The 72089-nt window shown below is 46.2% G+C and overlaps 1 protein-coding gene across 2 annotated transcripts; it reads left to right on the top strand.

Moving 5' to 3' along the window:
* The first annotated feature begins 13677 nt into the window (after positions 1-13677).
* VASN (vasorin) lies at positions 13678-51364 on the top strand. Of its 2 annotated transcripts, XM_061549502.1 has the most exons (3): positions 13678-13911; positions 14737-14822; positions 46127-51364. In XM_061549502.1, exon 3 carries the CDS (start codon positions 46128-46130, stop codon positions 48291-48293), a length of 2166 nt encoding a protein of 721 aa, XP_061405486.1. In that variant the 5' UTR covers positions 13678-13911; positions 14737-14822; position 46127; the 3' UTR covers positions 48294-51364. The 2 variants fall into 2 exon arrangements, with proteins under 2 accessions (XP_061405486.1, XP_061405487.1); XM_061549503.1 differs by lacking the exons at positions 13678-13911; positions 14737-14822 and adding an exon at positions 33608-33953.
* Positions 51365-72089: the final 20725 nt, after the last annotated feature.

Raw genomic sequence — 72089 nt, 5'->3', positions numbered from 1 at the left:
GAGCGTGACTTTTAGTCAATATACGCTCGCAACGGAGAGTCAAAATCCAAATACTTTACAGCGGTACGGACGACAGCCCACACTCGAGACATCTCGGCAAATTTAACGAACCCAAAAGTTTTGGGTGATCTAAAAAAAAGTTCAAAATAATGAAATGTAAACGTGTAAACTGTGCAGCCCTGTAATTGTTTCCTCGCGCCAACTGCTTGTGAAGGCTTCTACTTAGAGGGAGCTAGAGAGAGCTCCTCTTAGAGGGCATTTTTGCCTACTCCTTTACAATAGCCAGGCGTCTGAGAAGATGGTGGGAGGTACCCCACACTTTACCCCACCACACGCAAACCTGTGGATGACTCGCTGTGTGTGCCCATTTATACTGCTCGTTGGATCGGGGCAGGGCAAGCAGGGGATGGGGGGGGTTAAGAATGTAGCCAATGTTTCAACTACCACACCGGTTGATGGAATCGAACTGGTGAACCTCTGGATTGCAAGTCCAATGTGCTAACCATTACACCATGTCGGCATTCATGAAAATAATAATAATCGTTTGTTGTCCTTCCCCCACAGCTCCGATTAGCACGGTCGGCTACGTACGGTGCGAACGAAGTTCAACGTACATACGTACACCATTTAAGTGGCGTAGCGAGGATTTTGCTGAAGCATGTGAACTTACTAACACCAGGGATAAAGGTTAGGGCAAAAGGTCTTGTAGCCCTGAAAGACCTGTGGTGCATCTGCCACTTGCTTCTCAACCCATCGCATGATCACACGAGGGGGGGGGGGGATGAGCACGTCTGAATCGTGCGTAACTACACCTCTTGCTCCTGTGGGAAAACGCACGTCGGGTATAACCGTAGGGCCACTGCTTTCGATCCTTTAAACGTGCGAACCAGCAGTGTGCACAGGTAGAGCCGATGTCCTCAATTTAAACGAGTCCACGGCTTTAAATGTTTTCTGCCTGTCCACCGCATGCGGCAGGGGACACGTGTATCCTTTTTAAATCCTTTATATTAAGTTCACTTGCTTGCTTGCTTGCGCGCATTACGACCGTGCAAATCTTTCGGTCGTTTTTTTAACCCACTTCCCGTGATCCAATCGAGCTGACATTTTGCACACAGACTCGTTGTGCGTGACAATTTCTTTCGTGACATTTTTTTTCCCCAAATTTTACACTTCTTAGATAAAAAATATATATTTAATTACCAATTGCTTAATGGTGGCAGGCAATAATCTGACCCATAGGTGGCAGCCATCTCAAGCCAGAGGACGAGAAGACTCTAGCCGCCACGCATATAGAGGATTGATAGTGAAAAACTTTGTTTTTACGGGTTAATTTTTTTTAGCGTTATGTTATGTATATATTGACAGGATATTAAAAAAACATTGTGTGGAAAGGCTTCCACTCTTTCGGCCCCATCACCGCTTCTCACGTCACGTGTGGACATTAATTAAGAAATGCCCTTGTGCGTATTTTTGCGGCAGAGAACTGTGCAAGTCAATGGGCATTTGTGAGTCTCAACAGATGTCTGTTGAGGGATGCACAGAGGTCTTCTGTTGACGTGCAGGACCCGTCAGATTTTTCAGCTGGGTTTATCATGCCCCCTTGTCCATGTGCTCACAATGGCTTTGACCCCACGAATGTTGAGTCCTGAGGGCTGTTCCACGCCGTCTCAAAGGAAAGAGCCTTCGTTGAATGAAAAACATAAGCAACGTTTTGGAGGCATCAAAAACCAAAAACACGTTTTTCTAAGGAAATAAAAGTATGTCATTATACATGTTACAAATATACATTTTACAAGGAAGACAAATCGTGAACGTGCATGGATTCTGCAACGCTGCAATGGAGAGGTGTAGACTTAGGAATCACGATGAGACAGAAAAAGGGAAAAGTGGATGAGAGAACATGAACGTTAGACATTATATTTCATTTTCACGTCGCATTGGACAGAGCATGATGGTAATTAAATCATGGAGAAATGCACGCGTGGAAGTACAGTAAGAGACACAGAGAGGAGTGCACGGAGCATGCAACAAACACAAATCGGAGACATTGTCTTCATCCAGCAGTGGATACATCATAGCTGTTCGTGAAGATGACGAAAAGCAACTTAGGCCTTTACTGTAGTCTGGCCCAAATGATCTTGCCAGGGGAGGTACAAGGACTCTGGCCAGAGATGCTAGCCGAGGCAGGTCTGGCCTTGCTGGGACGGATCGAGGGACGAGCAGATGAACTGAGCTCACGTATCATCGTTAGTTGGAAAGCATTATAATGTTAAAATGTACAAATAAATAGCGTACGTTTTAAAATTGTATTCACCATAAAAAGGAAGAGAAAAAAAAAACTAGCTGGTGACTATACGAGCAACTTAAATCCAACTCACTCTATTTATGCGGTCAGATAAGTAATATAAAAAAAAAACTTTTTGAAAAACACGCTTTAATGAAATGTACCGTATTAGTAATGGAAGAACTCCACGACTCCAGGATGTGTCCCTGAAGCTTGCCACGACGTATGGGACAGTGGCCAATTACAGCCAACGTCATTTGAGCGTGGACAATTAGACTCAAGCCGAAACATAACATATAAAAAATAATGTTTTAAAATATGTTTTTGATTTTTTTTAATAGAATATAGTATTGTCATCAGTATGACAAGTTTGCAGTCGATACCACATTGGGAATTCGGTAAAAATTGAGTTACAAGATTTGAGGATAAAACAATGTCAACGACGACAACAACAACAAGAATTAAATAAAAGCGTGTAACAACAGACAGAGTGAGTTAAATAAAAGCGTGTAATAAATGAGCAGCGGTCATTACTTATTTAGCCTGGTGGCATCGGTTATGTAAGTACACAGTTTTTTTTGGTTTTACAAAGTATCCGTGGTTCTTATTGCAATGTGGGCCGCTTCATTTATGAGGGACACCCACCCCCCACTTCCAAACCATGGGCAGATTAATGCACTCCTTTTCATATTAAGTCCTTTTTTTTCCCACGAGAACGTTGGACAAGGATTCACTCGATAGCAAACACGCTTGTTTTTTTGCCACCCGCAGCAACATTTCCCACGTTTTTTAATTCAGCTCTCTGTATTTGAATCCTGACACACAAGTACACTGCAATAAACACCGCGTGTAACGTCACAACGAGGTCGTTGAACGCACGCAGCTTTCCCAGGCAGGGCAGAGCAGAGGCGAGCAGGGGCCAGACACATCTGCTATTGCTAATAATCTGTGACCTCAACACAGAATGCTTTTAAAATGAGCTGACGGCTAAATGGATTTAAAAGGGGACGGCTTGGTTTGGCCCCGCGAAAGGCAAACCCCCCCCCCTACCCCGCACCCACCGCCCATTCCCCGCCCGTCTCTTCCCATTCCAGAGCGCAGTGCCAGGCGCATCTGGACTTCCTAACGGACAACTTCTGCAAAGATTCCCATGGACGCGCGTCTCGGAGCCGAGTCCTACTCGCAAACTCCGCCTGTTGAGAGCTCCCACGTGCAGCGTAGATTGATGCCCGCGCTCCATTTCTCTTCGTGCAAGTGGGGGGGGGGGGGGGGGGAGAAGGCGCTCCCCCCGCGAGATGCGTTGCCGATTGGCCCGGTTTAGTCCCTGTCATCCAGGCACTTTTTTACGGAATCCGAAGTTGCCGCATGGTTTAAATCTAGATTGAAAACTCACTTATTTGTGTGTGTGTGTGTTTTTAGTTTCTTGTGCCCCCCACCCACCCACCCACCTCGCACCTATGATTAGCACGGTTGGCGATGTACGGCGCGAAAGAAGTTCAACATACACGCATGCGTACGCCGGAGAGAGTGGTATAAACGGCTGCTAACGGGGGAGCAGACGGGCTGTTTTGAGTTCAGGTGTCAACAAAAACGGGGAACAACTTGCTTTACAGATATGATTCATGCCAACGAGAGTATGAGTAGGAGCATCATCTGGTATTGTTTTCACAACTGCCATGCATGTGCTACGTATTTCTGTAGGCAGTGTCATAGTAAGTGTTAACACGTTTTCAATGGTTTTAATCCTGGCAGCCGCCTGTGATTAAACCGGGTTCTCAAGTGTGTAGGGCAGGGGTCGGCAACCAAAATAACAAGAAGAGCCATTTCTTTCCAATTCGGTACAAATTCAGTATTTCAAGAGCCGCAATGCATCTGAGTACATACTGTACATATCGTCAAGAAGCAGCCCGTAAAGAGCCGCATGCGGCTCCGGAGCCGTAGGTTGCCGACCCCTGGTGTAGGGCATTACTGGGTTCGGTCCGTACACCAAATATTGCAAACGTATACAAACAAAAAAAACCCCAATCATAATGACTACAATTCCCAGTTTTGAAATTAAATATAGAATTTTGACTGTCGTGCAATGGACATTGCTCTGGTATGTATGTGCTGCTCCCACAGTGTGTGTGGATAAGAGATTACAAATATGGTCCCACGATATCTAGTTATATATAGGCCACGTTTTGAACAAAGGCCCTTCGTGGTCCTTAGTGTGCTATGAGGAAGGGTTATTACTCAAAACGTCGCCTATTAAACATTTTTTTCCTTTCAAGGCCACAGTGCTGTTGACGAACGCGTACTTATTCTTTTTGTTATTTGGTTTGCAGTCGAGTAGTGCTGACGTACAGACACGTCCGTTCCCGCTGCACAACACCCTAAATAACACATATTCGTCGCGTGATATAACGTCGGGCGAGGGTAAAAAATAAAATAAAACATAACGGAATAACATAACTTCGTGGAAAAAGAAATGTGCCAAACATAACACGAAAAAACATGAAAGGGTGTTTTTGTAAATGTGAATTCATCGGGATGACAGCCACGTTTTCTCACTGCAACAGTTTAGGATGACGCTTAACACCAGATTTCCAAAACATTGCGGGGAAGGGAGGAAAAAAATAATCGCTCCGTGGGAGACAACAGCGTCACATGATGAGTTTTGTGGGACGCATGGAAGGCGGCGGTTAGGGTGAGGGTGTTTTGCCGTTGTCTGCTAATCAGAATGTTATCCTGCACTCAACACTTCGTCGCAAGCATTTTTTCCAGCTGAGTGGGTGATCACGTTCTCAATTCGTCAACGCGGTCACTTAATTGGACGCAAAAAAAAAGCGTTGTTCGTGTTATGGTTATCGTTCGCGAAAGGTTGCCCCTCCCCCCCTCCCCGCCCCCCCGCAAATGTAATCAACGGGCTGCTACTCTTGAGGCCTTGGTGATGTGTTTTGGTCCGGCAGGTATAGAGGAACTATGCATCCACACGCAGCAGCGTTCGTGGTAGACACGTGGACACATTTCAGCTGGGTCCAGCCGGTAACACGGAGGTATTTGCCATTGTAAAAATAACCTCAATTTTAGAAAGCGCCTTTCACGTTGAAGTATCTCAAAGCGCTGCACACAAAAACAAAACTACACTCACAAGTACAGATTAAATCTAAGCGAAATAGATGACAATAACAACATCAATGACGACACTCTAAATTCCAATAAAATGAAGAACTGTGATTAAAGCGAATAATAATTACACAGTTATACAATCAGACAACTAAACTGGTTTAAAAAAAATTGAGGGCACGGGGAAAGCCTGCAGTACATCTCGGTGAGTTTTAAGACGTGATTTAAAACATTTAAACAGACTCAGAATCCATAACGGACGGAGGAGGGGCAAAGGAGAAACGGTGCGTCTCAATCTAATCTAATTTAAGGCTGCACTGCGAGGCCTGCACAGGTGGGAGCTCACCTGACAACACGAACTGTGGCCGTGGTGGTGGTGGAAGACGAACAATGACAATGATGATGGTGCACGTTTCATCACCGAATCGCGCGCTTTCAACTGTGATGCTTTTGTGGCCGTCTGGAACGCTCTTGCTTCCGGTATTGGGAAGACACTGGAGCCGTGCACTTATAACTCTCGATTGAAAACGAATTTTTTTTTGAACAGCTTTTTGCGTTAAGGTTGTTGTCCTTACCCCCAAACCTCCGATTAGTGCGGTTGACGACATATGGCGCAAAAGAAGTTCAACATCCATAGGATAGATTCCAACCGCACCTCCAATCAGCACGGTTGGCTACGGTGCGAAAGCAGTGCAACATACATACATGTAAGTTGATGTAGGGATAATGTGGGAGGGGGGGGGGGGCTAGGCTGGTGGTCAAGGACTAAAATCAAATGGAACTTACCACTGAAGGCTCGCCGTAGCAGGAATCGAACTCAGGTCACAGAGCTCATATCGGTGCAGTGTGCAACGAGACATTACCACCGCTGCACTCTGCTCGTGCCTCTTAGTTTGGTGATAAAGGAGTTGTACTGTTGTATTGTGGCGAGCGAATGGTGTGCATTATTTACCAAAAAAAAGTCACTCGGCCCTCTTGTGAAGTTTCACGGGAGACTTGAGCTGTGGAGCCGGCGCTCTTCCGGTTCAGGTCACAGCGTTCACGCTGGCAGGTGACAAGCGAGGCAGCAACCGTTAACAAGTCTCCGTGCCACTCACCACGCGGCACGCCCCCGCAAGTCGACTGCCGACAGACTTTTTACATCGTGAACGCCGCGAACCTGATGGATCATCGGTGTAACAACAAAGCAGGTATTTAGCAGTAGACTGGATCAATCGCCTCCCGTGGTCGTCCATTTTCTGCGGTGAATTCCAAAGGTGGACGTGCTCGGATAAGCACCCGTCACAAAACAACGAGCGCCCCCCCAATGGGGTTTGCCCCCTGGCACGGCGAGTGAGCGATGCCCCGGGCATCGGTTGCCATCGGCGCGTTTCCTAAAGACGACGGCGGCGGCGGCGGCGTCAGCGCCGAAGGAAGATCGTCGCGACTGCTCGTGCCACCTGCAGCCGTGGTTAACAAGCAAACAAACAAAAAAACAACTCAACACATTTGTCAATAACACTGCGGGGCCTTAAACATGCACGTAATAGGCGACACTTCGGGCGGTGACCCTTCTCCAGTGCACGCATAGATCGGGAGGCCGGAGATTATGAAATGGATGATCAGAGTTTGAGACTGCACTTTATACTATGGGGCATAATGAGTATTCCGTGAAAACATAAATGTTTTCTGATGAACAGTTTTCAAATTGCCAAATTAATAGTTTACACGCGTAGTAGCTACTGAGTAACAGATACACCCTTCAAAAATCAAACAGTATTACTAAATTAACGCATTTATATGAGTGGCTAAAGAGACCACACAATCCAGCAGCGGAGGAGGACACATTTCAGGGGTTTTTTTTTCCCCCCAAGGGTTGCGACACATTTTTGTCATCGTTTTCCTTCTTTCATTCTGAATCAACCAATTTTTTTAAATTCTCAGCTAGATCTCCAGCGTGGTCTTTCAATTGCTCTCGTGTCCCAGTTTACACGACTCACGTTTGAAGGATTCCAAGTTTCTCTTGGCCCGAAGTCGACCCAAAGGTGGAGGCATCATGGCCAACAAATGTGCGTCTCTTTTAGGAAGGTTTAGTCTGCCGTTTTTTTATTTAGGAACAGGTGGTCGGATTTTGGTCATAAACTGAACTGCAGATCTCAGGAATTAAAGGGGTTCATCAAGGCCATAAGTCAAGGTTGCTTCATCCTTAGGAATCCCAAAGGCTTCTGCCTGCTGTGAATCTGTCAGCAAATGCACCGAATGTGGACTGTTTTTGTTTTTTTGCACAGGTAAAAACCACCAGCACACCTTGCATCAAACGCAACGGTACATCCACAAGCAATCGTTATGCTTCAACGAGGCGCTCCCTTGATGTGGGCGACAGAGGCTTGAGTGCCAATAGATCTAAAGTAGAGCTCCTGCAAGATTAGATAGGGATGCTACTGGACATCTGTGGAAAAGAGCTTCATAGCTCATGGAATTTCTCCTCCAGTATAAATATTCTGATACCAGTGTTCACTTCACCATCCTGCACTGACCAGCGTAAAGTATGGTCAAACGCCCCACCCTCCAAAAAAAATTACGAATGCAACAAATGTGTTTAATTAATTATAATTAAATTGTAAATTAATCTCTGTGGTGAATTATCGATTCAGAAGTCGACTCATGCCAGTCAAGTTGCTTGAGGTTCATGTGCCTCTACGAAAGGCTGTTGGGATAATAATGTAATTATGATAATTGGTTCTTTACCCTTCTATCTGGCAACAAAACTGACACCTTTTTGCAAGGAGTCATGTTTGCATAGACCGCAATACCTGCAGTCATAATACAAACAAAAGAACATAACTCTGATAATGTGCACTGTTATGTTCTTTTGTTTGTATTATGACTGCAGGTATTGCGGTCTATGCAAACATGACTCCTTGCAAAAAGGTGTCAGTTTTGTTGCCAGATAGAAGGGTAAAGAACCAATTATCATATTTTTACTGGCAAATGAGGTCCCCATAGTGAATGTAATTATGTTTTTCAATACCGTAATCATAATTTGGAGCCATTTGGTAATCCACTTCTAGATTATGGCCTCCCCACGCCATGTCAGCCATGGGAAGGGGGGGGGGGTTGTTCGACCATACTTCACCAGGCTGATCAGTGCAGATATGTGAACAGCGCGAGGAAGTGGAACCCAGGGTTCAGTTCAGATATCACTCATCACCGACGTGAGCGATACCTGGGAATTGCACTCAGATGCCGGGTTCATGGCGAGACGCACGAAACCCCTGTGCTACCGCTTGACCCCACTATTTTGAACGGGAAAAAACGACGCTGCTGTGCATTCATCTACCGTTGCAGATAATCACTTGGCAGAAGTTGAGCGTTCGAACTCAGAGCCATGCCGGGCGGGCGGTTTGTGCGTGAGAGATGCACGTGACACCACCCGGTGCTCTCGGGGGCAGTAATGACACCACGACGGCACGACGCAACCGTGACCTGTCGCGACACGGGGCGGGGAAGCGGCACGCGGTACCTACAGCTCCCGAGCCTCTTTGCGCCGACAGCACAAGCAGTGGGAAGAACGCGCGCCACGGTAAACAACAAGCTCGAGGGAAGCCCTCAGTGTGAGCGCAAAGGCCCCTTTTAGTGCCACTTGCGAAACCACGCGTCACGGTTACTCCGTTTCACCTATTAGCACCACGTGTCAATAGGTAAGGTGGTATAACTAACCAGACTTTTTATGTTGCCAGGTAAACCCCCGCTGAGCAATATAGCTCTTTTTTTCAGAAGCGACTTGGCCACAATTGATTAGCTCGACGAAGTGGCTTGTCATGTAAAAATTTAAAGCAGCCAAATACTCTAAACGCATGTTTCTAAATGTGGAGGGGGAGACCCGGGGAAAAATCCACGCGACCACGGAGAGAAACATACAAACTCGAGATAATCAGGCATCATCAGGGTCGGGATTGCACCAACGACCTCCTGTATACCCGGCGAGGTAGTTAACATCTCGTCGCCGTGGTAAAGAGGCACAGCCTTGGCAATGTCTTGCTTAATGCCGCCCCCTCTCTACAGGATGTTTTTGGCCTACTCCTCCACGATGGTCAGACGTCTCGGTGGGGCAGTACCAACACTTTCCCCCCCACTACACGTGTCGATCTGCCCGTGGACTAACTACGGCGTTCCCATTCACACCGCTGGGCTACACATCTCAATGACGAATCGTTATCGTCAACGTCTCGCTGCAGTGGCTCGTGCGCGCGCGCGCGCGTGTATAGGTGTTGCAGACAAAACGTTAGCATTTGCAACACTTTGTGAAAAAAAAATAAAACTACGCACGGCAGCTGCCGACAGGTTTCTCAGCCGAAGTGTTTTATAGTCTGCTCATGATCGGGGCTGGCGAGCAGCGAAACGACCATTAACAAGGACGCCTTCTTCTTTGTGGGATTGTTTTAGCGCCGCATTCCTAATTTATATCCGTGGCTTTTTCCCACACTTCTGCCTTTCCCACCGCCTCTCACTCACTCTCTCCCTCGCTCTCTCTCGGTGTCTCTCCCCCCCCTCCCCATCCACTCTCTCACTCTCTCGCCCTCTCCGTGGTTGCTGCTTTGCTGCTGCTGCTGCTGTGTCCCCTCTCTCCACACTGGCCCCGTCCTCTCCAGCTGTAAAACAAATTAAACATGTCTCCCGCTGGGCACGGAATAGTCCCACCCACCCCCCCTCCACATCTACACACACAACGACGCACACCTACCACACATAACAACAGCTCACAGCGACGCACACCCATCACACACAACAGCACACAATGCACACCCACCACACGCACCACACAACGTACTCACTACAAAGGCACACATGGACAACACTGCCTTGCACACAGGCACGCACACACACATTAACTATTACTCTTTTCATTTGACCAGGTATGGCCCACTGAACTATATAGCTCTTAAATTTCGATTTGAAGCTTTCGTGACTGCAGGGATTCATCTTCTTGGTTCTTTCGGTAAAGTCACGTAGAAGGGAAGTAATACAATAATAAAAATAATAAAATAATTCTCACGACGTTTCGGCCACAACGCAAGCAGCCGTCCTCAGGACCTGCGCACAAATGATAGCCCGACGAAGTGCCTTATCATCACGTGGACATTTATAGCAACCACATACTCTGAACGCGTGATGTTGATTCGAAATGTGGAGAGAAAACACGGAGAACCCGGAGAACAATCCACGCGACCACGGCGAGAAGACACAAACTACAAATACACAGCAGGCGTCAGGGTCGGGATCCAACCCAGGACCTCCTGTATACCAGGCGAGGGAGTTAACATCTCGCCACCATGGCGCCCCATACACACACACACATGCACACACCCTTGCACACACGGGCACACACGCAAACACAGAGGCAGGCACACTCATACACAGAGGCACCCCCCACACAAACACACAGGCAGGCAGACTGGGCGGGCTTGTGGGTGGGTGGGTGGAGGGGATGGGAGGGGGAGTGGGCAAAGACAGCGCATTTTCCCACAGCTCCCCGATGGGTCTCTGTGGGCGGAGGGAGGGGGGTGGAGGGAGGGGGGGGGTCCCTGTCACTTTGCAGAAACTTCCCACACAGGGCCACTGACCAGCGAGACTTTAAGAGCATTGGAATCCATTTCCGCAATATATAACCATCGACTCCCCAACGACCGCCACCACCACCATCCCTCTCTCCCCCCCTCCCCATCTCCTCGACTGCAACTGACCAGAAACAGCTGTTTTGATTAAAAAAAATAGCAGCGCAAGTTGAATTGAATGAATCAAGGGGAGCTTAACCCCTCCCCACCCACCCTGTCATCCCCGCAGACGTGATTAATTCTGAGGGCCATTTATCAAGTTCAATGACTGGCTTTTTTTTACTATTATGCAGATATCAAGTGCAGAAAGAGGGGGGCGGTAGGGGGGGGGGGCTCCGCTTAACGCGGCAAGCCTATTGAGGTGGCTTTTGGTGGATGCTCACTCCGTCAATTTGTTTCTTGTATTTGTTTGGACGGTGACAGCACCCGGGCTTTTTTTTTTCGCCCTCGGGTATCTGAATGATAGCTCGGGGGTTGTTTTTTTTTAGGCATTCATCGGAAAAGGGCCGGCCAGTTTATGTCATTGTTATGTTAGTTAACGTTTTTTAAACAAGTTGCGTTTTTTTTTTTACCCACTACCCCGTTTCTTGCTCCCTCCCTCCCTCCCTCTTCCCTGCTCCCCCCACCACCCCCACCCGCCCCCTTCCAAGTTCTACTCCTTCCCACACTCAGCCTCTAATTCCCACCCTTATTCCCTCCAAGAAAGATGCTTTATTTATTTATTATTTTGTTAATGCGGCAAGACAAATTCTACTCTGGGGGCTGATTGTGATGATTACAGTGGGCGCGCGTATTGCGATTGTTCACGTGGTTTCGGTGACGCAATGCCGTTAGAAGTTATGGAATCGTATTGATTTTTTTTATTATCACACTATAGTTTATACTGTTGTGTAAACGGTAATGCTGTGATGTGCTGTTATATTATTGCATGATCTCTGTGTTTAGTTTGTTGTCCTTCCCCCGAACCTCCGATTCGCACAAGTTTAACACACACACTATGCGTGGCATGCACATCGCCATTTGCATTGCACGCGGCATTTAAATCAAACGCGCCCGTTACACACCGAGTGACTCTATGCACGCGGTATATGCAGTGTACGTATAAAGTAGCATCGAACAATATGTATGTTGAACTTCTCTCGCACCGTGCATAGCCAACCGTGCTAATCGGCGGTCTGGAATTAGCCATCTCCTGCAGAATTGACGTTAAAGATCGATTCATGTAATTCGCATTTGGGTGGAGCGGTGGGGTAGTGGTGATCCGAATTCTATTCTCAACCACAAACTAACATCAGTGGTGAGTGATATATGAACAAATCCTGGAAACCCTCACTTTCCCAACTCCCTCGAACCTATAAAAACGATAAATTAAAAAAATTCAGGTAAGGCCCACTGAGCTATATAGGTATTTTTTTTGCAGCGACCTGGCTATATAAATGGTAGCTCAAAGAAGTGGCTTATCATGCGGAAATGTACAGCAGCCAAATACTCTGAACGCGTGTTTCTAATTGCGGAGGGAAAACCCAGAGGACCCGGAGAAAAATCCCCGCTACCACGGGGAGAGAGAACATGCAAACACCAAATATGCAGACGTCAGGGTTGGGATCGAATCCACACCCTCCTGTATACTGGGCGAGGTAGTTAAAATCAGGCCACCTCCTTCACTGATCAGCGTGGTGAAGTATGGTCAACGTGCCAACATTTTTTGCAATCTATCTGTACAACAGACACGAATTCATTATGAGTTGCTGCAGGGCATAATGTGTACCAACATGTGAAAACAGACCTCCGTTCCCTTGGCTTTCCACAACAATATTGTTATTATCCAGCACCAACCAATGCTGCAGCATAAGCCAATGCAGAATATGGTTATTGTTTGTATCGGTATGTGGAGACAGAATGGAGAGGTCTCTTCATGTGCGCTATGAACAGATACAGTTATAGACAGCCATCGAACAAAGACGGTCACTTGCATCGCGCACTTTCGGATGCGCTTCTGTGGCCGTCTGGAACGCTCTTCCTTCTGATATTAGGAAGCCACCAGAGCTATGCACTTTTAAAGCTAAATTAAACATAAATTTCTTTAAAACTGATTTTTTGTGCTTAGTATGTTATCCTTCTCCCGCACCTCCAACTAGCACGGGTGTCTACGTACGGTGCGAAAGAAGTTCGACACACATACATCAATTATTTCTCTGTGGTCGTGAGTGTTGGCACGGCCGCCCATAGGTTCGTGGAGGTCCGTCGCAGAACGCGTTGTGTGCCACTCTTTTGTGCGAGGTCCGGGACAAATTGCCCCTTCTGCTCGCCACTCTGGGCGGCCCTGTCCCAGTGTTGGGATGCGTTCGCATGTCACCAGGATTATCGCTCATGCAGAGTTTTGATCCCAGTCCCGCCTAAACCCTAACCTCTGCTTGACCTCTCCCCAGCCCTGGGGGCTGAGCGTTGTGAGACTGTGCAGCATGACTCACGGCAGAGCCCCCGTTTGCATGGGGCGGATCGCCTCGCCCTGCCATTGGAGGGAGGGGACGCGTGGAGGTGGGCGTCGCTTGACTGATGCTGCAGGGAGCCCCTCGTATTGCTGCCTGCCTGCCTTCACGCACGCTCGCTCGTACGACGACGACGAGGAGGGAGGGCGGAGGAGGAGGAGCGGCGTTTTATCCACACCCAGTGGCTTGCCTGTGTGGTTGCACTCTTCGCCAGTTGTGTCGCTTTTAAAAGTCTTACGCTCGCCGAAGTCACGTTCACACTGACCCTCCTCCGCCAAGCCCTGGTGGCAAGTCTCTAGCTCTGCACGTGTCTTCTGCGTGCGTCGCTGGTGTCGGAACTCAGCCGTCATTATTCTCCGTATGTAGACTTCACGCGTCCTCTGCAGACTGGCAACCGCGTCTTCTTAGCAAGTGCAAAGAACCTGCCGAGCCAGAGGTGAGTTTGAGCGCGCACCCAGCACAAAAACGTCGCTTTGCTATTGCCGCTGGTAATGCTGCTGCCTCTGCTGCGCACGCGACGTTACTTTGTGTGGAAGCCCCTGGGCAGGACATATCCGTCCACACGGTGCACGAGACGTGCAGCAAACAGCGTGCTTCTTGCTGTTATAAATAAACTCTACACTGTGGCCTTAAAATATATATATCATAGACGCCGTTTCGGCAAACGGCCGCTCTCCATAGCACATGCTAATTGCAGATGTTTGTGAATCGACTGCGAATGAAAATGCAGGTATTATTTACACATACCTGTGCTACTCTCTCGTGTATACGGTGCATACGCGGTGGGATATCAATGAATGAAGGAGGAAGGCTGGTAATGATTATTGAGAGATGCAGTGTATGGTTATGCATTTAATTAGAAAAAAATACTTTCATCAAATTCCAACACGTGTTTGTTCTAAAGTGTCATGCACTTTAAGCGGTGCATAGAACAGAAGGAAATATATTCACATTAAACATAACACTTTAAACCTCAATGTGCAGACTTCAAAGGGGCATTGAGAGGTGGCGTCATAGCTGATGAAACTAGTTTTAATCACTGCTCTAATTTGTGTTGTCTTATCTTGATAGATAATGGGCTCTGGCAATTTAGACATAGGCGAGCAGAAAAGTGCGAAGATATGCTAGGCATTCCGCACAAGTATTCACCGACTGATAAATGGACTTTCTTTAAAAAAAAGTAAGACAAAATACAGATGTATCTTTGTCAGTGCATTTCCTGGCAAATACACCAACTCAAGTGTTGACTTTAACCCGTTAGGAACTGACTGGATCCCTCAAGCCCTGTACATTGTCTCGTCACAAGCTGCCTGGGTTGAACAGGTGTGATTGAAGTTCCCAAAGCAGGTAACCACACTCCCACACCCTTAAAAGACACCACTCAACTCCGCACTAAAGTTGCAATACAATTCGAGTTGGACTTCCCCGGTCTCTAAATGCAGCTGCATCTCAATGTTGTTGTTGTATAATACAGCCCTTCAACTCTTCATAATATCATCAAATATCGACTGGTGGTTCCGAATGGCCTTGTTATGAGAAAGCTTCTGCCACAGTTCGCCTTCGCGTCGACTTCACCCACTGACACCTCCACCCTTTGTAAGGAGGCGGGTCTACAAGGTCGACTGTTTCGTCTTGACCACACTGCACTCAACCACCATACACTGCAGGTCACAGCATCTCCCTCTATGCTTCTTCACTCCTTACCGCTTCACTTTGGAATTCCATCCAGCCATCAATATTTCCCCCAAGTTTTTTTTATAATAACCATGCTCAATTATCTATTACTTTAAAAGTGCTGTTTGTTGCTGGTCGATTGGCGTCACGGGCCTTTAGGCTGATACTCAGCAAGGGATGTGAGAGAGCAACGAGCGCGCTTAAAGTCCTGCCAAGGCGTCGTGAGTTTGTAACACAGCCTCGTAACAGTGTACAAACTATAACAACTTTTAAAAATCACACAGCGTTTGATTGCGATAGTTTCTTATTGGAAGCATCTCTTATATCCGCTATCGAACTGGGTGGGTGAGCGGAACGTTGCGTCTGAGAATTGGGACTTGCGTTTCGTGTAGCACCACAGCATTGTCATTCGAGCAGACCTATGGACTGAATTCAGGACTTCGATCCCAAAAGCCGTGCACGGAAACGCAGCAATGTATACCGTGGCAGATTTGTGGTACCAGATAAAAAGGGATAAAGGTGCCTTGGTCGGACCCTTGTCAGCCTCTGATGGAATGGAGGTGACAGGGTTTTGCTCACGCAGTAAAAAACAAAACGGGCTCTGTGATAAAACCAGTGACAAAGGGCTTCTTCTACGAGTGGGTGTGTGACTTGGGCGTTCTTGCCACAAAGCAATATTAATCCAGTACAAGGTTATTGTTTTTTTCTCAAGTACTCTTACAAGTTACAAGTGTTGAAGATCTGGAAACGCACAAACGTTTCAGTGTACACAATTGATATATGTGATATTTATAAATAACGGTTTGGCTTTAGTTTTGGTCTGAAACTGTAACTTATTCTGGATATAAAAGATAGGGATAACTTTTTTAATTATACGTTTGCTGTTTATGTATTAATCATCATGCTTATCATGTTGTAATTATAAGCGTATTGATGTTGTCACAACTGGAATGCATATTTTAAAAAGTGGTTGGTTTATATAAGTGTCGGTGGATCCAGAGCAATCTTAAATATAACTGCAGGCTTAATGATTTGAGAGAGTTTAATCACCCAACATCCCCAACAATACCCACGAATAGAAATAATCAACTTAAAATTCCAACGATACTTGAAAATAGCAATGATCAAGGGTGTCACACACAACTACTCGGGGGTTATTTTTATCCAGATTTGTACTGTCAACGTCTCATTGCCCTCACGGTTACAGACCAATGTCTAATGATTGTGGAAAGATTGTCCTTTAATAAAAAGGTGATACCAGTTCTTGGTCATTTCCGCAGTTTGGTTGCCGTGTCTGAGGGTCTTCTGCAATGAAAATGACTTCCCTCTTTGCCTGGATGTCCACGGAATAATTGTGATTATGTCGACGTAAAAATCTGAATTAAAAAACACACACGAAACCCTTAGGCTCGTGATTTGTCTCATGTTAGGGTTGATCTAAGCATGCCTCGGCCGGGTTTCATTTCCAATTAGTAGCAAATGGAATGGGTTTGTAATTTGAGCTGCGACCACATTGCAGCTGTGTCTGCCCCTACACAGCAGTGGCTGTGGGTCAATTGCACCAAATCGTGGCGCGGCTGCCCCTCCAGGAGCACCTTAAAACCTGCAAAACCAGACCTCGCCACGTCTGCGCCCAAGGCGGCGGTGGGGTCAGCTCAAATACTTGAAGAACTGGGCTGCCTCGAGTGAAATGTAGCTCAGTTTTACTTAAGTGGTGGCGCGGTTCCAGATTTGGAATTGTGGGTGGGGTGCACTTTCAGCGAGGGTCCAGTCAGCTTTAATTGAGTAAATGAGTAAACTCATCTCGCTCTACCCCCTTTCACGTGTCCTCCGCTCCAGCAACAAGGGCCTTCTGTCAAAACCCTCAGTCAGCCTTCGCTCAAAGGGAGGGGGGCACTCCTTCTCTGCTCCTGCCACCCCCCCCCCCTCCGTTGCCTGGAATTCCCTTCCTCTGACTGCCTAGCACCTTACCCTGTTCAAGTCCAGGCTCAAGACTCTTCTCTTCGATGACTGACCCTCCCTGTGATGTGTCACCATTTGCTCTTATGTCATAATGTCGCCTCTGCCCCGAAGCATGTTACCTGTCTTTCCCTTTAACAAAAACAAAACATCATCCGCACATTCAAACTTTCCAGGTGTGTGTGTGTCTTACAACCACTTTTTTTATCGTGACTTGACATGTGGTCGCATTTAGATGCTCCTATAAATCTGAAACGTATCGTAACACAGGGTTTTTTTATTATTATAAATCGACGTTTATTTGAACCTGGAATAACCCGATGAGCTATGAATCAAGGGGTCGGCAATGTAGAAAATATATCGAGGAAGTTACATAGGTAAGCACATTCAACAATCGTACATCAACTCAAGAAAATGTAGACGCAATAAAATGTGCACTCAATCATATTTAAATTCGAAAAAACAATATTATATTTACTGTATATATCATACAAAAAAAAATACACCGGTAGTTAAATATTCCACGGAAAAAGGATAAGTTACATTTGTAAATGCACAGCTGTCAAGCCACGGTTGCAAGCCACAGTTGCAGGTCTCGGTTGCAATTCACAATTGCAAGTCTCAGTTGCAAATCACAGTTGCAAATGGGGCTATACAGTAGTTGACAACGTTAATTACATCTTCTGAGCAGTTCCGAAAGGGGACAGAGAGAGAAACATCGCCCACTCACTCTTTTCCCAGATTTTAATTCAAGGAAGCATTTAGGCATATTTTTTTGCCTATTCACTTCTTCAGTTTCTCCAAAACGTAATGAGACGTTCTTTTATTATCGACCTCGGTGTAGGAGTTCATGGAAACATTGTTTTCCTCTAGCACGTGTTGTTTCTGTTGGGAGTCAAACGAAGTACCGGAATTTTTTTAAATGTTTTCATCCGGTCGTAACTAAAGCCTAACGCTAGCTCACAATGGACAAAGAAATATAATTGTAGCCAATAGGACCAGGAAAATGCGAGCTGTTTATTTTGCGCGGCATATCTAAAAAAAAACACCGCCAAGGTAAAGGTGCAACCCATACAATTACTTGCTAACGCCACTAGAGGGAGCCCTAGATAGATCTCTATAATAGGGTATTTGGCCTATTCTTCCAAGCTGGTCAGACATCTCGAAAGAGGTGGGAGTAGCCACACTTTACCCCACCACACGTAGCAGTACCCACACTTTACCCCACCAGCCGATCGGCTAATAACTGTGTGGACGGAGATGAGAGGGATTTTTTTTATGATCAACTTTTGCCCTCAATAATTTTTACTTCTGCGCCAGTAGTTCAAAAACCGTAACACTGACAGATAATAAAAATACAGCACTTGCAGCATTAAAAACAAAACATTTGACCAAATATCGATTTAAAGCTTTCGTGACTGCAGGGATTCATCTTCTTGGTTCTTTCGGTAAAGTCACGTAGAATGGAAATAATACAATAAAATAAATACAAATATTTAAATTTTTATTTTTTTATTATTACTTTATTATTTCCCTTCTACGTGACTTTACCGAAAGAACCAAGAAGATTTAATCAAATAGTTTTTTTTTATGGAAACCAAACTTTATTTATCAACTCCTTCAGGATGGCTACATGCCACAGCCCCCCCCAAACAATCAGTTGTTTAGCGAACGATGTCAAATAATGTAAAAAAAAACATTGGTTTTATTCTTTCTGGCAATAAAGCCGGTGGTGTTAAGATGTTCAAACACCAAACAGAAACCTTTTGCAAGGAATCAAGTTCGCATTAAGCACACGTACAAATGTATAGATTATCAGAGCATGCGTGTTTGAGTGTTCACTACAAGTACGTGGGTTAATGCAAACATGATTCCTTGCAAAAGGTTTCTATTTCGCGTTTGAACATCTTAACACCACCGGTTTTATTGCCAGAAAAGGGTAAAACCGATAGTTTGTTTTATACTTTGATACTAACAAAAAGGGCCCAGTTTGATGTCAAGTGACAGCAAATGACTTCCCATGCGCCAGTGTCTGCCCTCCGTGCAAATGTCTTGCAACAAAAACTAAATCTTTATAGACACGTACACGCAACTTTACAGACCAATCTTGACCCACTGGGTCCGCCCCATCAGGAGAAATCGGGCTTAGTGAACAAACGTTGTTCAGTTTTCGCGATTTTATTTGTGATGTCATTTAATTCAAGGCCATCGTTATGCTAATTAGGGGAGGGGGGCGGAGCTACGATTTTCCCGCCTTTTTTGGGGAGGGGGGGAGGGGCCACCGTGTGTGGCCACGTTGGTTTATCGACGGCCGATCCCCAACGTTGTTCACAAATAAAAAAATAACTTCGCTCCGACGCGATCATCATCCTCGGGTTAGCCGGATGAGATAGAGACAGACGAACACGCAGGCACACACATTGGTTCGCTAAATGTTGTCGTTCAGGGCCAGAGCTAACTTCAATTGAGCTGCGAACGGTCCATTTGTTAACTTTGGAGGCCTCCTTGTGCCCTCTGCTGGGAGAAATGTGGTCATTGTGGTCATTTGCCCTCGACATGTTTCGAAGTTGCTTGCCCCCCCCCCCCCGCCGCGCCTCCCCACAAAACTAAAACTACTAAACATTTTTATAAATTTATTTTACTAAGTAAGGCCCAATGAGCTATATAGCAATTTTTTTATTTTTAGAAGCGACAAGTGACAGCTTGTAGCCAGGCTTTTCATCACGTGGAAAGTTATAGCAGCCAAATGCACACTGTGATGCCTCCCACAAGCAATGCATTCACGTTCATCTTCTTGGTTCTTTCGGTAAAGTCACGTAGAAGGGAAATAATAAAATAATAAAAATAAAACAATGCATTCACGTTCATATATACTGTATGTAAAAAAAATTATTCACTAACTTATATAACGTGCCCATTGGTTCTTGTTATTTTTGGGGGGGCTCCTTTAAAATAAGACGGTGTTATTTTAGTCCTCGCAACACACGCTGGCAAACACTGCCTAATAATGAATGGTTCCATAACTGTCACGAGTTGAGCGGCAGTCACAGGACTTCTTTGCCCCTAGGCCAATACATGTGCCCTGTACTCTAAGTGCAGCGATTGGCATGCCGTGCGTGCCATGAAAGCCATTGACCTGAGTTTGATTGCCGGCCATGGTTAGCATCAGCGGTGAGTGATACCCGAACCAATCCTGCACCCATCCCCTTTCACTGTGACCAGCACGGTGAATTATGGTCAACGGTCCTGGAAAAGTCTGCATGCAGCGGTCGAATCACAAAGGGATGTAGATTACTTTATTAGTTGTGGTAGTAATATATTATCATTCAATAGAAATGTGTGGTGGGGTAAAGTGTGAGCATTGCCACCTCTTCCAAGATGTTTGACCAGCGTGGAAGAGTAGGCCAAAATAGCCTGTGGAGTTCTAGTGGACGCCCTCCCACCAGCAGTGACGTGCACAAGCAAATGCAGGGTTGCATCTTTACATTATCATTATTATAGGATACATAAACAAGAGATAAATTAAAAGAGGAGGATTGATTAACCTCGGGCACATGTACGGGCGAGACAACACACAGGACCATGGGTCTATGCATGAGAGTTTTAAGAGGCTTAACCTGTAGCGGTGGACTTAAAAATACTGATTGTTGTGGATAATTTGGCACACATGGACAGTGGCTGCAGTCGAAAGTGGTCGCACTCAGACAAGAATGCGATGGTGAGTGAGGATGCGCGTGACATCTTGTCATCCGACTCAGCAGACAGATTCCTACGCATCAGCAGGTGATTAAGCTTCATTGCTCCGGACAGCACGGACACAATGAGACAATTGTCTTTGGTAATATAATATGTCCCTACTGGCATACCTGTCTTCATGTGGATACTATGCCCAGACAGCGAATTAATGTTTCTTTAAGATATGCACTCTGGTTATTGGGGTGGCTGGATTAGTGCCATGATTTGATAGCAGCTTTTGCAAGAATAAGCAATTTTCCATTGTCATATTTTTGTTACGTTTAGATTTTTGTAATTTCCCTCCTAAATTTATCCCGACTGTGCCATCGGTGTCATGTCATGAGATGAGGAAACCATTAGGATTTCTCGCAGAGCTGTGCAACCATTCATGTTAGAGAACAGCCCACATAAGTGGATATCACAGAGCTACCACCAAGCTATCTTTCAGTGACCTCTGGTCCACACATTAGAGGGCAGCACTTTCCCATCCGCTCTGCATATGAGACTAATTGTTGTTGCATGACAATCAAACCGATATTTCAATTCACAGAGCTGACATTTAGCCAAATTAGGATGCAGAACCAAATGAATGTGATGGGATTAAAAAACATATTTTTGTTTGATTGAGACCATTTAGTGTAATTTTAACAAGCACGAAGTGTAACATTTATCTGCAACTAAAGCAATGTACTTAAAATATCAACTTCCTCTCGTTACCAATTGTAACCTTAGTGGGGTTGTTTTCCAAAGAGTTGGGCTCCCAGCTACTCGAATAAATGGCACTGAATTTACAAATCATCATAGGCACAACTGTGTATAAAAAAAAATTGTACACTCAAATTAAACAGAGCTGATGCAGACTACATGCCAAACTAATAACAAAAATACCTTTCATTATTTTATGCCACGAGACACCCGGCACTGATTTGGCGTTGATGGATATTTTGGTGCCGTGTGGATGGCTTCTTTGTATTAAGATCGGCCAAATGCAGTGAATAATTATCCACGGGCAATCTAAATGAATAGCTTTGGTATCTTTCTAAACGGAGTGTGATGCTGTCCCGTGAGGGTACTGGGAGAGACAGGCGGTTGATGTCGTGGAGCAAGCAAAGCCCTCAAGGACACTTGGACTATGTTTTTTGCAGCAGGGTTAGTTTTGCAAAAAAACATAGTCCAAGTTGGACTATGTGTTTTTGCAAAACAATAAACTCGTGGAAGTGTTCATCATAAACGATCGCTGTTGCAGCAAATTTTAATTAAACAAAGTGGCTGCCACCGATGTTAATTATAGACTATTAGATAACTGACACATGAATATAAGGGGAAGGAGGGGTTTTCGTGAAACTTCATGTTTGTTCATTGTTGTAACGTGGTATAAAATGTAAAATAAAAGTATCGTAGCTTGTTGTTTTGCACAGAGCATAGTGTGACTCGATTATGTCTATAATTTAATGAAGTGCAACGGTGTTGTTTAACGGTTATAAATAGTAAGTTTTAATTCCTGCTCAAATTAGCATGGAGCAATGAAAATATAACACACAAAAACACAACACATTCCAAAGTCGAGGTCTGCTAGCCACAAAAGGGCTTCCGGAGGGAGCAGCGTTATTTATGAATGTGTTGAGGTTTTGTTGTTGTTGTTTTTGTTGTTAATTGTGCTTGTGCACCACTGCCAATTCAGCATCACCCACAAAAAATAAAATGTTTTTAAATTATGAATTAATGCGATCTGGTGGTCAGTGTTGGGTCAGTGGTGAGTTCCCGTATTCCTACAGCAGGGTTAGTCCATCCATACGACAGCTTACTGTTAACGTTCCACAATGCGCTAATAATTTTATCAGCCCTAGAGAGATGGAGGGCTATATGCATGTAATGGAGTTATCATACAAAGCGATCCATTTATAGACACCCCACTAAAGTAATTGAGGGAAAGTATGGAACAAACAAACAGCGTTATGTTTAAACGCCTCTATATACGCCTCCCACCAATCTCAATTCACTGATTGAATTTTAACTCACCAAAGCCAGTCCGATTTGCTTACAACAATCAATTGAAAAGAACGTAAGAATGCCGTTAGAAATCAGGGTGGGGTATCTATAAATGGACCACCGTGTACATACTGAGTGCATCCCATTGCAAACAATGTAATTGTAAATTTAAATTGCAGTCTATTGTTGGAATATTGGCAATTGTGACGAGGGCACTGTCACGTTGTATAGGATATGCGTGGCTTTTTAGCTGGCGTGACACAACGCAGCTTGCTATTTGAATCGGGAACCAAGTGAGAGATAAGTCGCCCAGGAACAGGTGCCAGCGCAATGAAACCGAAGTCGAAGCTGTATACAACCGGCAACTCAAAACAATAAACATGGGCAGCGCTCAGCATTCGGGCTTATCCGGTGTTGTCCTGGTGGTCGGCCTGCCCAATGCCATCAGGACCGAGTCACACGGGAAAGGCAGCTCGATTCTCTCCGCTGCCTAGGCCAGCGGTTCACAACCCGTGGGTCGCGTGATCTCCAAGGGTCACACAGCCTGCAGCAGGAGTAACGACGCAGGTGACGTGTGGACTGAGCGAGGGGAACTTCACTTCTACGCCGTACGGCGACAGGGATTTTATTCCCCCGGCCATAGCTGGCAGCGGTCGTGAGTGATATCTGAACCGTTCTTGACCTGGTCCCATCGTCATCAACTTTCAATGGCCAGCGTGGTGAAATATGGTCAAACAAAAACCACCCACGACCAACACTGCGTGGGAAAGTCTTTCACCCAACAGGCTGTAATTAGTATTATTACGTTGGTATTATTATTCAATGTAGTACTAGCATTTAGTAAGGGTTCTTGAAAAATATGTTGCACTTCAAAGCTAAATATTAAAATCGAATTTAATATTCCCATATTGTTTATGTGCATTTACGTGACACTTATCTCTATATTAATGGTTACATTGCACCTGACCCGTGTCCTGAAACGCAGTTTCGCTCACGAGGACGTCGCTGACGGGAGCGTGAAGAGGCACCACTGCACGTGTGTCCTTGTGTGTCTGTGATTTCAAACCTCGCGGCAGAGTTTCCTCCCAAGGAGTGGCGTGGAGAGGCCTCTTTTCTCTGCGCCGAGTGTTTGCGCGTTCATTAGAGGCCAGAGACGCACGAAGTCAAGGGGTCACCACAGAGACCAAACGCTGCTCTCGAAGCAACGGCTCGCCTCCTGCCACCTCTGCTCTCGTGCCCTCTCCATTCGCGCGTTTTTTTGCAGCTGAAGTTCTATGACTGAATCCGCTCATCCGAGTTCCCGTTTAAAATGGCCAGAGAAGTCCCTGCATCTGGCATCATCCCGATATTTCAGGGCCCGTACCCATGGCAAGTGCTCTGCATTTTTCGCGGTCTCCGGCATCCCACGTAGACGAACGTGGCGAAGTATGGTCACGTAGGTAAAAAATAAAATTAAAATTAATAAAAGTAATAATAGAAATCAAATAATAAATCACGACGTTTCGGAGGCAACACAAGTCTCCATCATCAGGTGGGACCGTCACATTTACTGTATCAAGATACAGTAAATCTAGCAAGATACAGTAAATTTAGCTGTGACGGTCCCACCTGATGACGGAGACTTGTGTTGCCTCCGAAACGTCGTGATTTATTATTTTATTATTTTATTTTATTTATATTATTACTTTTATTAATTTAAATTGTATTTTTTACCTACGTGACTTTACCGAAAAACCTAAGAGTATGAATCCTTTCAGTCACGAAAGCTTCAAATCTATAAGAAGTATGGTCAAACAACACCCGTGCCTGACACGATACAGGGAGGCCTTCATCCAGCAGCGGATTGACAAAGGCTTGTAAGTTATTTATTATGAATGGATAGTAATGTGTCTCATTCAAGGGTGCACAACAGTTGCAAACAATACCCTTATGATGCTAAACTTAACTCACGATTAGAAGTGGCATTTTTGTCACGGGACGCACCCAAAGAATATTGGGCTCACTGGCGCACAGTGTGCAAGGCTGAGAAGGGTTGATTAGCTGCGGGTGATGATTTAACGCGAGACGTGCCGTGTGTGCGTGCCAGCTAAGTGCCCCTCGTGGAGATTGGAAAGCGATTGAGTCAGAGACGCATCCGGGTGAAGGAGCCCGGGGTGGTTTGAGCTTAAGACCACATTCCGTGGTGAATTCCACGAGACATTGCTGCCAGGAGAGCTCAGGCCACCTAAGTTAAGATATTTCACCTCGAGATGTTGTTGAGTGCCTCGACAGTTCAGGCTGATATATGTATATAAAACGGCTGAGTTTAGAATAAAAAATGAATGTAACAGCAATACAAAAAGGGAGATTTTCATATTACTGTATTTACATATTCTTCTTGGCTCTTTTGGTAAAGTCACGTAGAAGGGAAATAATAAAATAATAAAAATAAAACATAATAAAATATGTATTTCCATTATTTTATTATTTCCCTTCTACGTGACTTTACCGAAAGAACCAAGAAGATTAATCTCTGCAGTCACGAAAGCTTCAAATCGAAATATTTACATCTTGTGATAGTTGTGCTATCGAAAGTGGCGACAGGCGATGGGACGTGACACATGGAGGCATGGGACAGGATGCCGCGTAGAGCCCCCTTATTTCATGGTGACAAGAGACACAGATCCGTTACGGGGCCCTTCTCTGTGTGGACAGCCCCGGTTGGGATTGTAGAATAAACCTCCTCGTTGTCTCCATACACGTAAGGAAGCTCGGGTCTGTTTAAACAAAGTTTCAAGCCACACCATATTTTTGCTGCCCTTATAATCAAAACATCAAAGCTAGCTAGTAAAACCCCTTATCGTGGGCATCCTGAAAGTAATATTATACATGTGATAAAAAATCTTTGATTTCGTCGAAAAGTGAGATATCTGGTACCGCTATTTTCAAAATATTAATATTTTATCCGGGTTTTTCATTGTCCAAATCCTTGCACAATTGCTAACGTTTTTTGAAAGCTTGTCCAAACAAAATAAATGTTGTGCGGCAGTTCAGCGGTCAAGCGTTGCGCCTTTACAGCCGATTGGTATCTGTATCTGCTGCCTGCTGTCTGCTGCCCTGACCGTTGCAAAGGGAAACTGCTGACAGAGCGTGGAATTCTCAGATGTTTTGCTTTAATGTCAACACCAGATTAAGCACGAGATAAAAATTTGGGGGGAAAAAGGTCACCGTTCCTTTTTCATAATAAAGAATACTTCCGGCGCAAAAACTAAATAACAAAAAAGAGCAAATGACTCCACACGCTGGCGATCCAAGCAGGATCTTTCTGTATTGTTTAGGCGATTTTAATTTTCTTGCCCGAGAAATAAAAAAATTTGCACAGGATTTTTTTCGCGATTGTGCTGCATCACTCTCCGACGCGTTCTCAGAGTTTTACCGCGCGTCGTTTGGCGTGATATCGGAGAAACTTCTCCCGATGAGCTTATCCAGTTCCTGAAGAAGCTCCCAGCAAGCGGCATAATCCCGAAAAGACATTGGAGAGAGGGAAACCATTTCGTTAAATTGCCATCTATTTATTTGTTTGTTTAACTCTGCAGTCTTGCTTGACTGGCCCCAGGCGCTCACACTTCAGCTCACAGGTGCTTGAGCATGAGCAGTGAGTGACCGGGAGGCAGTGCCACAGAATAACAGATGCCCCCTGAGGGGCCACGCTACAGGACCCAGCTGACCCTTCACACAGCCGGCTGAAAGCTTTCGAGGGCCTCGGCGTTATTGCAAAACAATCGGGAGGTTAGGGAACGGAGGTGGCACCTGGAGAGCCATGCCTTTGTCTGGAGTCGCCACCTCCAGCCACTTATGGAACACTTGTGTAATGAATATATACAGTATACGGTATAAATTTCGATTTAAAGCTTTCGTGACTGCAGGGATTCATCTGCTTCACCTGAGGACGGCTGCTTGCGTTGTAGCCGAAACGTCGTGAGAATTATTTTATTATGTTTTATTTTTATTATTTTATTATTTTCCTTCTACGTGACTTTACCGAAAGAACCAAGAAGAAGTATACGGTATATTGTAATAGGCTTACAGCGTTCATATTCTTAGGTTTTTTTCGGTAAAGTCACGTAGGTAAAAAATTAAAATTAATAAAAGTAAATAAAAATAAAATAAAAATCACTTACTTTTATTAATTTTAATTTTTTACCTACGTGACTTTATCGAAAAAACCTAAGAATATGAATCCTTGCAGTCACGAAAGTTTCAAATCTAGAATTACAGCGTTCATATCCATTGCCGGAAACGAGTTGGTTGTTTGCGATTGTAAGCTGTCATTGGATGTAAAGGACCGGCCCTTCATTGAAGTTTGGTAACGACTGTCACACTATATTTTTTGATTAAAGGTAAAAGTGTACCACTCCAATTGCTCGCTCGTGCCACTGCTGGCAGAAGGGCCTCTGCTAGGGAGAGCTCTAGAGTCCCTCCTAAACGTTATTTGGCCTACTCTTCCACCTTAGCCAGGCGTCTTGAAATCGGTGAGAGAAAGTTGCCCATTGTTTCAACCGCGCGTGCCAGGAGATCAAGTCGAAACGGCGGTCTCTGGATTTCAAGTCCAGTGTGAAGGCCGTTCTGCCGGCAGTAGGGTGAACAAGTAATTTCAGGGCTGCATCCTTGCCTTTTAAGACTCACTTAGGGAAAACACCTACAGCACATTCCATGAAACATTTTTTTTGTTTTACCAGGTAAGGCCCACTGAGCTATATAGCTCTTTTTTTCAGTCGCGACCTGGCCACAAATTATATCTCAATGAAGTGGCTTATAATCACGTGGACATTTATAGCGGCCAAATACACTAAACGCACGTCGCTTCTAAATGTGGAGGGGAAAACGTGAAGACTCGGAGAAAAATACACGCACCATTGGGGAGAACGTGCAAACTCCAAATACACAATTAGAACGACCTCCTGCATTCTAGACGAGGGATTTAACATCTCGCCACCGCGGCGCCTGCATGCACGTGCTTGCCTTAGCTTTTCATGTTCCACTACGCAGCGTTAATCACTCAGCAGAATGGCTTTCTGTCATGGGTACTTGGCTGACTCGAGACCGTTGCCCTGCTTATGAGAAGGGCTGCTGTGACTCAGTTGGAAGCACAAAATGTAATTCTTCTCGTTCGAACGTTTCCGAATACTATTTTTTTTAGCTGTCGAAAATAAGTAAGCCCCTAAGTTCTTCTGACTTGTGACTACTTTGTTTGTTAGTGTGTGTGTGTGTGTGATTTAAACAGCAGTTGCACTGCAAATCCGGAGACCTGAGTTAGATTCTCCACAACACCAGTGACGATTATTTGAACCGGTCCTGGGCCTCCGCTATGTCGTTGCAGTCTCAAATGAGTACCTGGAGCGATGTGTAAACATTGCCACTGGGGAGAAAAAGGCGGCCGGGCATGATGCTGGACACCCACCCCCTCGTGTGCTTTACTGGCCTTCATAGAAGCTCGTGAGCAGCACTTGCCCCAAAAGTCTGTGAAGGCTATGCAGGGGTTTTTTGTCTGTGTGTGTGATTTAAGTAAGAAAAAGTAGGGTAGTGATTAGCACACCGCCACCCGAGTTCGATTCCAGCTCAAGACCAACATCAATGACGAACTTCTAAACGTTGTTGGGCCTCCCCTAGGTCGACTCAGTCTTCAGTGAGTACCTCCTGTTGCATTGTAAACATCGACACTAGGCAGACAAAGACGGCCCGGACGTGGTTCAGGCCACAACAACCGCTAAAGTGCCGTGCCAGCCTTTATTGGTGCTCGCTGCCAAAGCTTGCCCCAACAGTCTATAATTCAACAATTATTTCGCAGTTGAATTAAAAGGTCCAAATTTTTTTTCCATGTGTAATCTACTATCCTTAATTGATTTTTGAAACCCTTTTCCTAAGTAAAGGGTGTATGCACTGCAGCGGCAGGTATATATTGATCTGTGCTGGTGTTTTCTCATTCCACTACGTCGGTCAATATTTACCCCCTGGCCCAAGCTGATAAACACTTAGTTGTATGTATTTACCTATTGATTTGGCGTAGCTTTAGTCTGCTCCAATGTTTTTTCAGAAGTCAGTGACTAGATAGTGAGCTGTCCCACACTACTACATATCGACCATGCATGCTGTTGGATATTACCATATTCTCTGGATTATAAGAGCCCCCACTCCACACTCCCCCCGTATTTTAAAACAAATGTTGGTGTTTAGGACGGTCCTGCAAAGCATCTAAAACGAATGTTTGGGAGATGGTTAGGAAATCGGAGTGTCGGAAGAAACCTACCACGTACACGAGGAGGTAACGCTCAAAGCACCGCACAGATAGGTTTAAGCATCCATCGCTGTACTACCATTTCCTGGCAATCTTACTGCCCAAGCCTTACCTACGAAAGCAAAACCCGGCATTCTCAGGCAGTCACCTTATCTAACTGCTCACAAGTCCCAGGCTCAACACTACTTCGCTTCTTCGACCTGAGAAGATCAGATGCAATCGCTAATAATTTGGTTTGGAGGCACCATAATATGCGGCAGACTTTAGCATGCTGCTTTGCGTGATGCGTGTGTGTGTGTGTGCGCGCGTGTCTTATTGTCACGCATACACGCCGTTATTGTGGCATTCGAGCACAAATACCCACGACGAATAAACCGATCGAGTGAAACGCATCGCCTGCCCCGTCTGTCCAATTCTCTCCGGAGCCCAGTTTGCAAAGAGAGTCTTGGAATGATCCAATTTTCAGTCCAGCCTGGCACCGAGCCCAGAGGCAGGATTATATGGCCTTAGCCAACCATTTCTCTGGAACCGAGAATATTAACACGGCGTTGTTAAAACAACAGGAAAAATGCACCGTTGGGCACACTTTATACCCTCGACTTCGCTTAGATCACAGGCCAAGATAGGCTCGAGATAATTATGCAAAAGTCTGCCTCGTAGATTGCTCGCGTTACTTTTTTTTACGGACAAATAGTTTAGAAGAGCCTAGCCGTGAGGGTGAGTTCGTTCGTTTACCTGGCGGTTCATTCGCCGTGGTAGGCAGCAGTTAAAAGTGGACGCCTTTGTAACGAATTATCTGATAGCAATCGGCCAGCATTCAGATTGGGAAAAACATGGCCTTGCGTGCTCGTTTTACGAGCGCAATGTAGTTAACGTTCCGCTGTTTATGCGCCTGCTGATGGAAACGTCTGGGACACGAATCCCACGATAGGGTTTTTGAGTTAAGCACTTTTTGCTTTAGGGCCCCAATGCCCGTTGTCTGACCTGCCCCGACTGGGCATCGGTGAAAACGAGCTTTTTTCGCTCCGTCGGATTCTTCCAGTATAAAAAAATATTCCGATTCTGTCTAATGGGTGCACTCATTGCACGGTATACATTTTGTGACTGGCGAAATCTGGCTCGAGAGACCGAGTAACCAGATGGCGACAAATATTGTCTCGGAGAATATTGGCAGCTGACCCTTCCATCGGTACGTTCCTTTAGTTCTCAACGTGATGGACACGCTGCACGCGACATCACTGGACGATTTCCCCCCCCCCCCCCAAAAAAAATGCATAGGCAGAAACGAGAGACTAACACCCGTATCATCAGGCAATGAGACAGAGACAACGTTGTGTAATTCACAACAACGACGTGTTCACAATGTCACTTGCAGACTAATTCTAGATTTGAAGCTTTCGTGACTGCAAGGATTCATACTCTTAGTTTTTTCGGTAAAGTCACGTAGGTAAAACATGAAATTAAAATTAATTTAAAAAATCACGACGTTTCGGAGGCAACACAAGTCTCCGTCATCAGGTGGGACCGTCACAGCCAGATTTGCTGTATCAAGGTGATATCAAGGTGATACAGCAAATCTGGCTGTGACGGTCCCACCTGATGACGGAGACTTGTGTTGCCTCCGAAACGTCGTGATTTTTTTTATTAATTTTATTTGTATTAATTTTAATTTTATTTTTTACCTACGTGACTTTACCGAAAAAACTAAGAGTATGAATCACTTGCAGACCTCAAAATGATGTCAAATAAAACGTTATGACCTGTAGGACTGACACGACACGCCTTAGTTTCCTGCAACTATCTTCCAAAACAAAGCGTTTATAGGCAATAACATGTTTGAAAGCGGGTGGTTATCCTGCAGACTTTGGTTGGCCTCTCATGTTGACCACAGTATGTCCTGGCACCCCATCCCCTCCTCTGTACCCCATGACTGGACCTGCTCAAGCGACTTCGTGCGGCTCTTTCAGGATTACAATTTGATTTCCAGATTCGCTTATGAGGTTAGACGCCCCAGAGCTCGCATGAATAATTATTTCAGGTTTTTGCTTTATTCAGAAACATTGTACTGATATTTACTCCCCCCCCCCCACCTCTACTTCATGAGCGGAAAGGGAAAAGGGTCCCTTCTATTGGTCTTTGTGAACTGGGCAGACACGTGATTTGTAGAAATTGAACTTGTTTCTGCATCAAAGAAAATATCCGGTTATGTATGTAGAGTGCACTTCTTTTGCACCGTAAGTAACCAACCGTGCGAATCGGAGGTGCAGGGAAGGACAAACTAAACACACAAAAAAGATTTAAATAGTGCATAGCTCCCAGTGGCTTCCTAATACCGGAAGGAAGAGCGTTCCAGACGGCCACGGAAGCGGATCTGAAAGCGTGCAATGCGGTGACCGTCTTTGTCTGGTGGCCAGGCAAAAGCCGCTGCGAGGATGTCCGGAGTTCAGTGATGTCGTAATTTAAATGCGGAAACATAATTTACCGTCCTTTTCTCAATCCACTGCTGGATGAAGGCACCCTGAAGTCGTATCGTGTCCGGTCATGGGGGGTTGTTTGACCTCCGGTTTAAATATAATTTGTCGCTGATGCTCGCTGTGACTAGCAATTGAACGCAGGTCACTGCATTCACACACTGCAGGGAACGAACCACACTGCGCCACTGCTCTCGATCCTTACGTAGGACATTCAGTAAATATTTACGTAAAGTTTTCTTGCGTAAATCAGCAGTATGCTGAACATAATTGTGAAGAAAAAAAAATCTACGTTTGGTTATAAACATCCATGGGTAAGGCAAACTGACCGAGCGGTCAACTGATAGCGTCGGCATTGCGAGGGCATGGCAAAGGGTCAACCTCGAGGTCATCGCTTCCAGCACCGCTCACGCCACTGCGAGTTTTAGAATTAAAGAGCACCCCAGCGACAACACATGAATGATTCATTTAATTTCAGTGGATGTGGTGAATTCACAGCCTGCCCTCTCAAGTCCCATCCTGTGGTCACACCTGGCGAAGGCAACCATTTAAAGGCATTAAGAAAGTTGAAAAAAAATACTAAACCAGGGTTGGGTAATATTTTTTTGCGGGACAGTTTGGACTTGTGTGTTTTTTTTGTGGTGGTGGTGGTGGTGGTGGCCCTAATCCCGTCCCTACCACAGGAGGACAGGAGCCATCCCGGTCCGTACTTGCCGGCCATAAGGTGGAGTTGGAACTGCTGCTGCTGTTGGCGGCAGGAGTTGGGTGGAGCATTAGAGTGTTTGGTTTGGCTTCTCTGTGCACTGGTCTCTACCGGAGCAAGACGTATCCTCATAATGATCATCAGTGGGCAAGTCTCCTCATGCCTGTACCCTCTATGCTTCATTACGCCCGCCCAGTGACGTCCTTATTAATTGGTGGCTTTTTTTGCTTACTGACGCTATGTTGACCAGCAACACAAGATCTGTACTGCTCCGATGATCTGGTGATCTGCGTACACGCCCTTTGTGTGCGTTTGTGGTTTGGGTTCTGCTTGTGTGTTGAGTCTTGCTTGGAAGTGTTTGCGTGTATTACGAACGCCCGTAGCCGACAACCACATCACCCGCAAAGCGCCCGATCTCGCCAGATCTCGGCAGCTAAGCAGGATTGATGCTGCATAACAGCCCTCGGATGGGTAACCACCATGCAACGACAATAAATGAACAGATTCTTATAGGTGGCTTCGGGGCTGTCCCGCTCTGCACGAGAGCGGCAGTTGAAGCGACGGGGCAACTTTCTCGAATGCCTCCGCCTCTGTGCACCGAGCAGAATTGATGAGTAACGCCACAGTCAGACGATTGGGCGGTCACGTGTGGTCGGGGTTGAAATGTGCGTGTGCCCACCGCGTCCAAGACTCATGTTCAGGGTGGAAGAGGGGGGAGAACAAAATAAAAAGCAAACATCCCATCGACAGGGGCTCTCTTGTGATGCCACTTGTGCAGTGGTTCTTAACCAGGGGTGCGAAATGCCCTTTCTGGGGGTGGCGAGACATGGCCAGATTCTTTATAGAAGGTAAATAATCGACAAAAAAAATTAGGCAGGGCCACGTTAAGCACAACTTACTTTGTTTCGTCAAACCCTATGCAGGTATTAACATTGTACACAGTTTTAACAATCGATAACAAAAGCGGTGCAAGGTTGCAGTCAAGGTGAAAGGCCCACTGCTCTCGTGGGAGGATCTTCCGTCGGCAGTTGCGCGGGGAAACATTTGCGGGGCTGCGCTTATACCCACACGTGCGTCACTCACTCACACGCACACACAGACCAACGCTGACACGTGCGCGCGCGCGTGCGTGTGTGGAGGGACACAGTGCGGTGGATTTGGGTGGAGCTGTTTCGTGCATGAGCAGACTGGCCTCACGGCACCACCCCCAACCCCTCCCTCTGTGGCCGTGCGTCTGTGGCCGTGCCGAGCAGAGGCTGTGGGCGCAGCGTCTGCAAATCGTCACTGGGGCGAGCGCGGGCTGGGCTGCTGCCATGGTACGCCCTGTGCCACTGCAATAACAAAAGTTGGAAGAAAAAAAACTCGGCAGCAACGCGGTCCAGGCGGATTTATCAAAAAACCTGCACATCCACTCACTCACTCATCCCATCCACTCACCGACCGCGACTTCAACTCCCTATAGCCAGCGGCAACGAGCCTGACTGTTAACAGCCAGATCGTCTCTGCATGCAGAGCGAGACGCACGGAGCTCTAGAGACCTGTAGATTACATAAAGTAGGCTGCGAATCCTGAGCGGAGTGTGTTTTTTTTTACTTAAGAGTTTATAAACTCTGTCGCGCGTATTTTGATGACACGAATACCACTGGGGGAGCCAAGCGATGCGAATTCTTCACGTGAGTACCTTGCGGATTGCTTTCGGTTGATTAAAGCCACGGAAATTGTCGCGCAGACGTAATCCTGGGGCTTATTATGGAGCATCTTCTCCTATATGTGTGTGTGTGTATAATTATTGCAACCCCATGACGCACCGGAAAGTAAGACGCGGCAATAGAGTTATGCATATGTAGTTTAAGACACACGCGCACACACCGGAATATAAGACGCACTGTCAACATTTGCTGTAAAATAGTGTAGGGGAAAAAGTGCGACGTATTTCTAGATTTGAAGCTTTCGTGACTGCAAGGATTCATATTCTTAGGTTTTTTTCGGTAAAGTCACGTTGGTAAAACATTAAAATTAATTAAAGTAAACTACAATAAAAATCACGACGTTTCGGAGGCGACATGTTCTGGAGAGAACGGCGATTGATGCCATCGGATAAATAGCTTATTTGCCAATCCACTGCTGGATGAAGGCTGTGGCAGCCATGAGCGGGGGGATGGGGGGGGGTGATAGAATATACTTCACCACTCTGGTCAGTGCGAGTTTGTGATGGGAAGGAGCGGGTGGGGCGGGGGGGGGGGGGACAAGAACTGGTTCAGAGAGCACTCGCCACTGACGTTGGCTGTGGCCGGGAATCGAACTCTATGCGAGTCGGGTCTGTAGGACATTGCGCCAACGAATTCCGCCAACCCATCCTCCGTCCAGTGAAACGTTGTAACTGAACTGTAAAGTTGCAACGGATAAGACTTAGTACGGATCGTGAGTTGTTATTGTATAGGGACTTAACAAGAGAGACACGAATGGAGGGAATTCCAAAGTCGGGCAATGCTTGGGGAATAAACGGAGAGATGTGTTGGGACCTGCAGTGCGGTGAGTGGGTTGAGTGGTGGCGCAGTGCTTAGCGCACCACCCTACGAACCCGGCGACCCCAATTCGATTCCCGCTCAGGGCACACCACCGGTGACGATTATCTCAACCGGTCGTGGGCCTCCCCTGGGTCGACTCAGCCTCAAATGAGTATGCGCCTGGTGCGGTGTGTAGACATCGCCACCGGGGAGACAAAGGCGGTCGGGCGTGGCCACTCACCGCCCTCGTGTGCCGTGTCCGCTTTCAAAGGTGCTCGCTAACGGCACTTGCCTCGACGGTCTGTTAAGGCTATACGGGCGGGATCTTTGTCTTTGTTGTTGTAATCTGCTCTGTGGTGATGGTGGTTGAACACAGCGCGGATGAGACGAAAGAGGCAGTGCCTGGGAGAGCGAGGTCCTCTACACGTGGAGGAATCCACGTGCGAAGTTCACGAGAGAGCAGTAAAGCCACGGCGGTTGAAATTCAAGTGGTTATCGAGTCCAGCCACCTGAGTTCGATTCCCAGCTGCAACAGCTGCTAACCATTCACCAACTCGCATTGACCAGCAATGGTGAAATATGGTCGAACAACCTCCCCCCCCCCCTCCTCTCGTGACTAACACTTTGTGGGGAGGGAGGCAGATGTCCAGCAGTGGATTGACAAAATGGCTAAACACGCGTTTTCTGCAGTTTCTGAACAAGATGAGTATCAGTGTATTCGAGGTCTAGTATTTAGCATTGTAAATAAAATAAAATGCCTACCAAAGTGAATAGAGCTATGCTCCAAGGTATGCTAGCCCCATGTGTTTTAAAGCACAACATTCCACTTCATAATACGTCACTTTTATATGTTTCAAAATTTTTTTTTCAAAAAACTAACCTAATGCCCCAGCGATGGGGGCGGCGGTATATGCGCGCTTGCTCCCCTCATTACGAACCACATTTCATGGGAGTACAAAAAAACACACACAAATTAAAGGCGAATGGAAATCGTGATGCTGACGACGACGATTAATTGAAATCCATGCGTGCATACCAGCTAGCTTTAGCTAGCTGGTGTGGGGGGGGGCGCTGAAATCTCAAAAGGCCGAGGCGATAATATTTTCCCTCCGCAGTTGGGGTTCCACAGCAGTCACCCATCTGGAACACATCTGCTGTCAAGCGGCAGATAGCGAAAACCAAAAGTCCACCCCCACCCACTGATGCGCGCGCGTGCGCCCCTCTCCATCCTCAACTAAAACTCACCCACCCACCTCGTTGCCCGTTGCGCCTCTTACCCAAACGCCGCACCACTCCGCCGTGCCTCTGCCCCGTAACTGGATCCGAAAGGTCACAACAATGGCTGTCATCGCCCCAGAGAGTCAAGGCAGCCCTAACGCGCGGAGCAGAACATGCATCGGCTGGGCTCCCCCGCTGTGTGTGACCGACCACCTGGTATCGTCCCGGCGGAAATGAGATCTTGGTCCTCGGCTCTTTTGGCCCCACAGGACTCGTGATGGGGGAACGCTCGAACGTGGCCTTGAATAAAATACGCGACAGGGAATGAAGTGCACATTCCCGACTTGGTTATTTGCTCCGCGGGAAGAGGTTTCATCGAGTACTGCGGCCGGGTGACTTAGCGCTCCGGCTGACTCGTCACTGAGCCAGCCTGCATCGAATCTCGCGGAGGGTTTTTTTTGTGTCCCGCGGTTGTGCGGTACGGGTCTCTGGTGTGCGCCACCACGGGCGTCGTTCGGCACGATGTCCAAAGATTTGCCTCCACGTGATGTGGAGCTTCGAGGTCATCGTCCTTTCGCCTTCGATTCGGGAAGATGATTCCCGCATCTTATTGAGTCTTTCGGTAAAGTCACGTAGATGGGAAGTAATAAAATAATGAAACATAATAAAATAATTCTCACGACGTTTCGGCCACAACGCAAGCAGCCGCCCTCAGGTGAAGACCAGGTCTGTCGGGGAGACAGCGTCTGAATGAAGACAGACCTGGTCTTCACCTGAGGACGGCTGCTTGCGTTGTGGCCGAAACGTCGTGAGAATTATTTTATTATGTTTTATTTTTATTATTTTATTACTTCCCTTCTACGTGACTTTACCGAAAGAACCAAGAAGATGAATCCCTGCAGTCACGAAAGCTTTAAATCGAAAAAAATGACCCCCGCACTTCGGAGCGAAAGGTGGGACATCACGCTGATCGATGGATTCATTCCGTAGGCTCAGTGCAGTGAGTGGACCAAATGTGTAGTCGCGGACCGAATCCGCTGTTGCATCGCCATCTCCTAGGGCGTTGCAGCCCAAGTAGAGATTTGCGTGTACCGCCTGTAAACGGTGATTCGACTTGACTGAGTAAAGAACATTTAACATATGCGGTGTTAAAACGAGCAGGGTGAGCGTCGCTCTTTTCGATGCTGAACGTTTTGGTTAATGCCCAAAACGTCGACTGTTATATATTAATTTCTTTTAAACCCAGAGTAATGGATTTTAGTTACTCTGCTGCATTACCAATGCACTATGTTCCTAAATTGATGGCAAGTTTAACTGGTTATATAATAACAACAATTATTATTTGCCCATGAATTCTGAAAAGAAATATACATATAATTGTAGAGGTTTTTTTCTTCTTGGTTCTATTGGTAAAGTCACGTAGAAGGGAAATAATAAAATAATAAAAATAAAACATAATAAAATAATTATTTATATAATAATTATTTTATTATGTTTTAATAACTTATATAATAATTACTTTATTATGTTTATTTTTATTATTTTATTATTTCCCTTCTACGTGACTTTACCGAAAGAACCAAGAAGATGAATCCCTGCAGTCACGAAAGCTTTAAATCGAAAAATGGAGAGGTTTTGTTTTTGTTGTTGTTGTTAGCCATACGCAGTAATGTTTGACTTTAATGGGGGGTGGGTGGGGGGTTAAGCTTATAAATAGGGGAGCTCACGGAAAATGTGATGAAATGTTATCGGCCTCATGCTGGAGCTTGTCTCTTATTTGTCAAACCCACTGCGGTTAGGGATGGAAGCCAAACATTATTTTTTTTTATTTTGCAGATTAACGCAAGTGTGTGTTCTCTGTCATCACGTCATTTAAATATATAATAATCTCATAGCGTTCATTCTAGACGAAACTTTTTTTTCTATTTTACCAGGTAAGGCCCACTGAGCGATATAGCGAATTTTCAGAAGCGATCTGGCCACAAATGATAGCTCAACGAAGTCGCTTAGCAAGTGGAAATTTCTAGCAGCCAAATACTCGAAACACGTGATTATAAATGTGGAGGGTACGGGGAGAGAGACATGCAAACTCCAAATACACAGCAGGCATCAAAGTTGGGATCAAACCCACGACCTCCTGCATGCCAGGCGAGGTAGTTAACATCTCGCCAACGTAGCACCATTTATTTCCAGAGAGAGAGAACGACTCAGAGGCACAAATAACGACGTACAATTGGGAATAGGGTGAGCCAGCGACAAATTCCACCACCCTACCAAGCTCTGCGGTTCTCTATATGTTAAGGTGTTTTCGACCAATCAATTAGTGTTCATGTGTGAGGAAGCCACGCGTGCGAGGGGGCAACACTCTATCCCATACAGACGGTACAATTTGAAGCCCACATTTGCTGTACCACCTTCTCCTGCATGACAAGCCAGGGTATGGCGCCACCATAGCTTCGTGCACCCACCTTCATAGGTGCTCGCAAACAACAACAATTGCCCCAACAATCAGTGCAGCCCCAAAAGGGGCAATCTCTTTCTTCGTGTGTGCGCGTGCGTGTGTGTCTCTGCGTGTTATCTGGGCAGCATTCTTGCGTCTGCCTTGTAAAGCCGCGTCCTGCCTTGTTTGCGCATTTTAGCAATTCAGCAAAACACCTTGGGAGGGAGGAAAATCCGCCCCAGAGAAAGCCAGGCCTTGGGGAGAGGAGGGGGGGTGGGACGAATGCACGGCGCGGACTTTGTTTTCGTAGAAGGGTTTCTCCTCCCTCCCCCTCCCGTGCCCTGTTTACACAAAGTGCCCCGGGAGCGCATGCGGCGTCTCCTCGGAGTGCCCCGCTTCTCCTTGCCGTCCAACCTCTTTGCTTTGCTGTGACAAGGATAATGCTCCTCCCATCACTCAGCGCGCAATTAACTCGGAAGCTCGCTAAAGGGCCCCAGACACTCTGTCGAGCACGTGACCGAAGGTGACGCGATTCGAAGGTTCTGATTATAAAGTCGCACAGCCGTGTAGAGGGTTGCCACCTCCGGCTGGAGAAAATGCGGGCACGCAGAGGAGGGAATGGTATATCACGACACTGGTCGAGGCGGTGAACTGCGTGCAAATGCATTGTCTTGGAGTGGTGTAGAAACTCGTCGGCTGAATAAAGCCTCGACTTTTAATGTCACAGGAAGATTTACAGATTTCCCAGGACAGCCGATCCCGAGAAGGAAAAAAAAAACAGAACACGTGGCAACTCTCCAGCCTTGTTGTGACTTACTAAGAACGCCGTTTTTCCTCCTATGGGTTTCTTGAACTCTTTAAGCATCTTTGAAAAATTATTTTATTTCCTTTATCATACGATTAAGATCTAGCCTGAGCTCTTCCCGCGGGTAACAAACAAAAGCCCCTTTGGGTTTGATAGACTGGCTGTTTAAAGGCCCATGCATCTGTTTAAGAGGCATATGCATATGATGTTATTGGCTTTACTAAGGCAAAGTCTTTGTTTACAGTTACGGCGAGATGATGTCATTGGCAGAAAAAGCCCTGGGCTTTTAGAAGCAGGCCGCGCAAGAGTCTATTTTTTTTATATTTCTTTGAGATTTTATTTTACTTGCATAAAACAGCGTCCGTGCTTCATGGGACCCTAAACAATTAAAGATTATTGATACGGATTTGCTTCAAGTCAAAAGGCACACAGCACATATTCAGAAGGTGAAAGTGTTCTTTTCAAACAATTGACATGATTGACATATCAGATTTTTCTTCAAATGTCCCATTCAGCGATAGAGGGTGATGATTATGCTTTTGAGTAAAACCGTGGGGTCATTTGGGGATTACTGTTAGATTGTCGAACGGTTGAGGGCTTGATTAAAGGACAATTGTGAGGCGACACCACGCCGATTGTAAACGTTTGCGCGCCTTGTTGTGGGAGAGTTTTCAGCTCTTTTTGTTGCTACAAATTCCGCAAACTCCACTTTCATGTGGCATGGCCCCTTTAAAAAAAAAATTCCCACCAAAATCTGCAAACTTCACGTGTTTTTTGCATGAGGTTCATCTGCGGCTCACGATACCATCACTTGATACGGTCCCGCGCACGTCACGACTGTGATTCGACGAGTTTGTAAAACCCCGGCTCTCACGACCTCGTGGCAGACAACAACATTGCATGAACACTCTTGTCGCTGCGCAGTTAAATGCCTTCTAACCATAGCTAAGGCCTCGTGGTGATCCTACTCCTGTGACGGTCCCACCTGATGACGGAGACTTGTGTTGCCTCCGAAACGTCGTGATTTTTATTTTATTTTACTTTTATTAATTTTAATGTTTTACCTACGTGACTTTACCGAAAACACCTAAGAATATGAATCCTACTCCTCCCCCTTGCAAGAAATGTGACAGTTCGCATTTCTTACCCGCAACCCGTTCGTTCGGTAGCAGAGCTCTCGAGTGAAAATCCTTCGTAGCAATCAACACCATGCACTATGAGACATCTCCTACACCACCGCGCAGTTTGATGGCACGTAATAGGCCGTGTCAATTCGGTGTTTTGCTCGTACATCTAGTCTGAAGTTTGAAAACCTTCGGAATGCTTCACAAATTGATGTTAACTTGCTACAACAGCAAATACTGGGCATGCGCTTATCCCCCTCACCACTCCACCCACCCGCCATAGCAATTCCGTGAATTCTTGTCTCATTTTTCCCGTTTGTTTTTTAGTCTCGTTCGCACCATCAGCCTAAATGAGGCATTAGCATGCCACGATTATATATCATTTATTGCACCGGTCGTAAATGATCGATTCTCACGCACGCATGATCTGTTTTGACACGTATCGTAAATCTTAGCATCCATTTTCATTGATGAAACGACGTCTTGCTGACGGGCGCGTAAGCAAATGCTGCGGTGCATTTTCAGAATGACAATTGATTCAAATGTTCAACTCCAGCTAATAGCTCACCACAAGAACAGGAAACGGGGGGTGGGAGGGGGGGAGGAGAGCCTTTCTTGCCTCCGTTACCAATTCAAATGATGGCGTCTCTGCTGCTACACCTGGAGAGACGCGGACGAGTGGGTTAAGCCGTGCGTACGAAGAGGACTCCCTCGTTAACGGTCAGAAGTGAGGAGCTCCAAAGCACTAAACAATATAACAAGAACGCCATGGAATACAGCTAGGGATGGAAATAATAAAATAATAAAAATAAAAAATAATAAAAATAATTCTCACGACGTTTCGGCCACAACGCAAGCAGCCGTCCTCAGGTGAAGAACAGGTCTGTCGGGGAGACAGCGTCTGAATGAGACGCCGTCCTCAGGTGAAGAACAGGTCTGTCAGAAAGACAGCGTCTGAATGAGAAAGACAGCGTCTGAATGAGACGCTGTCTTTCTGACAGACCTGTTCTTCACCTGAGGACGGCTGCTTGCGTTGTGGCCGAAACGTCGTGAGAATTATTTTTATTATTTTATTTATTCCATTCTACGTGACTTTACCGAAAGAACCAAGAAGATAAATCCCTGCAGTCACGAAAGCTTTAAATCGAAACAGCTAGGGATGTTGCTCCCCACCCAGCCCCCCCCCCCCCCCACGACTCCAAGGATCTTCCTTAAGTCTCATTAGTTTGGCTATTGGAGCCTTTTGGCATTTTACATCTGAATCTTAAACACTCCTCAACGTGGCTTGGTGTGCCTGAGGCCACTTGTAGCGAGCCCACATTAACGAGTGAAAACGCGGGGAGTTTACATTTCTTTTCGTGGCTCAGCTGATGTTGAACTCAGCTAAAAAAAGACATATGTGTGTATACGTGTGTTGTTTGGGGTACAAATATTCGCAGTCACGTGCAAAACCTGCCCGGGTGGCAAAACGCACGAGCCGCTAAACTCGGCCGTCCGGTTGGCCGTTACGAGTCTGAAATCACCCACAGCATCGCGACTAAGCTAAACTTTTTTAAACCATATTTTTTTTATATTACCAGGTAAGGTCCACTGAGATAAGTGGCTCTTCTTAAAAAGCGAACTGGCCACAAATGATAGCCTCGACGAAGTGGCTCATCGCGTGGAAATTCACAGCAGCCAAACACTGTAAACGCATGTATCTAAATGTGGAGGGGAAACCCGGAGGGCCCGGGTGAAAAAAAATCAACGCGACCACGGGGAGAGAGAGAGAGACACCGCAAACTCCAAATATACAGCAGCAGGCGTCAGCGTCGGGTTCGAACCCACGACCTCCTGTATACCACGCTAGGGAGTTAACATCTCCTAGCCACCGTGATGATAATGCTGAGAGAGAGACACCGCAAACTCCAAATATACAGCAGGCGTCAGCGTCGGGAGCGAACCCACGACCTCCTGTATACCCGGCGAGGGAGTTAACATCTCCTAGCCACCGTGATGATAATGCTGACAGAGAGACACACAAACTCATAATATACAGCAGGCGTCAGCGTCGGGATCGAACCCACGACCTCCTGTATACCCGGCGAGGGAGTTAACATCTCGCCAGCGAGAGTGGTGATGGTGAGCGAGCGACACGTGTCCGCGGAGATGACTTCATTCATGAAACTGTAAACACGGTGCCACACACACACACAAAACACCCCACCCCATCACTTGCGGCACTGCTGCTGCTGCTGCTACTTGCTGCTGCGGTGGCGTGCCACAACATGGAACTCACACAGGAGCTCTCTGTCCTAATATGACGCTTCCAGTTGGCATGTCTGGCCCAATCCTGTTCGCCACAACATGTCTCGCATTGCAACTTTCATCGCCCGTCTGCCCAGCTCCCTTGCTCCTCGTATCTTTTCGATTTAACCGCTTTTGTTTTCCCACTTGCAATGTTTTACTGCTCCGACAAAGTCGAGAGCGTAACCATTTGGAAGTCTGTCTGCCTTTCTGTGTTAAAAAAAAACAAAACCCACGAACCCATACTTTGTTTATTTTGTTGTTCACCAGCCGAACGATTTGTTTGTGCGCTGAGAAACTCTGCAAAAATGATCGTGTGCACTTTCTGAGTGAAAAGATAACAACGCGTAGTAGAGTAAACGTTGCCAGTAGATGTGTGCGTTTCTCTCTCTCTCTCTCCCGGTTGCTGTCATCCGAAAAGCCGCTCCTGTCAGTGTTGAAGATGTGCAGTCGTGGGCGTTGCCAGGGCAGCGCATTCTAAAGTGACAGCGGGGGGGGGGGGGGGGACATGGGCTTAAAAATCTCGAGGGTGTTGTACGAACGAATCCCCTGGCTGTGGCCTTTTTGGAGGAGATGGGTTCGGGGCACGAGCAAAGGTTGCAAGGCACAATCTTGACGGGGATCTCACGGCAGTAGGATAATCCCTGGAAAACTCGCAAAGAAGGAATATTGAGAATACCGCAGTTTCATTATTTTGGCCACATATATACATAGCAGGCGTCAGGGTCGGGATCGAACCCACGGCCTCCTGTATACCAGGCGAGGGAGTTAACATCTCCTAGCCACCGTGATGATAATGCTGAGAGAGAGATACCACAAACTACAAATATACAACAGGCGTCAGCGTCGGGATCGAACCCACGACCTCCTGTATACCAGGCGAGGGAGTTAACATCTCGCCAGCGTACATGCCAAATACACTTTATTTCTGTTTTTTATTATTCCAAGGGGAAAAATAAATACCACTCGTATTAGTGTGGATAAGTGATCGCTTATATGGATCTCAGTAGTTCTGTGATGAGTCTCTTCGTGAGCTGTGGTCTAAGCACGCGGTGAGAACACTGCTCGTTGCGAGAGATTGAAATGGACACTTTGGTCTTATGACATGACACTGATAGCACGAATTGCAGAATATTTGGAATAAAGGATAATATCGTTAGTTTCTCAATCCGCTGGTCCTGGTGAGGTTCGCAGCGGCAGCGTGCTGAGTCGGGCGGTCCAGACCTCCCTAAAGGATAATATATTACTGAAAATAAAGTTTGATACCTTTTGAAAGAAAAAAAAATGGCTTTGCCAGTGTGCTTGCAGCGGCAATAACATAAACCACAATTAGAGATTACAACATCTCCAGGTGTGTTGTCAAAATCAAACAAAAATTTTTTCGACGGGAGTAATTATTTCGAGCAAATTGTTACAGAATCTAGAACACAATTACCATGTTTAACATAGAGCTCTGCGATGTGTTTTCGGGTTGTAGCACGTGTTTCATTGTACACGTGGGCTTTCCCGACGTATACAATTCAGATTTTTTTTTTTATTGGTTTGTTATGGGTTAGCTGGAGGTCTGAGCTCCTGTTCAAAAATAGCTGATGATGCTGGATGTAATCTCCAGCGAAACGTCCGTACCCATTGAAATGTTCGTGGGCATTCCTCTCCCTACGACGAGTACACCAAGACCGGTAGTGCGAACTTTTAAGCAGTCACACACGTGACACTCGTCTGCGCGTCAGTTGGAGGAGGGGTTTACGGCACACACATGTTTGAAACGATGACCTCACCCAAAACAAACCGATTTTGTACCGTGTGTTGTTCGGCACCTTGTCCGACGTTTCACTCCACGTGCTGGGAGATTATTTAGGAACGGAACATCACGTGGTACAAACGGAAAACACATCTCGGCACAAACGGCAATTTTGTTTACATACACCAACTAAATATATACAGTATATAATAATCAAGTTGTGGCATATAACCTGCATATCCAAACCATCCCATCTGTGCTGGTGCGCAAATGGGGTGGGGGGGTGGGGGGCTTAAACTCAGCCTGAAAGTCACTCGTCAAACAATGCACTGTGGACACTTAGTGTCAATAAATGCAGCGGTGTACAAAAGAGTGGCACACAAAAGCAACTCCAGGCGCTCCACCGCCACACAAGAAGGGCTTCGCAACAAAAGGCTGTGTTCAAGGCTCTCTTTCTGGTGGAGAGGGGGGGGGGCACAGCAAGCCGATGCATCCCAGCAGGAATGCATCCTATGTGCCAGCTCTAATCTCAGCCCTCATTCCGATACGGTGATTTTTTTGCCACGCTCAAACAGACCGTGCTATTATTATTATTATTTAAATATAATAATAATGAAATACTCTTTTACAAAAATCCCTGGTCGTAAATCTCAAGCCAGTCGTGTATAAGTAGTTCAGCGCGTCTCGTGCCTTCGTCGTCATGATCGTCATCGCGAAGCGCAGCCGCTGTAGGCCGTAATTAAAAGTGATTTATTTGCTGTCACAAGTCAATCTGTAACGTGTTGTTCTCGGGCGGATTTGGTCGCCTCGTGGTGCAGTTCTGTAGTCTTCGTCTCTGTCTATATTGCCGACGATCGCGCCCTTGCCATTGTAGGTCCATGCGTCAGAACAGAATTCGGTAGCACTCCGAGTTGTGCAAATGCCTCTTGTGCGTGGCTAATCGAATACAAATAACACGCGTCTTTAAACAAGTCGTCCCGGCCACCTTCAAATGAAGTCCATACCAGTCGTGACCAAATAAACGTCAATGAGAGACCGTACACGAGTCATCTTGTCGTGTGGTCAAACAGTGTGCGCTGTGGACACAAAAACAGCAGTTCACGGTGCATTTTTAGTTCCGTGAGCAGTCGCTGACGCGACATTGGCCTCCAGTGGTGCGTGACTCAGGACCATTCCTCGGCTATTTGCACGAGACGAGGCTGACGAGACCAACTTACGGGGCCTGATGGATGGTGAACTATTGGGAGTGCCTCGGCGTGCAATGCATTTGTTTATGAACCAAGGGCGCAGCCACTTTGGGTGTAGTGTGGGTGTTCGGACACTCCCAACATATTTGTGTGTGGCCAAGAGGCACGCACGGACTTTGGGACAAAAGTGTTTGGATTTCTGAGTCCACAATTTTTTTTCTCCCTCCAGCAAGGTGACACTAATGCTCATTGTATTGAGGACAAAACCCTTAAATTCACAGTGGTGCGTGAATGGTCGGCTCAGCACTGAGTCAGTAACCAGTAGTTGCATAGATGTAATATAACTATAGTGCAGTAGAACTGCTTTTATACGAGCTTCATGGATCCTATCTGTAATCTAACCAACAGCCCCCAGGAATCATTTGCTAGGAGAACTTCCCCAACTATGAACCGCGTGTATGATTATTATTATTATTTTTTCAATCATTCAAATACTCTAACACTGGCTTTGTTTTCTGCCTGGTTCTCTCATTGACAGAATGCCGAGCAGTCCCATGGCTGAGATGTCTCTCTCCACGTTTTCCGGGCTTCTGCTGCTGCTGCTGATATCGCTGACGACCGCAATCCCAGCGCAGGAGGCATGTCCTACCAATTGCAGCTGCAACCTTCAAACGAACATGATCTTCTGCGTCACTAAGGAATTGTCGAAGCTCCCGTCCAACATTCCCATGGCCACTCTCCACCTCTACCTGTTCGAGAACAAAATTTCCCAACTCGCCGACTCGTCTTTCGCTGGACTCCCCCACCTGCGCACGCTAGACCTCTCGTACAACCAGATCAAAGTCATGCCGCTGGCCCTCTTCCATCCTCTGAGGGATTTGAAAAATATCGACCTGTCGGGGAATCTCATCGCCAGCGTCACCAACGAGACGTTCCGAGGGCTTGCCACCCTGGAGAGGTTGTATCTGCAGAACAACAAAATCGCAAACTTGCAGCCGGGCTGCTTTGACTCTTTGGAGAATTTGCTTGAAATAAAGCTGCAGGGTAATCTCCTGAAGACGTTTTACCCAATACGGGCGCCGAATCTGCTGCTTCTGGAGCTGAGCAGGAACCCTCTGGCGAGGCTGGAACCCCACACGTTCAAGTCGGTGAATGTGGAAATCCTCAGCCTGTCGGGAGTGGCGCTCGCTGAACTGCGAGACGATGTTTTTGACAACGTGAGCAACATGCGGGATTTGGATCTGTCCGACAACCAGCTGACGACGGTACCATCTGTCCTCCAAAGGATGTCCAGCCTCAATCAGCTGAATATTTCGAAGAATTTTGAACTGTCTCCGGTGGTCAGGGAAGACTTCAAGCCATTCCTCCGCCTCCAGGTTTTGGACGTCAGCTACTGTGGAGTGAATTTCTTTCCGCAGCGATTCTTCCAGCTCTTTCCCGTGCTCAAGGAGGTCTCTGCAGCCGGAAACCCATTCCACTGCAACTGTCAGATGAACTGGCTGGTTCACTGGCTGAGAAGCACCAACGTAGCCTTTTCAAACTTGAAGGAGACGAGATGCCACTTCCCGCCGACGAACGCCGGTAAGCAGCTGGACAGCGTGCAGTATGGAGACCTGGGCTGCCCCAAGACCACCGTAGTCACCACGACGTCCACAGCTTCTACAACCACCGCCAGCACCACCACGACAACCACCGCAACCACCACCACCAGCACCACCACCAGCACCACCTCTGCGACAACAACAACCTCACAGCCTACTCATCCACCACCTCTTCTCACCACCACCCCGCCTGAGCGCGTACTTTTATCGGACCTTGAGCCTCAAATTAGTGTTGAGGAGCCTCGCCCTTCCAAAGCGCCCGAGTCGACCTGTGAGAACTTCCACTGTCACCATGGTGGAGTGTGCAAGATGGAAAAGGGAAACGGACCATTTTGCCTTTGCAGCAGGGCTTGGCTTGGACGCCACTGCGAGAACCCAAAAGAAATTGCAGCCCCATCTACGGAGAACAATTCCGAAAAGAAGCCTTCAGAATTCAACTTGATTTCCGCCGTCTTCAGCACGGCAGTCGATATCCAGCTCAAAGACGTGCAGATGCAAGGCCCCGACCTGCGGGGATTCCAGCTGACCTTCTATGAAATCTCTAGCACCGACCATCGTCCCACCACCCTCAACCTGCCACCCAACTACTACATTTACACGCTGCGTGGCCTGCGTCCAAACTCCACGTACATGCTGTGCCTCCGGCCCATGGGCAGGAGCGGCTCCAAGGAGCAAACGGCGCAGAGGTGTGCGCAGACACAGACCCACCCGACTGTCCAGACACAGAACCTGACCCAGCACTCGCACTCCTTGGAAAACCAGCACATGTCTGTCCTGCTCGCGTCAGTGGTGTCCAGCTTAGTGCTGCTGCTCGTCGTGCTCATAGCCCTCGTGTGCTACAGAAAGCACAAGTCGAAACAGCACGTGGGCGACCCGAACTACGACGCCGTCAAGTACAACCACCACGGCGCAGGTGGGAACATGGTGCCTGGAGCGGCAGGCACGGCAGCAGAAGGGTTCCGGCCTTACATGGAAGAGGACAAATTCGTCGTGCAGAAAGCACCGCCGACGGTGTACAGCTCGCAAACGATGCTCGCGCAGCACTCGTTACAAATCAAAGATCAGACCTTCAGGCCACTGCTGGGCCACTCGAGTCTTCTATAGCATTGAAATGCGAGGACTATGAGAGGACGTTTGTTATTGGACCCTTATTGCGTGAGCACCACGAGACTGGATTGGGGGCTGCTACAACAGACTGTTGCGGAAACGCCGGCCTACGTACACATTGGCGTATAAAACCTGTACAAAAGAAGTATGACAATCATTGGACAATGTAAACGTTGACTACGATAACCCAACATCTTTTTTTTTTACAATGTAAAATGTTTATTATCATTATAAACACGACATAATGGCTTATATGAAGTTTATATTTTCTTAACATTTTCGTCAGTAGAAAGTAGAATGCATTGTTACAGTATTCGTGCAGCACTAATGAAGATGGTAATTTTGCTTTGAGGCGAACTGCATTTCTTTGTGTTCATACATTTCGTCTCTTGTTCACTAAATGTCAGTCGGATTCAATTTAACAGCGTATTGCCTACAGTAGAAACTTGATTAACAAAAGACAATATGGCGTTTTCATTGCATCAAATATTGGCTGGATTTGATTTTAATTATCAGAACAATACTGATACAGTGCTATCTTGTCTACTAGATAACACCAGAATAATTGCTAATTGGATCCAAGGGCACACGTGACTAAATTGGCGCTTATGATTGGTCACAATGAAGGGGTTGTGACGGTGACAGCTGTGATTTCTTATGGAAGTGTTGTTTAGTTTTATGTTTGATAAAAAATACACATTTTCACAAGGTGAACGTTCTTAAACTTGTTAAGCTGAAGCAGCATGATGATGATACATTTTATAGAAAGGTGTTTTTGGTTTACTGGAAGGTGATAAGTGACATTTAAAAAAAAATGGACGCATGCTTTCCCCTGTCGCTGTATTATGGCACTTTTTCTTGTCCTCCTGTTGGTTATGAATGTTTATTAACCCTACCGACTACGTCGTCTCAGAAACTTTGAACTTTTCAATGACATGTGAGCCTCCGTCTAACAGGGTGAAACTCTGCAGTGCATTGCCGCATCGTTGGACCCGTCCGGCGACTCTTTATACGTTGAAAATACCTGCGAACGACGCTTCGTTCGTGTTTTTGGTACTCATTTTCAAAGCAACTTTTACTTAAAAGTGACCGTAACGCTGCAGATAATTGTATCGGTCGTTGAGCCTCAAATTAGTCCATTCGAAAGCGCCCGAGTCGAGCCGTGAGAAGTTCCACTGTCACCACGCTGGAGTGTCCCAGATGGAAAAGGGAAATGGATCATTTTGCCCTTGCAGCAGGGTTTAGCTTGGGCCGCACTGTGAGATCCCAAAAAACAAATCGCAGCTCCATCTAACGGAGAACAATTACGAAAAAAAAAACCGCCTGCAACCTTGATTTCCGCAGTTTGTTCAAGTATGGAAATCGATATGCAGCTCAAAGAAGCAGCAGATGCACCACCCCGACCTGTTCTGTACTGAATACGGTGCAGAACGGCTGTTTTTAAAATCGTACATAATATCAGGGGTGTAACAATTACTCTGCAGAATGGCTGTTTTTTTTAAAATCGTACATAATATCAGGGGTGTAACAATCCTCCACCCCCCTGCCGCCATGTTGTTTAGTGAGCCGTTATAATTTCGACAACCATTGCAACACCACGCGATTTCATTAACGTGGCTGGTGGAGTCACGTGAACCGCGCTACGATAGAAGGAATCAAACACCGCCGACGATTACACGCGTCCGACGTGCGTGCATCGTGTCCCCGAGAATTTGATGTTCACCAATCGGCGTGTCCGTTACACGCCTATTTCATAAGCAGCGATCCATTTATAGATAGCCCACGAAAATAACGGTGAGAAATTACAGTGGCAACAACATTTTATCTCAAGGGCCTCCTTCTTACACGACGTCTCGCACCGACGTTAATACACCTGTTAGACTCAGACTCGTCTTTTTATTTCAGCTGGTGAGGTACATTGAGCTCAGCAGCTCTTTTACAAATATGACTCCAACCCAAGACTGCCTGGCAGTGGTGGCAGTTACAGGACATCATTGCAGGGAGGTGATTGTGAAAACTAACAAGAACAATAGCACAACAACAAAACTCATGCCAGAACTTGCTGCAAACAGCAGAAGCAATGATAGTGCTTAAGATAGAAATAAAATAAAACGGTGCCAAAAATCCTGTCACTGACGCATTGTAAATACACCGCCTGTACAGCCTCAGACATACCAGAGCTTAGTTATACAAAGCATTCACAATTGGGGCAGAGATATTCGTGCAGTATATTTCGTCTTAAAACGCGTGCATAAAAGGAGGCAGATTTTGGTTATCGGGACATTCCAAAATGTTGGTATTGCACAAGAGAAGGCCCTGGAATCAAATATTTTAACTCTCATTCAATATGTGGAGCCATCACTTTGACAATACTCAAACACTGGGCAGTATTAAAGTATTAAATATCCCTTATTTAAGCCAGGAAGTTAAATATAGACCCGTCGAGACACATTAAACATCGCCTCTTTTGAATAATTCAAACATTTTCAATTGAAAAAAATCGACACAAAATTTAAATAAAATTCACAATTCAAAAAAATGTGAATTGCACTTAAAAATGTTTTTTTTTTAACATACAATATTAAAGAGGGTCATAATAAATCAGCGAAGTATCTATAAATGGATCATGGTGCACGACTTAAACACGTGCTGTACACACACGCTAGGTGTAGCCCAATGCGCTAGACATGGCCCATTGGGTCAGTCACGATCTCGTTAGATCGAGGAGAGCAGCGTTGTTTGTTTGGATCGCGGTTAATGACGGTGATCACTTGTTATTGTTCTGGGCCGCGAATATACAAACATTGCGTTCATTCCGTTACTTCGCCGGCCTTTTAATTCCTCCTTGTTTATAACACTGTACCAAAGATATGGTTTTGACTTTCACTGCCTTGGTATGCAGCGCATACATCGAGTTTGTACATAGAAATATCTTAAGGTAACGTTGTTGTGTTACTGTCGGTGAATTGTCGTGTAACATTTGTACATAATAAAGAAAACATTTCGGAGTACTAAGGAAATCATATTCTCGTGGTTTTATACGGAACACCTTGTGTGCTGTTACGCTGCAGATGCTTGCCGTGATGAAATGGTGAGCACACATTGACTCACAATCCAGAGGTTGACAGTTTTTTTGTATCGCCCTGGCACGGTCGTTGAAACCGTGTGGCAGGTTTATGAAATGCCTCCGCCTATGCCACTCAGCAGTACAAATGGGTAAAACCAAGGCCGTAATTATAATATATATTAAAATATATATTAAAATATATATTAAAATATGTTCAAAATGTCCCCTCCAATATATTGCTATAAAAATTTTTCTATGCTATGTAAATAAAAACAACAATTTGCTAAACCTTGGCCACAATATCTGGACTTGTCTTTATATAAATCAACGCATAGATTTCTGTTTATATGATTATGGTTGTACTTTATTAATCCCTAATCTCTGCCATTACATACAATGAATCAAGAAATGTTAAAAAAGTAAAAACAGAGCAATGTAATACAATACACTATTAGGCATTATTGTAAAAAAAGAAATAGAAAGTCCTTCCCATGTGTTAGTGAATTTTGTAATATTTTAGGCAGAAAATGAGTTTAAAAATTTAGATTTTTTTCTGGGTTGGTACCCCCAGACACCCTAGAAGATTCGGTCCCCCCAATGTTGACTCCATGGCTACGGCCTTGAGTTTTAAACCTCCACTTAAGTTGGGATACATTTTCAGAGGAAATGATACGTAGGTTTTCCAGACGGATATTGATGATTAATGATTTGATTCGATTGGGTTATTGCCGTGTAAAAATGTGTACATGTGTTGAGCCAAGTCGTTAAAAGCGTCACGTGAATCAAACGTGCCTTATGTATTACTGCTTCAGCACCAAAACCACCACCGGTGTTTGTTGTTGTTGTAAAGAATTAACTCACAACATTGAACTGGGTAATTACGCCTCGCCGGCGATTACGCCCGTCGTCATAATCAGCTTGTAAACGGGAGCTCAGATCTCGTCCTGATCCGGGTCCTTAAGTAGATGCCATCACGTCATCGTCATGCACGTGATCTAATTTAATCATTCGTTGAATGGCAGGCGAAGTTAGTGTAATGACGGGAAACTATGTAGCCAACGGTGAAAATAGGCTATCCTTAATTGTGTCAAGGTGTACTGTATATACGTAATGAAGCTGGAATGTGAACGATATTGTAAGTTTAGTTAAGCGTTTAATAAGATTTTAACTGTGCCGATGACGTCATGACATCTACTTAAGGAGCCAGATCAGGCCGGTCTGGCTAGCTCGGTTAAATGTAGATATTTATGTCAAAGAAATGAGGTCAACCCGATTATGAATAAAATTGATGACACTCCCTTACTATCTAGCCACCTAAAAGCTATTATAATTGGTGAATTAATTGCAGGCCTTTTGTCAATCATGCGCCTTGTGGGAGAGGGAGGGCAATTCACAGAGTGTATCAAAGCCCTTGTACAGAAATAAAATCAGAATTTAAAAAATACGTCTAAAGATGTATTTTGTGTGTGTCCCTCGACACCCTCGAATGCCCTTGCCAATGAGATGTTCTAACTCAAGGGATTATATTTTAATGAACGGTTAAAGAGAAAAACAAAGAAAATCTATCGAACTAAAATGTAACAATATGTTGAGTACAGTTTAACACGCAGGCTTTCGCAACGAATATTATTCATAATCAACGTTTTTGGGTTTAGATCGCGTTATTTATACATGTGTCGTAACCCTCCACCACCCGACACGGCCGATCGAATTGCCCGATGATGCTGGATGCAATTACCAGCGAAACGTCGTACTCAAAGTGTAAATGTTGTGGTTTCACGCTTCAACACACCGGTGGGCTAAAGCAGTGAACTATTTGTCTTTTGTCAACGTGACACTTTTTTACTGATTGGCCGTGTCGGGTGGTGAAGGGTTACGACACATTTATAAATAACGCGATCTAAACCCAAAAACGTTGATTATGAATGTTGAGTACAATGGACACTGCCGGCGCTGCCATGAAAGAGGTTTGATTTTCTTGAACAGAATGCTGGGTGGCGCTTTGCTGCTGGCATAGCTCAACAGCGTGACTTGTGCAGAGACCAGCTGCCTCTTGTGTGAACAGAGATGTTTATTCTCTCGCATACAACTGCAATGGATTTATTGAATTATACAAGAGGCTTATGAATCGAATTGGCTTTCCTATGTCGCTTACTTTTAATACACATTTTGTAATGATCAGACGCAAACAAACGCAAATGCATAGCCTTAGTGAGCTGCCAATTTATTTCTTGGGAAAACGCATTGAGCATACGATGCAACGTTAGAGAACATACAAGCTGAACTGCATTAAACTGTTTAGCCTGCGCCAGGCTCAAGAACCCTCATCCCCCGTGCTTATGGTAGGTCACATTCTCAGGAAGATCAAGCGATTAATATAAGATTCATGAGACGTATACATCTCTGTTGCTCATGACGTGAGACTTTGTGAATCTTTTCCATATAATACATACAAGCAGATGCCCATTCCGTGTCGCCACATACAAATAGTGAAATATGTTCTAGTCCAGTGGCCTAGGGTGATTGCTTCCCAGATCAATAATGTCCAGCAGCACGTGTCTAAGCAAGCAAAACTCTGAACCGGTTTTGACCTTCTGGGTTTCATCAGCAGTCAGGCATGTCAAATGCTGCTGGGTTTGCAGATTTTATTGGCAAGAACATTCCGTTTAAGCAACGGTCAGGGGCCATGGTTTGTTTCCAACCCGCGAGATAAAGGCGTCCCGAAGTTACCACCATCCGTCACGATGCTGCCATGTAATAACCCCTGTACAGGTATTCAATTTAACATAAATGTCAATCTTCTTGGTTCTTTCGGTAAAGTCACGTAGAAGGGAAGTAATAAAATAATAAAAATAAAACATAATAAAATAATTCTCACGACGTTTCGGCCACAATGCAAGCAGCCGTCCTCAGGTGAAGACAAAGCGTGGTGGTGTTTCATTCAGACGCTGTCTTCCCGACAGACCTGGTCTTCACCTGAGGACGGCTGCTTGCGTTGTGGCCGAAACGTCTTGAGAATTATTTTATTATGTTTTATTTTTATTATTTTATTACTTCCCTTCTACGTGACTTTACCGAACGAACCAAGAAGATGAATCCCTGCAGTCACGAAATCTTTAAATCGAAATATAAATGTCAATGGTTATAAGTGCAAGTCTTCAATGGAGCACTGACTTTGCGATGGCAAAGAAATTGAGAGCCTTGAAAAGACAGGGCAGCTATACTGGATAGGGGCAACCACATCTTGTCAAGTACTCAGCAATTCAACCCGCACTGATCAGTGGGCTGAAATTTGCTCAGGTAACCCGCATAACGCTTGCGAGATAGAAAAAGGGGCATATGGATAACGGAACAAACCTCAATAGGTAAAAAAATAAATGAAATAAATGAAAACAACTAAATTAAATCACGACGTTTCTGGCGCAACACAAGCGTCCGTCGTCAGGTGTAAAAAAAGGCACAGCAAAATAACTGTTGTGATTTAATCGATTTATTTTCATTTATTTCATTTATTTTTTACCTACGTGACTTTACCGAAAAAACCAAAGAGTCTGAATCCTTGCAGTCACGAAAACTTCAAATCTATAAACCTCAACAGCATGATATCGTGTTGACTGTTAAGAAAAGTCAGTGGGCTTGGGCAAGACAATGTGCAATGGGCAACACTTCTGGCAAAGATGGGTAAAGAAGAAGAAAAATTCATCCGAGGAAACCACTTGGCATGGAGATGGAGCGACGGGAGAGATCAGGTTCACGTGGAAAGGCGAGACGGATGGTGGTTTCGCTGGCGGGATGATGACGGATCAGGGAGGCCTTCATCCAGCAGTGCATAGACCGTGGCTCACGACGTTGATATCAACATCGATCAACCCGCCACACTCTACACCCGATGAATGGACGGCTCCTTAAGTGGAATTCTTTGCAAGTGAATACATACGGCGGCGTAGCGTGCGCTGCTTTTTTATTTGATTTTACAGCTGACATGATGTTTGGGTTACATTCGAAGGCCTGAAAAGGCTAAAGAAAAGCGAAAGTTAACGGATTGAGCTGATAAGACTCCGACGACGTGTGTGTGTGCGTGCGTGCATATCTGATGTGGGTCTGTGCACGGTATGACAACGATGTATATTATCTTTGGCAAACAGTTATACAGTTGTACTGTAGTTGGAAAGATACCAAGTGTATGTATGGCTTGTTCTGGGAGAATTCATAAAGGCTCCTATTTCCAAGCATGTGGGTCCACTCTGTACCAGTCACTTCAACACAGATTGTCACGTGGCCCAATAAAAGTAAAATCGAAGACATTTATAATTTGAACAAGGCACAGTCGAGTAAATTGTTGCGCCTATAATCACCGGTGATGACCACCACCTATGACCAAAATCACCTGGAATTTCATGAGATCTGGGAAGCTAAAAGCAGAGTTGAGCCTGGATGGTGCTTGCTTGGGTGACCGCCACGGGAAGGTGGTCCGTACGGTTGACTACGTATGTGCGAAAGAAGACGTTCAACAAACTGTTCAACGTACAATTAAACTTGCAGTATCAACGCACGCACGGTGGTTGTGGATGATGTCCCCTGTATCCACAGGGTTCGCCGGTGGCTGGAACTGCTTCCATGTGGCACGGCGGTTCCCCAACCTTCTCGAATGTGCGGGCCCCTTTTAAACCTCCAAACTTTTCGCACGACCACCACACGCCGCTGCTAGCTATCTAAAATTACTCTTTGGTTCTTTCGGTAAAGTCACGTATAAAGAGAAAATAATAAATTAAGTAATAATAATGTATGCTATTATTTAATTTATTTTTTCCTCTTTATACGTGACTTTACCGAAAGAACCAAAGAGTAATTCCTGCAGTCACGAAAGCTCCAAATTAAGTGTTCTATCTAAAATTGTACATTTCCATGGTGGGGATGGTATTATTTTTCTTCTTATCCGCGGAACCCCTGGAGTAGCCTCGCGGACGATCAGGGGAGAGGGGGGAGTCTGACATAAAAAAAAATCTGAACTCATCCCTACCCCCTACCCAAAGTATACGTGGAACGGCTGAAATGCGCAACGGTTGATGTGCAACTGTTGTCAAATATTGTACCAACATTCCATGGGGTGGACTTGAGAAGAACCAAACGGGGAAGTTGAGTGGGATCTAACAGGGAAAGATGAGCGCGGCGAGGTGAGGAGCCAGGCCGCGAGTCCGTGACGAAGTAGCGAAAGGAGGCAGCAGAGACAGCCGCCCTCTTTGAGCTGTGAAAATAGAGAGCCCTGGGTTTATATTGTTTGGTTTTTTCGGTAAGTCACGTAAAATAAGTATAACCAGTAAAAACAACGTTTTTCACTATAAATCCTTTATATGCGTGGCGGCGAGAGTCCTCTCGTCCTCTGGCTTGAGATGGCTGCCACCTATGGGTCAGATGATTACATTGCACCATTAAGCAATTGGTAATTAAATATAATATTTTTGTCCTAAAAAGTAAAATTTTGGAAAAAAAATTTCACGAACATTAATTGTCACGCACAACGAGTCTGTGTGGAAAATGTCAGCTCGATTGGATCACGGGAAGTGGGTTAAAAAACGACCAAAAGATTTGCACGGTCCTAAGCAAGCAAGCGAACTTAATATAAAGGATTTAAACAAGTAAACCCGTAAAAACAGAGTTTTTCACTATAAATCCTTTATATGCGTGGCGGCGAACTTAATATAAAGGATTTAAAAATATATTCGCCTGTGGAGGACACAGGGATCGATCCCTCGACCTTTGGCATGGGAAGCGAGGGCGCTACCAACTGCGCTACTCCGCCACGGCCTGTGGAGGGGTTACGCTCTGGGCTCTTACACTCTGACGTTCAGCCAAAGCCATGAATGCGTTCTATTTGAATATATGTAAAAATATTTTTTTTCTGCCTAAAAAGTGTAAAATTTTGGGAATTTTTTTTCACGAACAATAATTGTCTGGCATAACGAGTCTGTGTGGAAAATGTCAGCTCGATTGGATCACGGAAAGTGGGTTAAAAAACGACCGAAAGATTTGCACGGTCCTAAGCAAGCAAGCACGCAAGCAAGCAAGCGAACTTAATATAAAGGATTTAAAAAGACAACAACTCAATTAAATCACGACGTTTCGGAGGCAACACAAGCTTCCGTCTTCAAACGTCGTGATTTAATTTAGTTGTTTTCATTTTTTTTTACCTACGTGACTTTACCGAAAAAAACAAAGAGTATGAATCCATGCAGTCACGAAAGCTTCACATCTAGAAGCCCTGGGTTTGTTCACTCGTATGAAGGGCACTCGCCTTGCTGCATGGGGCCAGTGAGCCATGCGTTAAGGGCCACTGCTTGGGTGCAAATGGAAAATAGGCCATTGTGAAAACATAAACAATGGAAAAGAAAACAACTTCTGCTAATACCTAATTGTATTTTATCCCCCCACATCCCAACCTTTTGACAGAGTGAAAGGTAATTAATTTGTAAAAGAAAAAAAACAGTTGGCACGATGAGTCGGTGAAATAGATTAATCGACGAATAATTGCAATCACTTGATGTATTTTTTTTTATTTCTGCGCGGTCGATTACTTCGGTTCGCTCACACCCAGCGTGACGTGGCTGATGAGGCCGATGACGTCACAAAGCCACACCCAATACCTGTGCAGCGGCACACGTGGGAACAAGGGGTGAGGTGATTTCATCCCCCCCCCCGCCATCTGTTCTCGTGCTATCTGAGCAATCAAATCGATCATCTCTAATTAATGAATTATATGAATAACTGGATATGCCAGATCTAATACTGGTAGGAACCACCTGGTTCCACCAGCCTACAGGGGATTATTGTGTCCGTCCGTCCGTCGTGCAGGGAGGGGCTGGGTGGGGAGGGAGGGGCTGGGTGGGGTGGGGAGGGTGGGGAGGGGCTGTGTGAGGAGGGTGGGGCTGGGTGGGGAGGGGCTGGGTGGGGAGGGTGGGGCTGGGGGGGGTGGGAGGGGTGGGGCTGGGTGGGGAGGGGCTGTGTGAGGAGGGTGGGGCTGGGTGGGGAGGGGCTGGGTGGGGAGGGTGGGGCTGGGGGGGGTGGGAGGGGTGGGGCTGGGTGGGGAGGGGCTAGTCACCCCGTGGTGCCCTTATAAAACTCAACGTTTAACCTACTCACGCCGGCTTGTGCCCGCCCTCACAGTCGGCCATATTTGCGGAATACACCACGCCGCCGTTGACCCTGGCCATTGACCGAGTAACCCAACGTTCCTACCAGCTCCCTCCGCAGGAATGGGTTTAGTTTTCGACAAATGCTTTCGGACTTTTTTCGGGCCAAACAAATATGCTTATTTTCCGTAATTTTTTTTTATATTCTCCACAACGATGATCAATGATTATTCTGTCACCTGATGTGCGGCGTCATTAGCGTCAAGCCATTGTGACGTCGTTAAGGCACTCTGGCAATCACGAGACTTAATTATGATCCATGAGAAAACCTGGTCTCTCCGTCTCGCAGACCCAAGTGTTAAGCCACTAATCCAGAAACAAATTCCTTGCATTCCCAGGGCTTTAAACTTATTTGCGAGCCTGATAAATAAGCTCTGGGGGGAGAGGCGGTGCAACAAATAGCAGCGGAATGGATTTCGCTGGGAGTTGAGCGTCTCTTGGATGGACTCGATGTGACTCTGCACCGGGCTAGAACGTGTGGGAGCCGTGTCCGTGTGCGAAACAGATTTGCAAAAACCTCACACAGTTAGCGATGCATCTGCTTGTCGGCAAAAAGATGCCACCAAGAGAGTGAGCTCGACAGCTGGACTGGTCGCTTCTGTCGAGCCGCGGATGATTTTCTAATCCCAGTCCCTCTTCGTCAATGCTAAAGCCCCCCCCCCCCCCCCCCCCCCACTGACATTTTTTTTCTCTCTCCCATTCTTCGGCCTCGTGATTTAGCACCTGGTGAGCGCTCAAAGAAGGCAATGTGTCTTGCGGGAGAAATCAAGAGCTATACGATCGACGCAGAAGAGCCTGCCTCTCCACTTGAAATGCCAGATGTCCATCCTGAAGTTCTCATTTACTCGCAGTCTCAGCTAGATCTGGGTTGGGCATCCAAATTAACAAGAAGAGCCATTTTCTTGTACATAAAATTTGGTAACAACAGCAACAACAAAAAACCCTCAATATTTCAAGAGACGCAATGCACCATGGTGAATACGAGAGACAGTGGCCCCTTGATGAATGACGTCACAAAGCAGCAGTTCCTTGAAGAACCGCAGACTGCCGACCCTTGAGCTAGATTCGTTAAACGACGAAACGAAGACCAACACACACACACGTGTCCACTTGCTTGTGGTGTGACGGTGTTGTTGCCAGAGGTCGCAAACGGGTTTTGATTCCTTACCCGTACCCGGCCGCACCAGGGTCGCAAACGGGTACCCGTACCCGTACCCAGCCGTACCCGTACCCTACCCGTACCCGGCCAAGTACGGGTAGGGTATGGGTATCGGATACCTGATTGCGACCTCTGGGATGAAGCCATGTTGCAGGCGCGGGTGGGTTGATTCTAGGAACTTGAATTGTGAGAAGAGACAAGACGTTGGGAAATGAGTGTCAAACGGTTACTCACCAGTGACTCACGGCCTACCCGTACCCGTACCCGGCCGCACCAGGGTCGCAAACGGGTACCTGTACCCGTACCCGGCCGGGTACAGGTAGCCGGGTATCGGGTAGGGTACGGGTATCGGGTACCCGGTTGCGACCTCTGGTTGTTGCACAAACGACTGTCCCCTCGTATCCGTCGTGGTGCTCGTGTAGTGGTGTTAACTACTCGCTGTTCGCAAACTGTGAGAGAGCGGATCGTAAACAAGGTTTTCCCGCTCAATCAAACGGTCAGGGTCTAATGGGGTGAGGTAGGATCCAAACGCCACATAGGGAAGGACCAATCGGAGGGTTCCACAAGGTGGCCGGGGATTGGACAACCCGGCCACGAACAGATATAAAAGCCAGAGCGCTGAGAGCTCTGGAGAGGTTCTGCTACACGAAGACCCAAGTCGGCCGAAGACATCTAGGACCCTGGACCAAGCCCTCCAGCCCTTATCAGGGCTCGGGCTCAGAGTAACCAGTGGTCGGGGAGAGATCCCCTAGGTCCAGCCAGAGGACGCTGGGATAGCAGGGAGATTAGAGAGCTGTACAAGGTCTGGAGCTGTACCTCCTCAGGGTAACGGGTGAGGGGACCATATACCCCTTTGCAGTGGCGGCTCCTGCAAAATCTTTCAGGGGGGGCAAATGTCTGGATGATTGATAAGGATAAGGTCCACCCATGCAATGGATAAATTAACAGCTTAAGCATGTAAAGGCAACTTCACTTCTTTAAAATTAATGAAAAATAAAGTGACTCTTACAATACATCTTGTTTGTTTCTATCTCACTATTATTACAATCCACTCAGTTTCTTTTTATTATGGGAACACTCTGGGCGATTCTCAGCCAGAGTGAAATCGCCCAAAAAGAGGCGGTACTCCACAGAACGTGACATGACGCTGATTGGACTATATCCAGAGGCACAGTGACGGCTGAGATTGGTGGTGCGTCGCCCAATCGCCCTAATGAAGAAACCGCCCCTGCCCTTTTGTGTGATAGAGACTGTGTATTAAGATAATACACAGTGTGTGCCATAACGAAGTTTAGAAGTCCGTCCTTTACAACACTACACTCGCAACGCCCGTCGCCTTGAGACGTGACAGTAGGGCCCACGTGTTTGGCATCGTCTCGGCTGTGGTTGTGTTCAATGCTTCTGCTATGCCGCTTGTTAACGACCGCCTCAAGCCGTTTCATCGTTCGAATAAGCCAAATTAATTCCACCACGCAGTTCGAAATGCTTCGTGTGCTGTAATTACAATTCGTATAATGATACCTTTACGCGCACCGTGTGCTGCATACATATTAGTTTTGTCGGCGTGTGAGCTTTCCAGGTCAATGTTTGAGCGTACATATACTAAACTGCTTTCACTCTCTCAGTCTCACATTTATGCCTTCTATTTAGGACCGAAGCAGTACCCGAATTGTAAATGCTGTGGGTTTACTCTCCACCATACCCTTGTGCTGAACTAGTAACGAATTGGTACGTTTTATGTAGGGGAGCAACTTTACGAATTGGCTGTGTCGGGTGGTGGCAGGGTTAACGACTCAAATTTACGCGACCTAACTTTAAAAAAAACTCCATTATGGATTTCTCAGTCTCATCAGCAGGGTCGGGCCTGTTGGGCTAAGATTGATTTTAGTGGGTGCTGAACAAACGGCGATATAAGACATTGGCCTGAAAACCCCATCGGCTCTTGGATGAATACATAAGGCGGTACATGACACGGAGAGATAGACCTCTATCTTTATTATGAACCAATGTCCTTTACCTGGACGTGTTCGTTTTCTAGTTTTGATGACATAACGCAGAGGAAGGTAAGTATCACATGTTTGCAGTTTAACCGCCAAAATGTGAGTGGCTTGGGCCGCTGATAAAGTGCGTGCCGTGTTCGTGCTGCGCTGCATATAATTAGCCGCAGCAAAACAACGCGCACGCTATTTATAAATATTGGCACGCGCAAACACAATGACGGGGCGCCGCGCATCGCAATAATTGTGGCGTTGTCCTAGATGCCACAACACTTGCCGCACGGGGAACACGTGACAGACACACACACGCCGGCGTGACATATTACTTCTGCTGGCGTCATGCAGTTCCGTGTGTCGCTGTGTAATCCGAAACCCAGGGCTGCAGGCTCAGATTATCGATTAAGCCAGGTATGCCATGGCTTAGCCTCAACTCATCAGGGGGGCCCACATACAGCAGGCTTCCCAACAACTCTCCGTCCATCGTGAACAGCCCAGGGCCGAACTGATGCTTCGACGAGATCCGCCCACGAGGGCCCAATTTGCGAGCGAACACCACTGGGCAGATTCATGAAACATTTCGGAATTTGTAAGCGCAGTTTTGAGTGTTTTTCGGATTTTCGGCTCGTTTCCAATGCGAACGACGATTGTGGATTTGTCGTTGCGCTAACCATGACGGTACCAGATGTCAAAGTTTGGTCGCACATGTTATGTTTTTCGTTTATTGTTAAATTTGAATCACAGTTCCTATGGTCACTGTTACATTGTTTTTATAGCTTTGATTTGGTGATTTCGAAAACGTTTTAGTTTAGCCATATTTGTTTGTTGTAGTACAGAGTTAGACTGATAACTTTAATTTAAATTGTCTTATGTTTGTTATTGTTTGACTTGCATCCCACTGGGATTTTTGTACACAGCATTGATATACGGTGCTTTGTCTGGAAGACTTTGCAGTTTTTCCTGGATTTTTTTGTTGCGTGTAGTCACTTTAAGATGTTTCTTGTTCATATTTTTGTTTTTTGTTTGTTGCGGTTGCACCCGAGTCAAGAGCCTAATTGCTCACAGGGCTATACCTAATAAAATGAAACTGAACGTGAGAACACGTTTGGCTGGAAAAGCGTGTAAAGTGATGTTTAGAGCCAGTTTTCTGATCGTTACAAAATAAAGCAAACATTTGGATCGTCCCGAATTTCATATTCAGGCCTGTTAACAACATTTTCTCGAATTCATCCAACACTCAATAGCGCATCCCACGCGTGCACTAAATTCAGCTCAGATCCTCTTAAACAATTTTACTTATTTCCTTCACACAACGGCGACGTTAGCAAGTTGTGTTCGTGTGTCCATCGTACAGCGGCGGCTGGTGGGTCCAATTGCTGGCGGCTCTGTGCGAGTGGTTTGAATCTGCCAATGAGATGCCGAAGAATACAAAAATTTCTGCGGCGGCCAAACCGGGCGCCCCCATAATTCTAAGACGTCCCAACAGTTCTGTCGGAAATGATTTAAAATGCCATAAAAAGCGGAAGAAAGTGACTGAAAATCGGTTACTTCTCAGAATCATTTGTTCAACTTTTTTTAAATATTTTTCACGATGTAGATCTTTAAAGCACATTTTTAAATGCCGTTCTGCCACAACGCTCCATGCAGAGCAGCGACCACCACCGTCGTATAACGTTTGTAAGGCGCTTGATGCGCCCAAAGATAATTTGACGCTGAGAAACCCCCCCAATGTGGCTTCATAGGTTGGCACCACACCAACGTCTGCAGGCACCCGCAGTGGCAGCAGTGTGTGGGTGATCGTAGACTCAAGAGCATGGAGGATGGAGGGAGGGGGGTGACGCTGCCCATCATCTATAAGGGAGAAGTGTCTCTGACCGACACTCACATGCACGCGGTGCCGTTAAAAGGGATTATCTTTGGGCCATCGAACCCAGTAGCCAGTTCTATTGTCAGATTATTATTCGAGCAGACAAAAACAGCGGGGTCATTTTTCATCGATGTGTGTATCCTTGTACACGCGCTTACCCAGGAAAGCCTTACACGGAGTCTCAAGAGTTGGGTTTTTTTCCCAGGAGGGTCCTGCCCCGTGTTCGTAGTATAGGGGCGATGCTGCTGCTGCTACGTCTCATCCCAATCGAGTACATTTGCAGGTACATTTTTCAGCAATTGGGGACGTTTGGTCAATAGACGTTACATTATCTATTTGGTAAAGTCACGTAGAAGGAAAATAATAAAATAATAAAAATAAAACATAATAAAATAATTCTCACGACGTTTCGGCCACAACGCAAGCAGCCGTCTTCAGGTGGAGAACAGGTCTGTCGAGAAGGCAGAGTCAGACCTGTTCTCCACCTGAAGACGGCTGCTTGCGTTGTGGCCGAAACGTCGTGAGAATTATTTTATTATGTTTTATTTTTATTATTTTATTATTTTCCTTCTACGTGACTTTACCGAAAGAACCAAGAAGATGAATCCCTGCAGTCACGAAAGCTTTAAATCGAAAAATATCTATTTGTTTAGCTATGGGAAGAAACCCTGAAAACCTGGCAGAGAGTCCATGGAGAAGAGGAGGATAGCGTACAAACTCCACACAGCAGATGTACACCAGGCCCATATTTCCGTGTGTTCTAGCACTGCGCCACCCTGCTGCCCCATCTACTGCAACAACAACAACAACAACAAAAATAACCCCTGGACACACTTAAATGTATTTTTTCGAGACAAAAAAAAAATCACACGGTCTGTGATATGAACTGATATTTGAATCTTGATTTGAAGCTTTCGTGACTTGCAGGGATCCATACTCTTTGGTTCTTTCGGTAAAGTCACGCAGGTCGAAAATAAAGAATAACGAATAATACATATATCACGACGATATTTTAAGTTCGCGTGCGTTCAACGGTGACTCAATAGCGCCGCTCTGTCTTTGGGAAAGAAGGAACGCGATAAGGTGAACCGTTCGTGTTTCCGGAGTGCGACAAGGGGGTGGATGGTTCTGCAAGGGATGCGTACAGGACGCGACAAAGCCATTACATAACATTGGGGACGACGTTTGGAAATCTCTTAAGATTCCGATATGGATCGCGCATAGCCGGGGGAATGGAGAGAGGGGGGGGGGGGCATAGTGACAGAGATCGCCGCTTGCACGAGGTAAGGGGCCATCCATTTAGTCCGTACGCAAAAATCTGTCAAAACTTGAGGACCATCCATAAATGACGTCACGCGATTTTGGACGATTTTTACCCCCCCCCCCCTCTCGTCACACGGCGTCACAAAAAGTCAGACCCCCCCTCTCAAATATGACGTCTCAAAGCTCTGCCACCCCCCCCCCCAAATAAAATCAAACATGCTGCAAATCGCTTTAAACTATTGGCATTGTAGTGCGTATTTAATGTGGCGCTGCACTCTGATGTTGTAGGAGAAAACGTTTATTAAAAAGTCTATTTAATTAAGTAGAACGTGTTGTCTATATTTATTTAAAGTTGCGCATTTTTATGTGATGTCACATTTCTCAAACCTCCCCCCCCCTCGTCACACATCGTCACAAATGTCTGACCCCCCCCCCCCTCCCAGGTGCGTGACGTCATTTATGGACGGCCCCTTGACCCTCCCCCCTCCCTGTACGCACGCGTACTTTTTACACCCCCCCCCCCACCCCGAATCCTATAGAACGGCTGATATTTAATCCACGCAGAAACGATCAAGGATTCATGATTTTAACGTGTTTAAGCAAACAGATCGTCTAAATTGATGGCCCCGAGGCACGGGAAGTCTGTTGCGCTCTTGTCGAGGGCTTTGTAATTTCAGAATCAGGATCTTGATCTAGTCGACTGCAGGAGGAACCCCATGAGCTACGAAGCTGTTTTTGTTCACAGAATGCCCAGTAAGGACGGGTCGAGAGAGTTACGTTTTATTTTTATTATTTTATTATTTCCCTTCTACGTGACTTTACCGAAAGAACCAAGAAGAAGAGTTACAACGTTTCAAATGTACAAAAAAAAATACTTTTCGTACGTACGACTCTCTCTCTCAACGCCGCATGTCCGACTTGCTGGGGGGGGGGAGGGGGGAGACGTACAGGCGGATATGGCGACAAGTCACGTCTGTGGAACACGATGGATACATCATGTCCAATGGCGCCACGGTGGCGAGATGTTAACTACCTCGCCCCGTATAGCAGGAGCTCGTGGGCTCGATCCCAAACCCTGACGCCCGTTGTATATTTGCAGCTTTGCGTGTTCTCCCCGAGGTCGCGTGGACTTTTCTCCGGGCCCTCCGGTTCCCCCCCCCCCCCCCCACGTTGAAAATCAACGCGCGTTTGGAGTGCGTGGCTGCTTGAAATGTGCTAAAATAAGGGAAAAAATATTTGTAGTTAAATATATGTGCGTGTGTGTACATTTCAAAGATGTTCCAAAATACGACCACTTTCCCGCGCCTCCGATTATCCACGGTTGGATGCGGGCAAGTAAACCATCCGGGCAAGTTAAAATCATGGTTTATTGTGCAACAGGTAGTGAGCGATTGTGCACCGCTGCATGTATGTATGTATGTACGATGTTGAACTTCTTTCGCACCGTACGCAACCGACCGTGGTTAATCGGAAACGCGCGAAAGTGGTCGTATTTTGGACATCTATAAAATGTACACACACGCATATATATTTAACCGTTACACCGTGCACACAATACTGCACGACGTATCGCTGGTCAATCGGTCAGGGGGGCATATGCGACGTTGTCCTGTGATGTGGAATCACGCTGACTGGCTGTGCGGTGCTTGCATCTGCGTGCCGTTGAAGGGTTATGACGAATGAGTAATTCATTCAGTAGGGCTACAGGTGTGCAACGAGTTTTTACAACCGCTTGCGCGACGCAATATTGGGGCTATCCCCACCTCTTCGAGGACATCTGGCCAGCGCGGAAGAGTAGGCCAAATACTCCGTAGAGCTCTCTCGAGCGGGGTCCGTTCCGCCAGCAGCGGCTGCGTGAGCAGAGCAATTTCAGCGCCGCGCCTTTAACCTTTTGCGCGAAAATGCCGTTCCGGTGTATTTTGCGGTGCCGGTAAAAACAACCTCAATGCATTATCACGAACTCCGGCGCGTCAAGAGATTTTCCTATCTGTTTAAGTTGACTTCTTAGTTGAAAGAAAAAAAACACACCGCACAATGTGCCCCACGTTAGTTTTTTCAGTCACCGACACTCACGTGGCTTCCCAGCGCCGTGCGAGGCTTCAAGCCTTCATGCCAGGCTGCCCTCCACTCTCTCTCTCTCTCAAGGCCCAAAGCTAAACAGGGCAGAGGGTACAAAACTCACTGCCTCCTTGCATGGCTGAACCCCCCCCTCCCCCCCCGCCGCATGTTACTTTTCTCCGACGACCCGTTTGTCCGCTGCCAGTGAGCGGGAACTAAGCTAACGGTCAAAGACAACAGCAGCAACAGCTACAATGAAGAGGACGAGGAGGAAACGCGGCACAAAGGGCAATGGGTTAGAGCAAACGTGAGCGTACACCGCACCCATTCTCTCTCTCTCTAAATATAAGATAACAAATATTGTTCAGCCTCTTGTTGACTTCCAGACCAGTGTCGTCGAGCGGCGTTTGTTTAAAGCAAGTTTGACCGCTGATGATATCCAGAAGGTCAAAACTGGTCCCGAAGTTAAAACTCGCTTAAAACAAAATGCTGCCAGTTGTAAACGCGTACGGGATGGTTCGGGACACATTGACTCTGGTTGTGTGTCCACAAGATGAGAGCAGTTGAACACGTGTCCTTTCGCGACCAAATATTATCCATCATAGAGGTTCTTTTTGGTTTAGATCGCATGAATATAAATGCGCCGTTAAACCCGCCGCCACCCGAGCACAGCCAATTAGTAAGGTTTGTCACGTAAACAAAACATGCCAAATTAATTACTCGTTCGGCACACCACACGTTTTTCTTCTTGGTTCTTTCGGTAAAGTCACGTAGAAGGGAAATAATAAAATAATTAAATTAAAACATAATAAAATAATTCTCACGACGTTTCGGCCACAACGCAAGCAGCCGTCCTCAGGTGAAGAACAGGTTTGTCGGAAAGACAGCGTCTGAATTTCAGACGCTGTCTTCACCTGAGGACGGCTGCTTGAAATCAGACGCTGCCTTTCCGACAGACCTGTTCTTCACCTGAGGACGGCTGCTTGCGTTGTGGCCGAAACGTCGTGAGAATTATTTTATTATGTTTTATTTTTATTATTTTATTATTTCCCTTCTACGTGACTTTACAGCCGTTGTGGCCGAAACGTCGTGAGAATTATTTTATTATGTTTTATTTGTATTGTTTAATTATTTTATTATTTCCCTTCTACGTGACTTTACCTAAAGAACCAAGAAGATGAATCCCTGCAGTCACGAAAGCTTTAAATCGAAATTTCACACCACACTTGTGTTGGAGAGTATGGCCTACATGACTGCCATGGCATTATATATAAAAAAAAAACGTTTGACAAATTAGGCAGATTAATTTAACTCCTAAAATCACATCGAACTAAATCATTAAGGAGGGTGTTTTGTTGGTGTAGTTGTTGTTGATGATGATGATGATTTTAATCATTACATGGGTGAGATGATTGTCAAGCGATACAATTTAACTTTCCAGTGAAGCTGAGAGAGACTGCTGGTGATGAAACCTTTTTTTCCCCACGACCACAGTTAACTCACCAACACTCTTCTTCCACTCAAATCCCTCACAACAACACCGTTGCATGACACACTTGTTTACCAAAAAAAAAATCCCTAAGGTAACCTTAGCCCTACAGTGAGCACGATTTGCCGCTCATTTTAAGGGAATTGTTGAAAAGGCTGCACGTGACGTGGCGTAGATATTCAGACTCAGAATGCTGAGCGAATTGCTTTTGGAGGAATCCGATGAGCTGCAAAGATCCTTCTCACAGATGTCCAGGAGAAGCGAGCCGGAGGTGCAGCTGCACCTGGAAGGGGCCCAGGCCCTTTGCTACAGGGAGGGGGAGGGGTGGGGCGACAGGGAGTCCATGGACCCAGACCAAATATTCTACTCGTTGGCACCACCTGAGATGGCATCTTTCAAGTCGCCAGCGAAACTTAACTCGGCGATTATCACATCGTCCGCTTTTATTAGCCATGTGCACAATCTGGTGCGGCCGTCTGGAATGCTCTGGAGCAATGCACTTTTAAACCATCAAGATTAAACACTCATTTCTTTAGAACTTATTTTTGTGCTCAGTTTGTTGTCCTTCCCCGGCACCTTCGATTAGCACGTACGGTGCAAAATAAGTTCAACATACAGTTCATACGTTGCACTGCATCGCGCGCTTTCAGGTGTGCTTCTGCGGTCGTCTGGGATTCTCCTCCTTCAGATATTAGGAAGCCACTGTAGCTATGCACTTTTAAATGATCTCGATTGAAAACCAATTTCTTTAGAAATTATTTTTGTGTTTAGTTTGTTGTCCTTCCCCTCCACACCTCCGATTAGCACGGTTGGCTACGTACGGCGCGAAAGAAGTTTAACATACATAAAACACATGCATTTGCCCTTCTCTTCCATGATGGCCAAACGTCTTGGAAGAGATGGGAGTAGCCACAGCTTAGCCACCACACGTGACCTGCGCGATTATCTCGGCTGTGTCGCGCTAGGACAGGGGTCGGCAACCTACGGCTCCGGAGCCGCATGCGGCTCTTTACGGGCTGCTTCTTGACGATGAGTACGTGTACTCAGATGCATTGCGGCTCTTGAAATACTGAATTTTGTACCGAATTGGAAAGAAATGGCTCTTCTTGTTATTTTGGTTGCCGACCCCTGCGCTAGGAGATCGAATGAAAGCGGCGACCTCTGCATTGTCAAGTCCGGTGTGGTGACCATCACACCGCGGTAACATCTGTACAGGGAATTACTCAGGTGTGCGATATTAAACTAAACTAAGCTACGTGCTATGTTACCAGGTTAAGTCCCACTGAACTATGTAGCTCTTTTTCAGAAGCAACTTTGCCACTGCGGGATAAGGCCTCGACCATGGGGACCATACTTCACTACGTTGGTTCATGGGGGTTGGTAATACAGTGCGATAATAGGGTATAGTACAACAGTGCTCACTTACGTTAGCTCTGCCACCCGCTCGCAGTTACAACCTCATATAACTATTAAAATGTTTTTATTATAATATTATTATTTTGTATTTTACCAGGTAAGGCCCATTGAGCTATGTAGCCCTTTTTCAGAAGCGACCTGGCCACAAATGATATCCCGACGAAGTGGCTTGTCGCGTGGAAATTTACAGCAGCCAAATACTCTAAACGCACGTTTCTAAATGTGGAGGAAAAAAAACGAATGACCTGGTGAAGAATCCACGCGACCAAGGGGAGAGAGACATTGAAATCTCCAAATATACAGGCGTCTGGGTTGGGATCGAACCCACGAACTCCTGCATACCAGGCGAGGGAGTTAACATCTCGCCACTTTGGCGCCCTTCACTCGGCATATCATGTTGAGCACAGGCTAAAGAGTTGTGCATTGTGTGCCGGTATCATTCAAGATCCTAAGTGTCAAATACAATTGCCATATCTACGTCCAAGTGACAGCCAAATTAGGCCGAATGGATATGTTTAGCATATCGGGACGTCACCGGGTCGAAGGCTAGCCTTCCATCTCCGTGGCTATTTCCATGTCGACATCGTCGCCAAACAAAGCGAGCGAGGCACCTCGCGTTTAAGAGAGATCAAAATCGGCGGCTGTGAGCAAAGGCGCTGAATATAGACAGGGCTTTATCCCCCGGCGCTTAATATAATGAGGTAGTGGCGACTGTCTCTCTGCCCATCTCGGCACAAAGGCAAGCTTCATGGGGGGGCTTCGAGATTAGCCCTAATCCAGCACGCGCTGCTGAGTCTTGCGCCGAGAATGGGGGTCACGTGGAGGCTCGCTGTGAACACGTGGCTAAGGAGGAGCGCGGCTCACGCACGGCCTCTCGTATTGGCGCACACGCCCACGGTGGCCGAGTGTGCTTGGCATGTATGTACTCGACGTTGAGCTTCTTTCGCACCGTACGTAGCCAACCGTGCTCAGCGGAGGTGCGGGGGAAGGACACCAAACTTAACGCGAATAGCAGTTCTGAAGAAATGAGTTTTTAATCTAGACGATTTCGAAGTGCATAAGCGGCGTCCTGGTATCGGAAGGAAGAGCGTTCCAGACGGCCGCAGAAGCGCATCTGAAAGCGCCACGCGATGCGGTGACCACCGCCTAGGTTCGATGGCCAGCCAAAAAGCCGCTGCGTGGATGACCGGAGGTCAAATGCCTGCCAGCGGGGTGCTCTCGAACACCCTCTAGTGGAGGCCTTTCAGCCAGCAGCGGTGTGAGCAAGCAATTGCAGGGCTGCACCTTAAACCTTTGCAGGCAGCACTGCAGCTAACGTGACTCAAGAGGGGCAGATCCGTTGCTCATCCGTTTACAGGTCTGAGTCAGCGTTGGACATGACTCATTTTGATGGTGGGGGTGAGTTTATACTGAGGATGACCACTGTTGACTTTTCCACAATTAACCTTTATTAAATTTCGATTGAAAGCTTTCGTGACTGCAGGGATTAATATTCTTGGTTCTTTCGGTAATATGCAAACTCCTTTGTCAAGGCTCTCTCCTCCTTCCACCCAGCTTAAAATACGCTGCCAAGCTTAGCAGTGTTCATTAGGACGCTGTCTTTCCGACAGCCCTGTTCTTCACCTGAGGACGGCTGCTTGCGTTGTGGCCGATACGTCGTGAGAATTGTATTTTATTATGTTTTATTTCTATTATTTTATTATTTCCCTTCTACGTGACTTTACCGAAAGAACCAAGAATATTAACCTCTTTTAACCGTTATCCAGGAGTGGATTGTCACCCGGCAGAAAAAAAACGATATAGATATTTGATAGAAAATCCAACATATAGCACGCGAACACTTCCTTTGTATCGGCCACATCTGTGGCACGGGGGATGACTCCCAAAACTCGGATAGGATCATTTCAGTCCGGACGTGGACTTTGTGATCTTTGTGCACACAATCGCCGCCGTGCATCTCATACCTGTCCAATGTGTTTTTGCCGCGCTCTGCAAACTCACTTAACCCACCTGCGCACCATCAGACCTGGCCTGCATGTCACAGCGCAGGTGGTGCACATCACGAACAGCAAAAGGCACCGTTTACAAAGTGGTGCCCTGATGTCAATTTACCCATTTGCACGGCTGCAGCTGCCGCATGCGCTCTTGAACTGCACAGGGACAGCTGCCACTGAACAGAGAACAGCAGGGGCATTGCAGGAATTGTTGAATTGAGATGTGATGATGATGATGTAAGGCGCTTTTGAGGAGCTGAGTCATTTTAAGCGCCTCCGATTAGCACGGTTGGCTACGT

This window comes from Lethenteron reissneri, chromosome 10 (genome assembly GCF_015708825.2).
Source record: "Lethenteron reissneri isolate LAM-NWPU_2019-01 chromosome 10, ASM1570882v1, whole genome shotgun sequence".
Lineage (NCBI taxonomy): Eukaryota > Metazoa > Chordata > Hyperoartia > Petromyzontiformes > Petromyzontidae > Lethenteron > Lethenteron reissneri.
Note: the sequence above shows the minus strand (reverse complement) of the source record. Positions and strands in the feature narration are given on the sequence as shown.

Bases quoted from the DNA above. Each gene is read 5' to 3' on its own strand.
- VASN (XM_061549502.1), top strand. From the start codon at position 46,128: ATGCCGAGCAGTCCCATGGCTGAGATGTCTCTCTCCACGTTTTCCGGG.